We start from the raw sequence: 66,906 nt of genomic DNA on the forward strand, positions 1-66,906 counted from the left end.
ATTGTCAAGAAGCTGCAACAACAAAATATCAAAGAACTGGTAAATAGGGTTGTATTCATATACTGGAGTATTATGTACCATTTAAAATGAATGTTTGCTATAACATAGAAAACCTCAAAAACATTGTTACACAAAATAAAACAGACACACAAGGGACACTTTTCTAAACATTTATATGATTAGAGAGAAGTTCAGTTGTTCCAAGAGACAAGAAGGAAGGAAGAATGTGGACTGCCAGCTAAAGCATTCAGCGGTTTCTTGGAGTGCCAAGAAAATTCTGGAATGCAGTGTGCTAAAAGTACAAAATTCTGGGACTTTACAAAAAATTGGTGACCTGGATAGGTCAACAATGCTCTCTGTCCCTCTATAATTGGTTGTGCGTGTATAACCAAGTTTTCAGAACATGTCTACCTCAGTAACTTGTTCTAGAGAGAACTGTAATATGTAAAAAAAAAATAAATACATAACTGAACATTTGGCTTCTAAAAATGAGCCCAGTGGAGGTGAATTATTTTGCCTCCTGATGCCTCATTCTTTTACCTGTTTAATTTATAAAGTCAGACACAGGGGACATTAGACAATTTGGTCATTTTCTTCCTTCAGGATTGACATGTATGGCGAAGGTGTGGCTGATTTGAGTGAAATGCTTCTGAGTTTGCTATTTTGTCCACCTGATCAAAAAGATGCCAAGATCGCCCTGATCAAAGAGAGAACAACAAATCGCTACCTGCCTGCCTTTGAGAAGGTAAGTGGGCTGTTCAGTTTTGGTGCTGAGATTAGAGGAGAAAGAATAGCATTGCCTGGGCATTCTGGGGCCCTGACCACTTCCACTGAGTCTTCTGGACCCTAATTAATGCAGCAATGCAGCAGCTGAGTCTCAAGGCATTTTATAAAAATTGAGCATGAAGATGGGTTGTTCTGGTTTTACCAAGGTACAGTTTTCAGCAAGATTTCAACTTCCTAGGACCCAGAGTATGTGGAGACTGAGGAACCATGTTCATGGGAAACAGTGGGAAGAACTGCTGGTATTGGAACCCAAGTGGGCCCAGGTGGTGTGACAGGTGGAGGTGGGGCGGTTTCTCTCTTGGACGGGAATTCCTGGTCAGCATCAGAGCTTGGGCTGGGCAAGCCTCTGAGAGCTGCAAGAGATTGGAGCAGCTCCCACATGGCTGCATGTGGGGTGTTCTGCAAGAGGGGTCCATCTACAATGAGAAAATGTTCAGGCAACGTGGGCAGGAAGCCTGAGGCCTGCCCCCATCAGGAGAATATGGCGGTGTTTCAGAGACAGATGCCATGTCTGACAGAAGTGGGGGCTGTGGGGTGGAGAGAAAGAGAAGAAAAGATGCTAAGATGATAAGTAACACATGTATATATTACAACATGATTTTGATGTTACCATGCTCTTTATCAACAATTGTTCATACTTCTACATGCCTACATACTCCAAAAGGATATTTGCCAAAATATAATTATCTTTAGTTAGTGGTGCCATATATATATTTTTCTTTTTTCTCATGATCCCCTATTCAAAATTTTTAATAAGCATCTCATATTTTCTTTCCTATTTTATTATCCAAATTCACACATACTGAAAGGTTGAAGGAGATGTACAATGAACTTACAGACTCACCACCTAGATACAGAAATGGACATTATGTTATGTTTGCATTATCATGGATCTCTCCATGCATCTCTCCTCCCGTGAATCATAGTTTTTTCATGCATTTCAAAGTAAGTTGCAGACAGCCCTGCAGTCACCCTAGATAATGCAGCAAGAAAATGATAACAATTTCCACCAACATTAGTGACAACACTGGTGGATTAAGAGTCAGAACCTGTATTTAAAGAGGTGTTGAGATGATCTTATCCAGGTATACTTCAGATGCCAGAGAGATAGGAAGTGAGAAGAGCAGACCACAGGAGAAGTGTCAACTCTGAATCATGACCTGATTCCTCACATTGCCCAGGTGTTGAAGAGCCACGGACAAGACTACCTGGTTGGCAACAAGCTGAGCAGGGTTGACATTCACCTGGTTGAACTTCTCTACTACCTGGAAGAGTTTGACTCCAGTCTTCTGGCCAACTTCCCTCTGCTGAAGGTGATGCCCCCACAGTCCTCAGAGGGGAAGGTCCACATCTCCCATCTTGGGATCTCAGATTTGGACTCTTGGCCTGGTGACCAAACTCCCTGGTATTGTCCCGGCCTTCACTCTGGCCCAGGCTTCCAAGTCTGCTCTCAGTCCCTGATCTGAGGCATGAAAAGAATTGTGTTTTGTGAGGAAATTGGAGATGGATGCTTCCCCAAGGAGAGTGACTGAGGTTTTCTAAGAAGGGCCCAGGCTCAGCCTCTCTCTCCCAGGTCCTGTTCCAAGAGGGTTTCTGTCCTGGTTCCTCTGGGGTCCCCTTTATTCCAAGTGTGTGCTTGTGTTTCCACCAGAGTCAGTGTGTGCAGGTCTCCTTCCCTCAGCTCCTGCTCCCCCTTTCAGATGCTGTGGTCTCTCTCACAGCCCCCCTGCCCACCTCTCTCTCTCTCAATCTGCCGCGACCCTATTCTCTCTCTCGGAGAGCACATAGATCTCAGGGCTCCCCTTTGCATTTTCTGTGGTTCCAGCCCAGTTTTCCTGTGTCTTCATTATTCTCCTGTGGAGTCTTTATCTGTGTGGCTTCTCACAGACACACTAACTTTCCTTGTATTGCATAAGGGGAAGAGTCTACAAGGTTTCCGTGCAGGGAAGGAGAGGGGGAGGATGCGAGCTGAATAGTCTGAAACAGTCTGAAACCAAGAGTCGTCTTAGTAATGAGTATTGAGCTGGAGTTTCCCCTCTGATCTTCTTTCTCACTGGTGTCTGCTTCCCAACTCCTGGTGGTGCTGGTGGAGGGGAGGGTCTGAGAGGTCCTGGCCTGTGCTAACGATGGGCAGGGGTTGGCTCCTTGCTGAGGCTTGCTCTTGTGCATTGCAGGCCCTGAAAGCCAGAGTCAGCAGCCTCCCGAATGTGAAGAAGTTTCTGCAGCCTGGAAGTCAGAGGAAGCCTCCCACAGATGAGAAAACGTTAGAAGCAGCAAAGAAGATTTTCAATATTAAATAAAGCAGGCATAGTCACCCCGCACACTGAAGACCAATCTTCTGAAGATTTGCAATAATGGAGAGATTTACCTACTGTAGATTCTGGCTAGTGTGAGGCCTATAAATTATTTCAATGTTTTAGTGACAAATAGTAAACTTCCAATGAACATACCTAGATGTAATTCATTCTTTTTCATGAGGATCAAATATAAAATCATATTTTCAGTCTTCTATCTGCTTCTTTCTTAGAATTCAACATTAAAGAGGGAAACTGTAGGGCCTCCCCGGTGGCGCAGCGGTTGAGCGCTGGGTTGCGAAGCTGCCCGCGGCCTCTGCAGCGCCGGTTCGATCCCCGGCTGCTCCCCGGCCACCAGAGGAGGGTCCCACATGGCGCGCAGACCTCTCCTGCCGCCCGCTGCTCCCCTCAGCAGTGTACTTCGGTTCTTCTGCCTGCTCTGCTCCCCGCTCTGGCTCTGGTGAATTCTCTCACCCTCCCGCGCTTCTGACTTTACCCAGTGCATGTATAAACAAAACAAACAAACAAATAAATAAAAAAATAACATGCCTCTATTAAAAAAAAATTAAATAATTCTGATAAAAAAAAAGAGGGAAACTGTAGGTTATGTGGTCTGTCTTATCTTTTCCAGGAGGTGTTTTTTTTTTTTTTTAAAGATTTATTTATTTATTTATTTTATACTAGAACTGGGGTACAGGCCAGAGATGTGGGGGGTGAGAAGATTCACTAGAGACAGAGTGGGGAACAGAACAGGCAGATCTACTGAAATACACTGCTGAGGGGAGCAGCAGGTGAGACAGGAGAGGTCTGCCGTGCCATGTGGGTAGCTCCCTGGCCGTGGATCGAACTCATGATTGCCGTGGCTGCAAACAGCTTCACATGCTGCCCTCAGTGGCCTGTGCCACTAGGGCGGTCCCTCTTTTCCAGGAATTGTTATAGAATATCTGCACGCAGCATTTGAACAGGCAAGTGTAGTGTCTATTGTTTCTGGACCCAATGCCTATGCGAGTATGTGGCTTCTCCACACTAACAGGCAACTCTTTGACACCACCAGGGTGTTTGTGAATTCAAGACAATTCAGCTCCATTCTAACATGATCAACCCAGAGATAGAACAGTTTCCATAAGTGCAGTGCTTACTTTTCCAAGGCCTCCCCTCTCCCCAGGAGCCAGTCTCCAGCCCAGGTTGTTACTTGTGCTTTTGACTAACTCCCACACCCCCTTGTCATGTTTGATTAATTTTGCTGGAGCAACTCACAGACCTCAAGAAACCCATTTACTCACTAGGTCGCCAATTTATTACAAAGGCTCTAACTCAGCAAGAGTCAGATGGAAGAGAAGCAGTTGGCAATGAATGGATAATGGAAACTAGGCTTCCACATGCTGTTCAGGTGCACCTTTCTCTCCACGTCTTCCACATTCACCCACTTGGAAATTCTTTGGGTCCCCACCTCTGGGTTTTTATGGAGGTGTCATTATACAGGTGTAACTGACTCATTGATCACTGGCCCTTAAATTAAACTCAACTTCCAACTATAGCTGAGATGAGAAAGCATACATTGTAAAAAAATGAAAAACAATGTAAAAAAGTATTAAAAAATAAATTAAGTTATAAAAATATATATATAAAAAAATAAACTCAACTTCCAGCTCCTCTACCCCACATGGAGGTCTGAGGTGGGATGGAAGTTTAGCCTCTATTCATGCTGGTTTTTCTGGCAACCAGTCCCCATCCTGAGGAATCTTCCAAAAGTTATGATCATTAACATAGCAAAAGACGGGCCTCCCTGGTGGTGTGAGGGGTTAAGATGCAACCTATGAAGAAATCCGTAGCCACTGCAGCACAAGTTCAATTCCCGGCTGGCCAGGGAGCAACCCACATGGCACAGCAGACCTCTCCTGACTTGCCCGCTGCTCCCCTCAGCAGTGTATTTCAGTCAGTCTGCCTGTTCTGTTCCCCACTCTGTCTCTGGTGACTCCTCTCACACCCCCATCTCTGGCCTGCACCCCAGTTCTTGTATGCATAAATAAATATTTAAAAAAAAAACCAAAACATAGAAAAAAAAGACACCTTTACCATTCTCACCACAGCAAATTCCAAGACTCAGAGCTATGAGCCAGGAAATATAGACATGTATGAGAAAACTAAATATATATGAGAAATATATCTTCATCATCTGAATGATTACATAAATATTTTTTATTAATCACAATATTACGGGTAGAAATTCATGGCTCACATTCTCAGGTTTTTCCAGGAATATACCTCTCTATCTAGATCATGGCAGAAAGACATTTTGTATTTTTTTGTGAGCCTTCAAATATAAAAAATTTCCTTCAAATATAAAAAATTTTGTCTTGCATATTTTTGAAGAACTCTTATGTCTACTACAGACTGTTTGGTGTTCTAGGAGATGGGGACATAATGAAACCAAAACAGACCCAGCTCTGCTCTCAGGTGGCCCTGTTATCCTTAGAGCCAGAATCACCCAGTGCATCACTGCTATGGGGGACCCCAGACATAAGCCTTCCTCTCAGTGCAGCCAGTGGGCCACAATACAGGGCCTTCCCAATACAGATTACAGGCAAGAATTATAGAGATATAAAGATGTATGTGAAGTATTTTTTTCTTCTGTTCTGTCAGTGGACCAGAGTACCTGGCTGAGAAGTGATTTCTACTTTAGCCACACTAGGGGCAGAAAATCAACACTTGTCCCAGGCATCAGGGCTTGCCACATTGTGTCCTACAGGGGTGAGCTTCCCCTGTTGGGGTGTCTGTTGTAGGAGCAGACAGACATACACGGCTCCCTGACCACAGATTCACTTCGCTCTCTCTGTTCTCTAGTCATAACAAAAGCAATTTTCCTGAAATATGAAGCTGAGCATCACTCCTTTCTTTAGCTCCTTTGGTGACTCCCATGGCCTGCAGGGATGTCTCCTCACACCTGCTCTCCAGTCCTATCTCAGTCTGGGCCCATCAGCACCCCTCGCTTCCTGCCTGGTACATCTGCCAGCCCACCTGAGTGCTCCTTCCCCTTGCCACACTGAACTCCTCATGCTGTCCCCCAACCCCCCGCCCCCCCCCCCCCCCGGGAGACTGGGCTGTCTATGGTAAATCTCCAGTAAATCTGAAGGCCATTGTGTCTCCTCCACAATGCTGTGAGGCCTGGTGTGCAGCATGGCCCTGAGTGGCCCCATGTTCTTCACAAATGGTAGTAACACCAACACAACTCTATGTACACCTTGATGATCTAAGGGTCTGAGTCTAGGCATTGGGAATTACTCACACTGTCTCTATGCTGTCATCTGCCTGACACCTGCATTTATTCATCCATTTCTTCAAAATACATTCATTAATGTCACTCAAATGCAATGGCTGGAAATGCTTAGATCTTAATCCAAATATAACAACTAAAAATAAACATCCATGTTTATTGCAACAATATTCACAAGAGCCAAGTACTAGAAACAACCTAAGTAGCCATTAACTGCGAATAAAAAAGACATGGTATAGATACACAGTGGAATACTATTCAGCCATAAAAAGATGAAACTCCCCCATTGGCAACAACATGGATGACCTAGAGGTATTTTGTTAGTGAAATAAGCCAGACAGTGAGAGACAAACAATGTTTGATTTCACTATATGTGGTATAGAGAGAGAACAAAAAGATGAACTGAAAAAACAAAAATAAATTTATGGGCTATGGAAACATTTATTTATTTATTTATTTTTAATTTGAGTTTTTTTTTTCTTTTTAGATTTATTTATTTATTTATACAAGCACTGGGTACAGTCAGAAGCACGGGAGGGTGAGAGGATTCACCAGAGCCAGAGCGGGGAGCAGAGCAGGCAGAAGGACCGAAGGACACTGCTGAGGGGAGCAGCGGGCGGCAGGAGAGGTCTGCGCGCCATGTGGGACCCTCCTCTGGTGGCCGGGGAGCAGCCGGGGATCGAACCGGCGCCACAGAGGCTGCGGGCTGCTTCGCAACCCAGCGCTCAACTGCTGCGCCACCGGGGAGGCCCAACTATGGAAACATTTTGTAGTTACCATAAAAGAAGAGGACTGGGACACAGGGGATAATGGTTATAGAGTGGGATAGAATTGGATGTGTAGAACATGTAGCAGTGAACTTGTAAGCAACCAAAGCAGGTCTTTAGTTTGCCACCCAGAAAGCCAAACTCTGAACCAGGAGAATGTCTTTTCACAAAGGAAGTGGGAAGGACACCCTAAAAGTCATCTTCCCAATGGGTGGCAGTGCTAGGATTCTATCAGGGGGTAGAGGAATGGGGAGTGTGGGATGTGAGGGAGTGGGGACTTTGCATTCCCAGACCCCAGGAGGTGCCTGGCAGTCTAAGGGACTTGAGTCACAGAGAATGGCTTTTCCACAGGGAGTGTCACCTCAGGGCCATCATCCAGCACAATCAGCAGTTATTTGTTTCTATGTCACTATCAACCTCAGAGACACAGAGAATTTTTTTTTTTTTATAGAGGCATGTTTTTATTTATTTATTATATTTGTTTGTTTGTTTTGTTTATACATGCACTGGGTACAGTCAGAAGTGCGGGAGGGTGAGAGAATTCACCAGAGCCAGAGTGGGGAGCAGAGCAGGCAGAGGGACTGAAGTACACTGCTGAGGGGAGCAGCGGGTGGCAGGAGAGGTCTGCGCACCATGTGGGATCCTCCTCCAGATGCAACACAAAGGTTTTCAAGGTTACCACAAGCAGTTGGAGAAAAATACATTTGTTGCAGTTGCAAATTAAAAGTTAACCACAGGGACGGGATAAAGGATAACAGAGAACAAAGAAGTGCCAGTTCTACTTTTCTAAAAAAGTTTAAGCTACAGATTGGCAGGGGGATGGGGCTATAAACTTAATGAGTATGCACAGTGTTGTATATACTGAAACTTACATGATGTTATAATATGTAATGTTATAGTACAATGTTACCTCAATTAAAACAACAACAACAAAGAAATCTTTTGAGACAATTGAAGATATTTGGATGCTAGGTATATGATTAAAGTAAGAAATGAGAAATTTTAGTGTTACAGTGTTACAGTATCCTCTAAAAGAAAGTACTTACATTTTAAAGAAACATTCTAATACACACCTTCAACAATAAAAAAAGATGCATGTATGCGACATGTTACAGCATTGCTTGTAATTACAAAATATTGGAAATAACCCAAATGCCCACAGTTAGAGAGTAGTTGCATAAATTATTGGATTGTAGGAAAAGCCATGACTCATTTTTGCAACAGATGGCACTAGTTCATTTTTGGAAATAATAGAGTCATTGGCATCTACAGTATTTGTCTTTTGAAACTTCCAAGACAGTTGGGACATTCTAAATCAACAAGTAAGCCAAACAGATCCACTAGAAAAAAAAAATCTAGACTTTCATTTCTGAAATTTAATCTTTTAAAAGATTAAGAGCCCAACAAATAATATTTAAAGGATTTTAGTCATTATTGTATTCAATAAGTGTTCACTGAGCACCTGTTTTGGCCCCTGCATTGTTCTAGGATGCCATAGCGCATACAAGAACATCTTTCTCCTTAGACAATGACTAAATATGCAAAACAATGAAAAAGTTAGCCAAGACTAGTATCACTACTATGATGAAAATAAAAAAGAAAAGTGGAATGGAGAATATTTGGGATGGTGATGGGAGGTACTAACTTAGAATTAGTGGTCATAGAAGACTAAGTCCTAAATGACAGGAAGCAGCAGGTATGAGAAGACCCAGGATAATAGGCTTTATCCAGAAGGAACAGTGAGGACAAAGACCTGGGTAGGAACAACTTTGGTGCCTTTCAGGCACAGAATGCAGGCAAGTGTTCAAGTGCTGTGTGAACATGGCGGGGAAGTACAAAGATGAGGGCAGAGACCTACATGTGGGTATATCCATTATCTCTTGCCACAGAGGAAATTACCCAAAAGTTTAGTGACTTAACACAACAAACATTTACAATCACTCACAGTTTCCAAGGATCAGGATTTGGGATTGATTTAGCTGGGTTGCTCTGGGTTAGGATGTTTCAGGAGGTTACAGGTAAGTCATCAATAGCAGGTGCAGGCATCTGAAAGCTCAACAGGGGTGGGGGATCCTCTTCCAAAGTGGCTCACTTTTATGGCATGGGCGGAGACCTCAGTTCCTCTATGACCACTGACAGTAGGTCTCAGTTCCTTGCCACGTGTGCTTTGCTATAGGAGTGCTCGAGGGTCCTCATGACAGAGCCGCTCACTGCACCCAGAACACACAAACCAAGAAAGGGCAAGATGGGAATAGTAATGTCTTTTAGGAGCTAGTATTGTAAGTCATGTTTCTGATGACAGTGACAGACGGGGGAGATCACCTAGGATGAAACAGGAGTTGTAGAGAACCGGAGAGGGAGCCAGCCAGGGCATCTGAGAAAGAGGTATCAGTGAAGTAGAAAGACAGCAAGAAAGCATCATATCAGCTTTCTTCAGCCTGAGGACTGAAGAGAGGACATTGAACTTGGTAACACAAAGGTCACTGCTGCTGACCTTGATGAGAACAATTGCAGTGAAAGGGTTTGACAGAAGCCCGACCAGAGGTTTTGAGGAGAACATGGGAGATGAGAAGACAGCAGTTACTGATGGCCCTTTTGAGAAGTTTTGTTCCCCCAATGGGCAGAGTGGGATAGTAGACTTTATCTGAGATGTGGAAAAGGCAGAAAAACTTATGTAAGCTGGACTAGTTTCATCTGCAACTGTGGGAATTCACTAGGAATGGCTGAGGCTGTGTATAACAGACTAAGGTTTCTAAGACACGTCAGTTGTTGGCCACCAGGGAGGCTGCTCTGGAAAGTGTGCCATTTTGCTCCCAGCTTTGGAAAGTGCGCCATCTAGAGCTCAGCGGTGGCCTCAGTTTGACTAACTTCTTTGGGGAGGTTGGGCCTCTTCAGATTCATTTGCTGGAACAGAAAAATGATTTTTTCTAATAAATCTTAAACCCACATTGTAGTAAACTGCTAAAAGAAAAACTAAAAACTGCTCACTGCAAGGTTGAGGTGAAAATTTCTCCACAGTTCCCATTAATAGCTCCCATTTTACTCCACTTCCTCTTTCTACTCATGCATCTTCATCACCTCCATTTGTTGATTATATGACAGGCACACATGCTAAGGAACGCCAAAGATTGACTGCAGTGACCAGAGGCTACAGAGGCATGGAACAAATTCTACCTTTCTGACACTTTTTTTTTTTAAAGATTTATTTATTTATACAAGTATTGGGTACAGTCAGAAGTGTGGGAGGGTGAGGGGATTCACCAGAGCCAGAGCGGGGAACAGAATGGGCAGACTGACAAAGTACACTGCTGAGGGGAGCAGCGGGCACGGCAGGAGAGGTGTGTTGCGCCGTGTGGGACCCTCTCCGGTTGCCCAGGATGGAACTGGCGCTGCAGAGGCTGTGGGCAGCTTCGCAGCCCAACGCTCAATGGCTGCGCCACCAGGGGAGGCCCCCTTTCTGACACCTTGATTTTGGGTATCTGGCCTCCAAAACTGGGAGAGAATATGTTTCTGTGTTTATGTCACCCAGTTTGTAGTTATTTGTTAACAACAGAAACACAGTATAGCTACCTTGTCATAAACAAGAAGGAATAAATGAATCCCCAAATAACTATGCTGAGTGGCATACCAAAGTATTGTATGATACACGCCTGAGGAGAGAGGTTGCTTTCTAATTACAAATAGGCGTAAGAGTCACCTGTCCTAACTTCTATAGCTACCTACATCCTCACTCTTTAAAATACCTCAACAAACACTACAGAACAAAATTTAAAAGTCCTTCTTTTTCCCTCATTGGTTTTCCCTTTTGCTATTTCCTTCCCTCTTACCTGTCACTTCAGAGACTCCAGTAAGTCTACACTTCGGCTCTATTTGTTCTCTCCAAAGTCTTGAAATTTTGTTTCTTAACCAGTGAGCCAATTGTCATATCAATCCTTTTAGTTCAAAGCTCTTTCCTCAGTTCCATCTTCTTTATCCTCTTTACTACTGATCAGAGGCAGACATCCTTATTCATCAGCAAAGAAGATTTTCTGCCAAAGCTACCAACCCTCCACCAACCTCCAGTGCTCATTTAATCAATCCTGAAAGTTGCCTTTTCTTTAGTTTACTGATTGACGCACTTTCTTGCCAACAGGCTGTCAGGCTCATCCCATCTAATCCTGCATCATTCCTAACAGTCAGTTTTCCTTGGAAACAACCCAAATGCCCAGATGACTGGATCAAGAAGATGTGGCATATATACACAATGGACTATTATTCAGCAATCAGAAAAGATAAACTCATGCCATTTGCAGCAATGTGGATGGCCCTAGAAGGAATTATGCTCAGTGAAATAAGCCAGAAGGAAAAAGAAAAATATCGGATGGTTTCACTTATAGCAGGAATATAGGGGAACCGAATAAGACATCAGTGTAAAAAAATAATAACAGTACAAAACACAACAAAGCAAAAACGGACAATTATAAATCAGAGACAAGTTGCAGGGGAGGAGGGAGAGGGATCAGAGGGAGGGAGGGAGGAGCACAGGGGACTGAGGTGATGGTGCACGGGTGCATTGGGGAAGGAAACTCTATGGGGAGACTACACTTGAGGTGGTGGAAGGAAGCAAATATTGTTTAAAAATGAACAATGATGTAAAAAAATATAAAAAAATAAAAGTCAGAGTTTTCAAGAAATGAGTAACAAGTTACCAACAACAGTTCTCCCTCCTCAGAGCTCTGACTTATGAAGAAGACCACAGGAGCATTCCAGAGTCTGACACTGGACAGCGAATACAGCATTTTGTAGGGTAACTTGGATGATCCTCAAGAATGGCTGGACCACTGTCCCACACTCTACACTCCTTTCCTTCTTATCTTGAAATAGTCTTTCCCTTTATAACTCATTCTAAATATGAATTACAATGTACTGACATAAATAGGAGAGGCAAACTCATAATTTTAACTGAGACTACTACTTGCCAGGTATAACTCATTAAAGGGGTAAATGTGAAGCAAAACATTTTAACACAATCTTTAAATATAGTCAGGGAGCTTCCTGTTTAAATTTGCCAAATGCAAAAGCATCTGTGTAATAGTGGAAATAATGGCCTCAAATATTGTGCTTTATAAATTAATATTTTAATTGTAAGTGTTCTTGAAATGTAGCTTCTAATACAAGAACGGAATTGTGTATTCACACGTAAGTTCCACACACATATATGAAGAAAACATACTAAATGCTTAGTGACTGAATTGCACTTAATTGTAAAGTTCCATGTTTAAGGATTTAAATTTGACCATTTAAAATCATTACATTGGGGCCTCCCTGGTGGCTCAAGGCGTTAAGACGTAACCTATGAAGCTGTCAGCAGCCACTGCAGCATGAGTTTGATCCCCAGCCAGGGAGCTACCCACATGGCACAGCAGACCTCTCCTGTCTTGCACACTGCTCCCTTCAGCAGTGTATTTCAGTCAGTCTGCCTGTTCTGTTCCCTGCTCTGTCTCTGGTGAATCCTCTCACCTCCCCACATCTCTGGCCTGTACCCCAGTGCTTGTATGCATAAATAAATAAATCTTGTAAAAAATAAAATCATTACATTAACATGTCTTTGAGATTCTTAAGGAAATAATTGATTTTGCTTTAATTTTCCCAAATACAGTTTATTTTTTTTTCTGACCATGTGAAAATTTATTGCTACCATCTTTTCACCATTGAAGCTTATGATCTTGGTCTTTCCTTCTTGCCTTTGTATAAGGCCAAAAGAGACACATTGGCTACTTTGACGACCTTAAAGTGCTCTCCAGGAATGTCACCGACAGCATGACCTTTGCAACCAAATCCAGCAACTAGAACTTCATCATTTTCTTCAATAAAATTCAAACTACCATCATTGGGTACTAAGGCTGTGATTTTTTTCCCGTTTTTGATCAACTGGACTCTCACACACTTCCGGATGGCAGAATTTGGCTGTTTGGCTTCAACTCCCACTTTTTCCAGCACAATTCCCTTGGCTTGGGAAGCGCCTCCGAAAGAATTGGCCTTTAGGGCAGTACCTAAATGGGCTTTTTTGTACTGTTTATCATGCCACTTTTGATCTCATTGGTGGCTTCTGAGCTTCCTGGCAGTACGAAGACCGCGACACTTGCCCATCCTGCCCGCGCCGAGAGCCAACGCAAAAGCCAAATACAACGCAAAAGTTTAAATAAATTAACTTGTTAGGTTATCTGGCTATATCCAGCTAGTTATTTTACAAAACCTCATTTTCCACTGCTAGTACCAAGTACCCACTGTTAGTTCCTAGCACCAAGAGATCCTTCTACAAGGAAACCCAAGCTCAGAACTTTCCAAATCACACCAAAATATTCCAAGATGGCATCTTTATGAGAGCAGAGCAAGGCTCACTTTACATCATAAGCAAGACATACGATTTCCATAAACCAAAAAATATATATTCAATACCCAAGGACACATGAAAATGCACTGTGTGCTAGGTTACTAGATTGACTGTTATAGAGAGAAAAATGCTATTCTTTCTCTCAGATTACCCAGGAATCTACATTAGTAAAGCTCAATTTCAATAAGCAAGCAAAGCAAAGTGGAGTCAGGATGTCCAGAGGACTGGAGATAAAATTCCAGAATGTTAGGCTGAGGATTTAAAAAAAAAAGACATGCAGTTACTGGGCTATTTAATTCCTTTTATTCCTTCATAGTTTAAACAATGGATTATATCCTTTGATCTTTTTCTTAGGCACACTTAAAAGATGTGAAATTAGCTACTTAGTGGGTTGGTCTGCTTATCAAAGTTCTTTTGCCTGGAATGAGATAAATACACAATAATTGTTTCTAGCCCTTCCTTTTTGTGAACAGGTGGAGAGAACTATAATCAGCATTCTCAGAGTCTATTGAGCCTTTGTTTTAATGATTTTCCTTGCCTTCAGTAAAAGGTAGATTTGGAAGTAATTATGAAAAGAAAGAGCTGGAAACAGCTGGCAGATGATGATTCTATTAGTATTTGCTCAGAATTCTGTCTGGTGTTCTGGTCTAAGAAGTCATTACTTTCCTTTAAGCAAAAGGAAAAATCCAGCACTTAATACAGAATGTATTCTGAGGAGTATTCCATGGTGTGTATATATATATATATATATATACATACATATATATATTGCATCTTCTTTATCCACTCCTGTCCTTGGGCACTTAGATTGTTTCCATAGCTTGGTCATTGTAATTAGTGCTGGGATGAACATGAACATGCTGACTCCCTCTTCCCATGTTTGACTGTGCTATTATGAATAAAGAGGAGGGTTTCTCTCATGGATGCCCATATTCTCTTCATTCCCTCTCCAATTCTCTTCCTCTACTTCAACTATAGATGATAGCAAGACTCTTCCCCAGTTCTTCTAAATCATATATTTATGGCATGCAGTAAATTAAAATGCTGGCAACCTCTTTGACTTCTCCCTCAAAGAGAGATTGGGCTGACCATGTGGTTCAATTGAAACCTATAGAATATGGTAACAGAAATACTGTGTGACTTTTGAAGGCAAATCAGAAGAAGTCTTATAGTTTCTGCTTTGTTTCTGGAACACTCAGTCTCAGATGCTTCCTCTTAGAATCCAAGCACCATGCTGTGAGGTGTGAGAGATATGGAGAGGCCAAGGGCAGATACTTTAGTTGAGAGCCCAGGTGAGTTCTCAGGCAACAGACCTCATCAACTGCTTGCCGTGTGAGGGGGCTCTCTTGGAGACTTGGCCCTGGAGCCTTGATTCCCTTCCCAGCCAGCATCTAAGACAGCTGGGAAGACCCCAGACAAGAACCGTGAAGCTGAGCCCCTCCCAATTCCTAAAAAACAGAATTTTGAGCAAAATTAAATTCCTGTTTTAAGCGGCTAATTTTGGGGTCATTTATTATGCAGCAATAGATAGAGTATGGCATATACATTACACTCTTTTAAACTCAAAATGCAGGCTTGCATTTGACTCCAAAGTCATAGCATCTTTGAATTCAGAGTTAATTGGAAGAGACAACAGATACAAAGAAAATATGGTGAATAGGGTGGGGATATAGAGTGTGGAATCTTTGTTGGTCTCAAAACATTATCCCACCCAAGTACATGGCATGTTATGCATGAATGCAGGTGTTTTTCATGTACCCTACAAAGAGGGATGGGTTGTAATTCTTGAAGAAGACAAAGAAATGATTTGAAAAGCATTAGAGTTGTCAGACTTTGGAGTATGTTGGGCTCTAACAACACAGGAGTAGTAAGCGGTAGGAGAGGTATCTGTCCAGATGGTGTGCACACCTACCTTTGTCAATCACTGTTTAGGGAGTAGCTACTAAGACATGGAGGGAAACCTTGAAGAAGGGAGCACCCCAACACATGAGGATCTGCTCACTCCTGTGTGGAGGCGCTGGTAGATCTCATTGTGAACAACCTGCTTTCCAGCTTGCAGAAGAGTCGATTCACAAGGAATTTTCCACACCAACACAGTGAAAATACTGAGAGAACCTTTCTTGGTACTCTTTCCAATCTCTTTGCTCTCATCCTCCACTGCTTTGGCTTGGCTTTCTTTACCAATTAGTTTTCTCTGTTCCTCACTCTATGTGACAACATATGACTCTTTCCCAATTTCTAAGTTTGTTCCAGTTCCTGTTGCAGAGCTGCCTCAGAGTCTCAATGCTAAATTCCTAGGATGAAAGCAGACTGGGATTCAGTTGAGTCCGAGGGATTCATGGACTGGTCAAAGCAGTCATGACTTTGGGGTGGTGGGTTCTGTTGTACAACCAAGGTTGGCAGAAGCCCAGCACCTTATGTGGTGAGTGGGGAGGACTAAGCAGTTCTTGGAGAAAGAGCAACACTGTGAAAAGGACAGATATTTCATAAGTGTCTAATTGCTAAAGAGTCGTCTATCACAAATGTGCAATAAATCATGGCTATTATGAGAAAAGCATTGGATACCATTAGTGTCATTCCTAGTTTAATTACTGGAACAACTCAACGATATTCATTGTGCAAAAATTGAAGACCTTCTTTCCTCCACGCCCCACAAACATGATCTCATTCTAACCTGGAGAGTTACTGAGAATATCATCAAAGCTGATTCATCTTATACAATGTTCACAAAGCACAATCTGCTTGGCCAGCATAATCATAAACAGAGAGATAATCACCTTTGGGCATAAATATCCCCATAGAAAAAAGTCTTTATCCTAAATCATAAGAAGAGCTGCCAGCTTTTGGAAGCTTATTCTCTGAATGTCACTTTGAGATTATTATCCCATTTAATAATGTTCACATTAATACTGTGGGAATTCATGTGATCATTCCTATTTCCCAGACAGAGAAAGTGACCTTCAAAGGTTAAGTAGCTTCTTAGTGAATAGAGGGTGAGACTGGGATTCAAGCCTAGTTCTATATGCTGAACCTCTAAACACACTTGCCTGTTAGCACACAGCCTTACCTGCCCATCACCTTCCAGCAGCTCTGAGGCTTAGTACCCCACAGTCCTTTCAGTCAAAAAAACGGGCAGAAGAGCTATAAAGACACATCTCCAGAGGAAATGCAAATGGCCAATGGGTTTATAAAAAAAAGTTCAACATCACTTATAATCAGGGAAATTCCAATCAAAACCACAATGAGATACGACCTCACACTGGTGAGAATGACCCGTATTACAAAAATCTGGCAACAACAAATGCCGGTGTGAGGATGTGGAGAAAAAGGAACTCTCCCACATTGCTGGTGGGAATGCAAACTGGCACAGCTCCTATGGAAAGCTGCGTGAAGGAGCCTCAAAATACTAAAAATGGAGTGACTGTATGATCCAGTGATTCCATTCCTGCAAATCTATACAAAGGACACAAAAACACTAATTCAAAGGGAGACCTGCACTCCTGTTAATTGCAGCACTATTTACAATAATTAAGACATGAAAACAATCTAAATGCCCCAAAACAGACAAATGGATCAAGAAGATGTGGTACATATACACGATAGAATACTCAGCAATCAAAAAGATAAATTCATGCCATTTGTAGCATCATACATACATACATTTTGCTTATGCTAAGCAAAATAAGTCAGAAGGAAAAAGAAAAACATTAGATGGTCTCACTTATAGAGGAAACAGAGGGAAAATGAACAAAGGAAAAAGACAAAACTTGCAGGCAAATCATAAATCTGAGATGTATAGCAGGAGAGGGGAAAGGAAAGGGGTTAAAACAAGGAAGGAAGCTATGATGATGGTCACAAGTGCCATGGCCATGGGAGAATTACACATGAGGGGAGAAATCAAATAATGGTACTAAAATGAACAATGATGTAAGAAAATTAACAAGAAGAATCACCTGGAGGTATTCTAAAGGACACTGATGTCACAGATCTATTCCAGATCAATTATATCAGAATCTCTGGGGTGGGGTTGTGTGTGTGTGTGTGTGTGTGCGTGTGCAAGATCACATGCAAGCACACACTCATGCATTTGCACATCTCAAGCCTCTCACATGATGCTAATAGGTACCATGTAAGGTTGAGAAACCATTGGTCTTCCTGGATAAGTTTTTTTTTCATTCTGGTTTCCAAAATGCTTATGTTCTTCACCTGTCCTTTTCTCTGCATTTATTTTGCTAAGCTTTTAATGTGTACAAGTAAGTGCTGGTTTATAAAGTAGCCAGCCAGGTGGTGTGCTGGGCACTAAATTCATGCCAGAAAGACACCCCGTTTTTTTTTCTAAAGGTACTCCCACCCCTACCCCTACCCCTGTGCTTTAAGGATTCCTTTTCAGGTACCTGACAGTACGTTTGGCTGTCCGGAGTCTATCATCCCACTAAAAATCTACCCCTTCCTGGCCCCAAAGATTCATGAGTTATCTGGAGGGAGTGGGGATGGGCTTTAAATTTCTAAAACCCCGAACAGCCAAAGCTCTCCTGAAAAAAAAAAGAAGGGAATGGAGGCATCACACTCCCAGACTTCAAACTATACTACAAAGCCATAATCATCAAAACTGCATGGTATTGGAACAAGAACAGACATACAGACCAATGGAATCGAATAGAAAATCCAGAAATAAATCCACAGATTTATGGTCAACTAATCTTTGACAAAGGAGCAAAGACTATGCATTGGAGCAAAGAAAGTTTATTCAATAAATGGTGCTGGGAAAACTGGGTCGCTACATGCAAAAGAATGAAGCTTGACCACTACCTCATACCATACACAAAAATCAACTCAAAATGGATTAAAGAACTAGACATAAGACCTGAAACCATAAAATACATAGAAGGAAATATAGGCGAAACACTACGTAATATTCACATCAAAGACATCTTTACAGACACATCACCCAAAGCAGTGATAGTGAAGGCAAAGATAAACATCTGGGACTACATCAAATTAAAGAGCTTCTGCACAGCAAAAGAGACAATAACAAAAACAAAGGGAAACCCCACCAACTGGAAGAACATTTTTGCACACAACACTAATGATAAAGGACTGATCACAAAAATCTGCAAAGAACTGATGAGACTCAACAACAACAAAGAAAATAATCCAGTCAAAAAATGGCCAGAAGAGCTAAAAAGAAACTTCTCTGAAGAGGAAATGCAAATGGCCAACAAGCACATGAAAAAATGTTCAACATCACTTGTAATCAGGGAAATGCAAATCAAAACTACCATGAGATACCATCTTACACCAGTGAGAATGGCACAAATTAAAAAAACTAGTAACAACAAATGTTGGCGAGGGTGTGGAGAAAAAGGAACTCTTCTGCACTGTTGGTGGGAGTGCAAACTGGTCCAACCACTATGGAGAGCTGTGTGGAGATTTCTGGACCTACTAAACATAGAGCTTCCATATGATCCAGCAATTCCACTCCTAGGTATTTACCCAAAGGACACAGAAACATCAATTCCAAAGAGCACCTGCACCCCTATGTTTATAGCAGCACTATTTACAATACCTAAGCTTTGGAAACAACCCAAATGCCCAAAAATAGATGACTGGATCAAGAAGATGTGGTACAGGGCCTCCCCGGTGGCGCAGCGGTTGAGCACTGGGTTGTGAAGCTGCCCGCAGCCTCTGCGGCGCCGGTTCGATCCCCGGCTGCTCCCCGGCCACCGGAGGAGGGTCCCACATGGCGCGCAGACTTCTCCTGCCGCCCGCTGCTCCCCTCAGCAGTGTACTTCGGTCCTTCTGCCTGCTCTGCTCCCTGCTCTGGCTCTGGTGAATTCTCTCACCCTCCCGCACTTCTGACTGTACCCAGTGCTTGTATAAATAAATAAATAAATCTTTAAAAAAAAAAAAAAGAAGATGTGGTACATATATACCATGGAATATTACTCAGCATTCAAAAAAGATAAACACATGCAATTTGCAGCAACATGGATGGCGCGGGAAGGGATCATGCTCAGCGAAATAAGCCAGAAAGAAAAAGAAAAATACCGGATGGTCTCACTCATAGCAGGAATCTAGAAAACTTAAATAAGGGACCAGGAAAATGAATAACTATAAAAAAGTGAAAATCAAAATCAACAAATAACTATGAACCAGAGACACTCTATGGGGGGTAGAGGGCGGGAGGGGAGGGATTGGGGTCAAAATAAGGGGGTTGCAATTGTATGGGGAATATAAAAATAAAATTTATTATTAATAAATAAATAAATAAATAAATAAATTTCTGTACTACTTTACATTCTTCAAAACAAGCATGGGTTATGTTTTCAGAAAGATTTTCTCATTTTCAGAGGAAAAAGAATGTGTGAAAAGACTGATTTTGCTAAGTGTGCAGTTTTGCTTTAAATCCCAATGAGTCATTCAAATCCTCTAGAATGAAGCTTCTAGGTTTTAGAGAACGCCACAATTAAAATACTGAAATTAATTTGGAAGATTAAAAAACTCAACCTCCCCTAATCTCACCCAGTTTTGCCAGTCTAGACTTGCCTTGGGAGGAGGGGAGAGGAGAATCTGTACAGATAAAAAGAAAAGACTAGAATGCTGAAAACTTGCCACCTGCCACATAAGGAGTCGCTGGTCAGTCTTACTTTTCATCCTATCCTATCTGGTTTGCACAATCTAGTCTTCTTTCTTTCTCTCTCTCTCTTTTTTTTTTTCAATGTAGTTGTTGCTTAGTTAGGTTTTTAGAATACTAATTTCTGAAGATAAGATCCATCTGTGAGGAATAGTGGGAACACCAGTGGCCTTAGAGTGAAGGGACAGCTTTGAATCTGGCCATAAGTTGTGAGTCTAAGCTTTCTGGTCAACCTCTAAGCTTCTGTTTTCCTCTTTTCCTTCTCCCCTCGCCTCCCTCTCCATAGGAGTCTTAGTCTCTCATGGGCATCCCGCTGTCCAAAAGGGAGCTGGAATTTTCTGAGTACCTGTTCATTTTGCATACAGAGTCCTGGGACTTTTAGAAGTTCTGCAAACAGAAATTCTTTCCAGAATTGACTCCTGTTCTCTGAGGATATACTAGCTTAAGTGCAAGTTCCCTACTAATCAGAAAAACTTGTTTTCAGCAATAGCTTATTAACCTGTTTTTAGCAAAAACACAATTGTGTGCTATTTTCTTGTTCCTTTATTCATATCTTTAATAAAAACTTGGGTTGGGTGAGTGAAAGGCAGAGCTTCTCTCGATGGCTCTCTCCCCAGCCTCCCCCTGTTGCAAATTCATTTAGACTCCGAGTCTTCATTGATAGCAGAGAACCTCATCAGCTGTCTGGCTGTCCGTGGCAGTCTCTATGTTAATTTTCAGGAATCCTGAAGCATGGCAGGGAAACCCAAGCTTCACTACTTCAACGGAAGAGGCAGAATGGAAACCATCCGATGGCTCCTGGCTGCAGCAGGAGTGGAGGTAAGATGCTGGATTTGTTCCCAGTATTTTCATTTTGAAGTCACTGGGGACACTGTAGAACACTCTGCATGATTCCTGAACAAAAAGCAGCTTAAATGTTGGACTACGCATGAATGTTAGTTCGTTTAATTAAGTGCCCAAACACTGTGGTAACCGGTTGTTGTTCCAAGGTGATGCAAACAATGTTCGAGGAGGAAAGGAAGAGGAAAGGAGGACTGTGGGGAAGGAGATGGAAGGACTGTTCTCAAAACAGAAAAAAATGAAATCTGCTTTCTGAGTCCCATGTGGCTCTTCCTTGGATCCTCTGATAACACATACTGTACATTCAGGGTGGGCATCGTCCTAGCTTGTCAGTGGTTAGAAGAAAATTCTATAGTCAATATCCACCTTCTGTGCCCAAATTTTCCTTTTTCTGTGAGCCATAGCATATCTTCACAGTTAGATAGCCATGGCTAGCGCGTGCACTTCTGCTGGAATGGCTGTGCTCAGTGTCTCTGGAGTCCCAGCAGCACCTAACATGACGTCTCACACCATAAGCCTTTCAGTACAGGATGGAAGAAAATATATTATTATTTTAAGTTCAGGTGGGAAACCGTTTCTGTACCACCTGGTGAAACTCAATCTATAGCTACAGAAATTCCCTCAGGTTACATCTGAATTTTGCTGCGCCCCATGTGTACACCCAGAGCCTGGGCACCTGCAGGATTGCAGCTGCCAATTCTTCCCCCGGGGGGCCGTGGGGGTTTAAACACCCTTATTGGGGCTTGAGATTGGGCTCCACGCTCTGAGCACTTGGCATCTGGCCAAACCAGACAGTCAAAGTTGCCCTGAAGTTCCAGACAGGAGAAACTGAAATCATAAAAATATGCTTTAAAAAATCTCACACTTCATAAAAGTCACAGGTAATCTTTAGATTGAGAAGAAAATACTATGGAGGAAGCTTTGTTTTAAACTTTGGTTATCCCTGATATCTCAAATATTCTCATATTTGGTATCAATTCGGTAACTGGCTTGTTACTTTAAAAATTATTTCAATACTAATTATATATATTTACAAAGATAGAAATTTGAGGGATTCTGGCCCTGGTTCTTCCATTCTTTTGCTGAGGGACTGCTTTCCTTAAGTATCAAATATAGGCTTGAAAAAGAAGAGCTGCAATATTATAATGTCAGCTGTTGCCTTTTTTTCCCTTATGAAAATGAGAGGGGGGAGGAGAATCACCTCTCTCTGTGAACCAAGAATGTCTTTTGGAACACAGCAGAGTAAGAGGTAGTGGAGAGACTGCACTTAGTGTTGGATGCTGTTGAGCAGGCTTGGAGAAGAGGAAAAGAAAAGACCCACCCCCACACCCACACCCAAAACCCTCACATAGAGATTCTTTTTCAAAGTAGTAAGGCGGGGGCCTCCCTAGTGGCGCAGCGGGTTGAACGCTGCGCTGTAAAGCTGTCCACAACCTCTGCAGTATGGGTTCGATTCCCAGCTGGCAAGGGAGAAACTCACATGGCACAGCAGACCTCTCCTGTCTTGCCCGCTGCTCCCCATAACAGTGTATTTCAGCCAATCTGCCTGTTCTGCTGCCTGCTCTGTCTCTGGTGAATTCTCTTACCCTCCCACGCCTCTGACTGTGCTCCAGTTCTTGTATAAATAAATAAATCTTGAAAAAAAAAAGGTAGTAAGGGGGGCCTCCCCGTTGGCGCAGCGGGTTGAGCACTGCGCTGTGAAGCTGTCCTCAGCCTCTGCAGTAGGGGTTCAATTCCTGGCCGGACAGGGATATACCCACATGGTGCAGGAGACCTCTCCTGTCTCGACCGCTGCTCCCCTCAGCAGTGTTTTCCATCATCTTCCTGTCCTGCTCCCAGCTCTGTCTCTGGTGAATCCTCTCACCCTCCTGCACCTCTGACCTGTTCCCCAGTTCTTGTATAAATAAATCTTAAAAAAAAAAAAGTAGTAAGGATCCCATATCTATCTTCTGATTGCTGTGACTCTGCTCACCGAGGCATTGTCATAAAGAAAAAAATATGTTGCTAAACCACTTCTGGTTTTGAGAGAAAGTCTAATAAGTATAAAAGGTGTTTTTTTGGGGGTTTTTTTGCATAAAAGAAGTGGGGTATAGGCCACAGGTACAGGGAGGGCATGGTAGGGTGAGAAGATTCACCAGAGACAGAGTGGAAAGCAGATAAGATGGATCGACTGAAATACACTGCTGAAGGAGCAGTGGGTGAGACAGAAGAGGTCTGCTGCACCCGGTGGGTCACCTCCCTGGTTGGGGATCAAACTCATAGCAGTGATAGTGCTGAGCCTTAACCTCTAGGTCATCAGGGAAGCCTGTAACAAGGTTTTTTTTATGCTTATCTGTATTTTCTAATCTTTCTAAAATGAGTTTCTGTAACTTGTACAATAACATTGAAAATAGTCTTAAGTGAATAAAGGGAGGTAAAGATTTTTGCATCTTTACATACATTTTTGTCTTGTAAAAATGGCAGAATTGCCTAGAGACTGAAGCATTTCTTGCTATTAGATCTGAGAGTTTAGTTAATGCTGGTCTTCTGGGTTTACGACTGAGAGTGATTGAACACCTCAACTTAACACTATTTAACACTAAGTATCAGGAATTATGTCCAGTGACTCCTTATATAGCTATCTTTTCTTTTTTTTGTTACTTCAAATGTTAAAGTTTAAATTTAAAAATTGCTCTATAGTATAGGTTGTAGAATAGAATCTTTGGGGAAAATAATACTTTCAGTTCTGTGTTGGGTTTTTACATCTCTAATCATGATATAAAATAACACAGAAAAACTCATCATGTTTAAATTTTATATTCAATTTGCATTGTGTAAAATGAGCTCAATTTGGGGGTGTATTTTTTTTAAAGATTTATTTATTTATGCATACAAGAACTGGGGTACAGGCCAGACATGTGGGGAGTGACAGGATTCACCAGAGACAGAGTGGGGAACAGAACAGGCAGACTGACTGAAAATAATACACTGCTGAGGGGAGCAGCGGGCGAGTTAGGAGAGGTCTGCTGAGCCATTTTGAAGAGAAAGCGTCAGGTTAATTGGTAATACTCTAAAAATAAAACTGAAAACCAGACAAGACATCTTTCTGGAAGCAACTAGAAATAATCTATACTGGTTTCCTTAATTAATGCAACAAAGGGTGTTTTGAGTTCATTCAGGTCTATTGTCAAATTGTTATCAAGTCATTTTTGAGATTTGCTGCAACTTAATCTGTCTCTAAGCCTCTTGGGTTTAAACAGAGAATGTACAGTGGAATGGTCAAACATTTGAGTGTTTTTTAAACACTGGAAATAAGGGATAACAAACACTACCTAAGTGAAAGTTTGAGGAAAAAGAACACAATGGTTATTGTTGAGCCCAGCCTGTGAGCTCGTCTTATCTTATATGATGTCATTCAACTATCACCACTGGGAGCAGGTATCAGCCTCATTTTCACACATTAATAAATTGAAATCAGAAGAAGGTTAGCAATAAGTCTGAGCTAATTAAGGGGGTAGTCTACATTAAAGTGTAAACGTTTACATGGCAGGCTATAGCTACCCAACAGTATAAGCTCAGTTAAATACAGTAAACCCTTTGCTTTGGTTTTATGTGAACACCTCCTTAGTTTTGCAGGATGCAGAAAAGGCAGCCAAGATCCAGTAACTGCTTGACATGTCGATTTAATTGGTGGTTTAACTCCTCTTGCATGATACTTACAGCAATAATAATAAACTACTAACAGAAACGTATTCTTGTATTCTCTCATTCTTTAGTTTGAGGAAGAACTTTTCGAAACACGGGAAGAATTTGAGAAATTAATTCAAGGTGAGGTAAAAGCCTGGTCACTCATGTTGTTGCCTTAGGCCAAGAATGAGCTCGTCTCTGCACTACTATGAAAGGCATACACACACACATGCTACATAAGAGCAGTGACAGCTGTGGGGAAGGTATTGTCTTATCTCTGCGTGAGGAAGGAGTCACTCATGTCTTGCAGTAAGCACAAAAGCTCCAACCAGGCTGACCTCCCAGCCTCTAAGCTGTGCTGATTCAGCCCCTCCATACCTGTGTCCAAAGCCCGGGTATGCGGTCCACCTTTCTTCATGGCACAGCACTGTTCTTTTGCTGCCTTTCAGTTCTCTAGGGCCTAACTAACTTCTTTATGTTAAATTCTTCCTGCTAAAGTAAATAGCATGGTTCTGTCAGTTGTGTCTCCCATCTGGACCCTGACTCATGTGATTAGGGAGCAGAGACTGTACAGTTTAACCTGGTTGCAAGGGCAGAAAAGCCAGGTTTTCTTGCATGAACTCTGTCCAAAGAAATGGGAAATGATGGAAAAAGAACAAGGTCAATTGAAGGGGCTAAGAGGGGAAATCACAGAGCTAGCTTTACTATTGCTCTTCTGAGGGAGGGGGAGAGAGAGAGAGAGAGAGAGAGAATATGCATTCTTTTTAATGAAACCATGACTATTTTTTTCTTAATGCAAAGATTCCTTGGAAGATTTTTTTTTTTTTTTGAGATTTATTTATTTATACAAGTACTGGGTACAGTCAGAAGCACGGGAGGGTGAGAGAATTCACCAGAGCCAGAGGGGAGAGCAGAGCAGGCAGACTGACAAAGTACACTGCTAAGGGGAGCAGCGGGCAGCAGGAGAGGTCTGCACACCATGTGGGACCCTCACCCGGGGCCAGGGATCGAACCGGCACTGCAGAGGTTGTGGGCAGCTTCGCAACCCAGCGCTCAACCGCTGCGCCACCAGGGAGGCCCGATTCCTTGGAAGATTGAAAAAGCAAGGCCCAAACAAGCTGTCACCCAAATGGGAGATGGCTGGGGTTCTGGGGGGCAGAAGGGAGGGAAAGGGCACAGTCAATCATGTAGGAGAGTCGTGAGGACAAATAATGTAGAAGGAATAAAAAGGCAAATTTCAAGGAGCACTTTGAATTACAGGAGGCTGAGGTTAAATACTCTCTTACAAGAAATGAAGAATAATGGAAAGGGTTAAGCAGAGTCTTAGGATTCCAGGAAACAACAGGCAGTGTGCAGGGGGTAGGAAAGAAGTGGCCATCTGGGGGCAGAATGAACAGTTCTGAGGTCAGAGGTTAAAGTAGTGGATTGGTCATAGGGATGGAAAGTGAGAAGGAAAAGGAATCCTTGCCCAAAAGCTTCTGTATCTCCCAGATCATGTGATCATGTCTGACACATTTTCCTATGAATGCATAGTTTCATCTTAGTACATATTATTTTGAATATTTTATTTGATTACATAGCCCCATTTTATATTACCTTTAGAGTTAAAGAACAGTTACTACTATCAGGGACAGGAAATAATCCAGCTTCCTTTGTATGCTCTCAGGTGGAACCCTGATGTATGAACAAGTGCCCATGGTGGAAATTGACGGGATGAATTTAGTAGAAACGAGAGCCATCCTAAGATACATAGCTGCAAAGTATGACCTGTATGGACAGAATCTGAAGGAACAAGCCTGGTACAGTTATCACTTCTAACTTAGAACAAAGTATTTTTAAAAAGAAAACCTGTCCTTTAGGCTTGAAAGCAGAGTCATACATTGTCTAGATCCTCACTGGATAACAGAAAATGCTTGTTTATTTAACTTTCTATTATGGAAAAAAAATCTAACATATATCAAAGGCACAAGAATAGAATAAACCCAATGCACCCAACATCTACCTTCAACAGGATCAATTCATGATCAACTACAATGCTTCTTTATTTTCTGGTTTATATTTAGTGTTAAGCCATTAGCTCTCGTGTACAGAATTTGGTTTTTGAAATCTGTGGCTTTCTGGGGATCTGTTTGCCTCCACTAGGTGGGAATAGCACACAGAGTAAGTAAATCACAGACTTAAAACTTGGGACACTGATCCTGAAATGACCTTTGGAAACCACCTCATTAGTGTCTGGTCATAGCGGATAACCCACTCAGTTTCCCATGTATTAGTTAATTCTCATATGCACACAGCAATCCTTTTACAGGGGCAGACCTGTCTACAAGCCAGCAAAGTAAAAGTTTTGTCTTACCTGGAGTTTAAAAGAGCAACCTTTAACTGTAAATTACTGCACAGAATTAGAAAATCAATAGCAGGCGAGCAACAAGCATCGGACCTGATTCACTAAGTGAAGTGTTTTAAATAAATTCTCATTGCTTAAGTTGTTTTATTTTAAAAATATTTATTTTTAGAAATAGCTTTAAGAAATTTACTAAAGTTTTAAAAATTGATCTTTTATTTTTAAAACTCAATGTGAGCTTTCTCTTGCTTTTGAGAGTCTGTCCAATTTCTGCTGATTACATCCCTGCAATCAGGGATAGTTGGATGCAGAGATTTTACCTGACTCAAGTTCTAGTTGCTTTGTCAAGACTACTTCATAGGTATTGAGTGGTCCTATATTAGGAAGCACAAAACGTCTGCTTGTCTGTCCTTTATGATATAGTAGCCATTCGTGTTCAATGCTGTCATTCCTTCTAGACTATTTTTTTTTAAAGATTTATTTATTTATACAAGCACTGGGTACAGTCAGAAGCACAGGAGGGTGAGAGAATTCACCAGACCTGGGAACAGGACAGGCAGACGGATGAAGTACACTGCTGAGGGGAGCAGCAGGCGTGGCAGGAGAGGTCTGCGCGCCATGTGGGACCCTCGCTGGTGGCCGGGGATTGAACCGGCGCTGCAGAGGCTGCGGGCAGCTTCGCAGCCCAGCGCTCAACTGCTGCGCCACCAGGGGAGGCCCCATTCCTTCTAGACTATTCTATTATCTAGACAATTACTCTAAAGGAAACGTCCCTTCATCTACAGTCTGGTTGCCTGGGTGCCATAAAGGAAACACATGATAAACCTTTACCAATTTTCCAATGATGACTTGGCACACCTGTAGTCTCCTGTGTTGGTTTTATTATCAATATGAAGTCACCAATGAAACATCTTTAATGTTCCAATTTACTTCCACTGTTATTCTAACTTACGTTCACATTGTCCTATTTTGGCAAGTGGCCAAGTGGCTCTTTGGAATTTTTGACTTACCCTAGTGGTCTCTGATAGCTTCCTCATTATCTGGCGTATCAAGATGATCCAGATAAATCCTGTACATCCCTTATTCCAGACCTGAATGCAGTCATTTCTTGAACTCTGTTTCCTTTTAATGAAAAATGGTTTTGTAGTTTATCCTTTACAGAACTAATATTTATAAATTCAAAATGAATTGTTATACATGGCACCTTCACTGACATATCATTGTAAAAGTCTTTTTTGTTAGACACTTTATATTTTAAATCTTTCAAGTACATAATCCCACAACAAACCTAATGCCCAGAAAGCTATTTACAGACATTATCTCTTTCAGTTCTGTGGGTTGACAAGGATCAGCTCAAAGTCTCTCATATATCTGGCACCTGGGTTTGGAGAGCTGGACCTACCTGGGTATCTCTCTTCCACATAACTTTTCCACGTGTCTAGCTTCCCTTAGAGCTAACGTGGGAGAGGGCCAGGTGGAAGCTGTAAGGCTTCGTAGGACCTTGCCTTGAAGTCTCAGAACTTTACTTCCCCATATTCTATTGGTCAAGCAAGCCCCCAAGGTCCACTCAGATACTAGAGGAGAGTGGATTCTTAGTGGCAGGAGTTGCAAAGAATGTGAGGATATCTTCAAGTCACCCATTGCTATGATAGGTTAAAGCAAAAGGAACTATGGTTCAAAAAGGTTAAGTGACACAGCGTGGAAAGGACAGAGGTTTTCCATTGTTCAGATGGTCTTTTTACTACGCCATGGTGCCTTGTTTAACATGATACCCTTCTTTCCATTCAGAGTTGTGGCTGGTGGTAGGTGAGAACTTGTGGGTTATCTTGTGCTATCTGTTCTAAGTTCTAGAACTTAAAATTGCAGATGGCGATGCTGTTGGAAGTGTGGAGGTCCTTAGGTACCTCTTCCCCGACAGACGCTGGTAAAAGGATGATCTTACTATTACTGCATTTAAAAACCAATTATGATCTCTGCCTAATTTATTACTTTGGTATTCTTCTAATATTTTATGTGTCTTTTAATTAGCTTTAGGGTTACATAGCTGATATTCACACACATCTAATCACATATTTGAATGCTATAATTTTCCTATCTCCTAAACTGATCTTTCTTGATATCTCAAAAGAACAGCATGCAAATAAAAACACCTGATTTAAGTTAACGGTACACTGGAAAACCTGATAAATAGGCAGATGACACTGAAGTACTACTGAAAAGGTTTATTTGGTTCATGAAATGATAGTTCCCTTTACTTAGAACTCTTAAATTTTTGTCCTTTCTCTAGGATTGACATGTATGTAGAAGGCTTGAAGGACCTGAGTGACATGATTATGTTCTTCCCACTTTCTCTGCCTGAAGAAAAGGATATGAATCTTCAATATATTCTTGAAAGAGCCACTGAAAGATTCTTCCCTGTCTATGAGAAGGTAACCAATAAATTTCTGGTCTGCTTTAGAACTTGGATCAACGGGAGAAAAATCAACTAAACTAAAAATAAAGAACATAATTTGTGAATGAAAGATCTCAAAACACTTTGCGAAAACAAAATTCTCCCCCAGTTGTAGTTACAAAACAAATAGGCCTTCCTTCTACCCCATTTTTGTGAATTTTCTATTTTTAAGGATTTCATGCATTTCTGGTATTATTAAAATTTCAGTTGCCTGATTTAGTTCTGGAGTAAAATAGGGTCTTACAAAAAGAGGATTCTAAGTGGAAAAAATCCCACATTACTTAGAGAGCTGAGATGGAGGATGGGATGGATATTAATCCAAAATACACTTTATAGTACAGGGTTTAGGGTAGTTCTTAAGACTTAGCAGAATTTTATGCAATATTCTAAGAGTTGAGAAAAAATTGTTTTAAAAAAACACCATTTTTCATTGTCACTGCATTTTTAATAGTTAAAAATATCTTTAAAAAAAATAAAAATATCTTTAAAAGCTTGAGCTTTAGGGCCTCCTCTGGTGGTGCAGCGGTTGAGCACTGGGCTGCAAAGCTGCCCGCAACAGAAACATCAATTCCAAAGAACACCTGCACACCTATGTTTATAGCAGCACTATTTACAATAGCTAAGCTTTGGAAACAGCCCAAATGCCCAAAAATAGATGACTGGATCAAGAAGATGTGGTACTTATACACCATGGAATATTACTCAGCATTCAAAAAAGATAAACACATGCAATTTGCAGCAACATGGATGGCACTGGAAGGGATCATGCTCAGCGAAATAAGCCAGAAAGAAAAAGAAAAATACCGGATGGTCTCACTCATAGCAGGAATCTAGAAAACTTAAATAAGGGACCAGGAAAATGAATAACTATAAGAAAGTGAAAATCAAAATCAACAAAAAACTATGAACCAGAGACACTTTTTGGGGGGTGGGGGGCGGAAGGGGAGGGATTGGGGTCAGAATGGGGGGGTTGCAATTGTATGGGGAATATAAAAATAAAATTTATTATTTAAAAAAATAATAAAAAAAATAAAAATATCTTTAAAAGCTTGAGCTTTAGGGCCTCCCCTGGTGGTGCAGCGGTTGAGCGCTGGGCTGCAAGCTGCCCGCAGCCTCTGCAGCACAGGTTTGATCCCCGGCCGCCGACGAGGGTCCCACATGGTGCGACAGACCTCTCCTGCCGTGCCCACTGCTCCCCTCAGCAGTGTACTTCGTCAGTCTGTCTGTTCTGCTCCCCACTCTGGCTCTGGTGAATTCTTCTCTTCCTCCTGCGCTTCTGACTGTACCCAGTGCTTGTATAAATAAATAAATAAATCTTAAAAAAAAGTTAAAAAAAAAATCTTGAGCTTTAAGAAAAAACAGTGTCATCTCTAACACAAGAGCTGAATGATTGCTTTAGTTATCAATGCTTTTATTCTCCAGCTGCATTCATTGTATCAGTAAACCTAGAAAGTATCATAAAAAAAATAATAGTTTGTTAAAAAAATGAACCAGATGAGTTTTCCAACCCCTCCTGTCATGCTGGTTTAATCAGTCCTTCTGGGTTAAGAAACAATGGTTCTAGTTGAATGATTTAATATATAACTTTTCAATATATTTATCATATCAGCAATTTTAGAGCCCAGTCAGGTAATGCACATTATACGAATTTGTCATAGATGACAGCTACTCTAACTCCTTAGGCTGTTCTTTCCCCTTAATAACTTTTAGTGAGTTATTAGTTCTCTTGGTCCAAGATGGAAGATGAATCAAACTGTGAACAGTCTAACTTTAGACTCTGTCCTTATCATTCTTTCAAAAGTAATTAAAAGATCAGATATTTAGAAGATTTTTGTCTTAGAATTTTGCGAATATTGACAATGGGAGGGAAATTTAACACCACAATTCAAAATGACTGAAGTGATTTATTTTTCCAAAGAGTAAAGAGTGCACTTTTTTTTAAAAAAAGATTTATTTATTTATTTATTTATATAAGCACTGGATATAGCCAGAAGCACGGGAGAAAGAGAGAATTCACCAGAGCCAGAGCGGGGAACAGAACAGGCAGACTGACAAAATACACTGCTGAGGGGAGCAGCGGGCATGGCAGGAGAGGTCTGCGAGCCATGTGGGACCCTCACTGGTGGCCGGGGATCGAACTGGCACTGGAGAGGCTGCGGGCAACTTCAAAGCCCAGCGCTCAACCACTGCGCCATCAGGGGAGGCCCAAGAGTGCACTTCTTAACACCTTTCTCTTAACAGTGTATATTACATTATCTGTTTTTTGGTATCCAGTAAATGAGATATTTGTTTCGCAGCCTTTGTTTGTATACTATTTATTTGTATTTATTTGGGTTGTTGGAAAAGTCATGAAGTATTTTTTTTATGTTTTTCAAGCAAAAATGCATCATGACTTTTCTGACACCCCAATATCTTTGAGATGACATCAGTTGACCACACCGTATGTGATTTAGAGATACAGGATCACACCTCTTCAGGTGCATGTCTCCATACCATACCCGCCACCAAGGCCCCCATAGTCACTGCCATAGTGCATTGGACTCCCTCTGCAAACTGCTCTCTACTCTCCCAACTCACGCTGGTAGCCTCTGTGTCACAATCCAACGTTTAGGGTTTGTTTTGGTTTGGTTTTGACTAAAGTTTTTCTTGTGGAATACTATAAAGTAGAGGAAGTTCTCTCATGTTTAAAAATATCAGAGATGACACCACTGTTAACAACAGTGTCAATCCTGACAACTAACGATGCTTGCTAAGTGCCAAGCACTGTGCTATGCATCTACATGCAAGATTCCATCTAATCTTTATAACTCTGGGAATGAGGTGCTACTGCTATTCCCATCTTCCAGATAAGGCATCTAAAGAACTTAAAAAACAAATCACTTGTTCAATATCATACAACTGATAACAGAACCTGTACCCACACATCTTTCATTCCTAGCCCCAATGCCCAAGGATCATAAAATCAGAGTTTTAGGACTCAAATATACCTTAGTGACCTCTTACTCCAAACTTTCATTTTGTATTCATCTGATTTTGACTGCAGTGGTTCATACATACTAATAGAAGGAAAATGCTGATGAAAGTGAGTTTTGTGTTTTGTGAGAATGTTTTTGTCTACAAAGGAGCAGCATACATAAGGAACCCATGCCAAGATAGCAGACAGAAAGAATATCGCAGACCTCGAAGAACCACTGCTCCAGGATATGGTGGTAAAATCACTCTCTAAAGGGTTAGAGTAGGGACAGGAGATGAAATGAAAAGAAGACATATGAGATTAGGTTATGTCCAGTGTTCAGAAATTGTGAGGATTTAAGCTCCTTCATCTCTTTCAGGTGAACAAATTGCAGCCCCCAGAGAGATGAGATTTATTCAGGCTCTCACAGCTGGCCAGTGGCCAAAAATAGATTAAGAACCACATATCTTTTTGCAAAAGCATGCTGACTTTGAATTATATACTAGGAATATCCCTAAATTCTCTATCTTCTTCTCAATTATCATATAGGCGCTAAGGGACCATGGGCAAGATTTTCTTGTGGGTAATCGGCTGAGCTGGGCTGATATACAGCTCCTCGAAGTCATCTTAATGGCTGAAGAGTGTGAACCCAGTGTCCTCTCAGGTTTCCCTTTGCTACAGGTAATGCTATCCAGGTAACTCCCAAGAACTGCGGGGAGAAACGAATTTCTGTCATTTGTTTACTTGTTCATTTATTCATCATTTGGGAACCTGTTAGCTTCTTTATGCCTTCTTTATGTACCTCTACACTAGAGGTACAAAGCCCTCAAAGAACACACCTAGTGGGGGAGACAAGCACATAGACAACCTCAATATAATGTGGTAAATTGAAAAATAAAATATGGGAAAGCATATGAGGATTACCTGGGCAGGTTGGGGATCTGAAGCCAATTTCTTGCGGGAGTTAGTCTCAAAGGCTTTGCCTGGAATGCAGTAGGATCCCAATAAAAGTGGTCTAGATAATTTGAGGGGAAAGAAAACACTTAAGATTTAGCTCTCATGCTAGCATAGCCATTATATAACACCTACCATACCATCACTACACTCTTATTATATACTCAGCTTTATACCAAGCACTGCATAAACATTCCTTCATTTATTACCTCCTCAAAGTAGACAGAAGACTCAGAACTGTTAAATAACTTTCCAGAGGTTACACTGTGAGAAGGAGACAGGACTGGGTCTGATGCCCTGGCCTGCATTTCCAAAACACCACTATGTTGGTGGATTCCTTTATAAATTTTTAAAAATATGCTTTTTTAAAGTACTTAAAACTTGCATCATGATAATTTTGTGGTCTCAATTTTTCTACTTCAAGATACATTGTAAGCATGTTTTGGTATTTAATTTCTGCCTTACTTTTATACAAATGTAGTTTATTTTTGGAGTATTTTTCAAAATTGAGATATAATTGATATAAAACATTACATTTTTTAGTTGCAGATGTACAACATATTTGATATTTGCATAATTTGTGAAATGACCACCATCATAAGTCTAGTTAACATCCATCACCACACATAGCTACAATTTTTTTTCTTGTGGAAAGAACTTTTAAGATATACTCTGAGTCCTTTCAAATATACAACACAGTCTTAGTAGTCACTGTGCTATATATTGCATTCTCAAGACTTATTTTATTATTGGCACTTTGTACATTCTCAAACAAGAAATAACAAGTGTTGGTAAGCCTTTTCTCCCCATTTTGCCCAATCTCCCATTCCCTTCTCTGGCAACCACCTGTCCGTTATGAGTTTAGGTTCTTGGGGAGACAGAGATGGGTGAGGGGTGTTTTTAGATGCCACACATCAGTGAGATTATATATTTGTCTTTGTCTTATTTCACTCAGCATAATGCTCTCAAGGTCCATACATGTTCTTGCAAATGACAAGTTTCTTCCTTAAAGCTTGAAAAATATTCTACTGTGTATCTATATTTTCTTTATCCATTCATTCATTGATTGACATTTAGACTGTTACCATGTCTTCGCTATTGTAAATAATGCTGTGATGAACATGGGGGTGCATGTATCTTTTCAGGTTAGTATTTTCATTTCCTTTGGATAAGTACCCAGAATAAGAATTCCAAGATCAGACACTGGATCATTTTCGAAGCGTCTCATTACTGCTTTCCATAGTGACCAATTTACATTTCCCCCAGGAGGGCAAAGGTTCTTATTTCTCCACATCCTTACCAACATTTGTTATTTCTTGTCTTTTTGATAATAGCCCTGTATTAGGTGTGAGGCAAAATCTTATGGTGGTTTTGATTTATTTCCCTGATGTTTGGTGACACTGGGCAGCTTTTCATGTACCTGCTGCTCATCTGTACATCTTATTTAGAAAGTCCTATGGTATTTTAAAGTTTTTCCACAATTAAGTAACAGTCTACTTGTGATCACAATAGCCTTAAGTAAAAATCATAAACAAGCTGAATATTCAATACCTAAGAAATGTCTACATAAATAGACATATCCATTGGACGGAATTTTAAGCCATCACTTAGTTATGTTTTCAAATATTACATAATATGAAAAAAAAGCTTTTAAGAAAAATGTGGATTTTTCTTCATTAGTTATATATCAGGATACTCTGGAATGTTCCAACGGCATCTTCATGGGTATGAATTTTGCCACATTTAGGATTATATTACTAGAATATAATCTTAAAAATAGGTTTGCTTATTCACAGCCTATGTACATTTTTGCTTCTTGAAAAACATTACAAGAGTAGCATCACTTGAATGCTGCCAGCAATGGGGATTATAAATTTTAATTTTTTTCTCATATGTAAAAATGTACTTCATTTATATTTTATTTTCTATATATTTTTTTCTCATGGATACCATACTTTTTCATTTTAGGTATTCAAGGCAAGAATCAGTAACATTCCTACAATTAACAAATTTATCCAGGCTGGCAGTCAGAGGAAGCCTCCACTGGATGAAGATTCCATTAAGACTGTGAAGAATATATTCAAATTTGATCATGGCATGTTTCTTAAAAACATGGGCACTGTAGTAGCTGAGTATTAATAATTGGAGAGTTCTCAAGAACTCAATAAATGTTTCACTTCACACTTACAGAGCTACCCAGAAAGATATCATGAGGCTATTTAAATAAAGTAACAAAAGGCATAGGAAGATAAACTATCAAACAGTTGATAGTTGATCAAACTATCAAATCAGAAAACCCCTTCTGTTATCCATAAAACAGTAAGATACTAATTTATCTAAATAAGAATTCTTCTGCATTCTACTTATTGCAAAAGAATAAAATCATAAGAAAGCAATGGAGGTCAAGAATTTCTTATAAAAAAACAAATCCACACATATGTCACAATACCCACTTCCACCACCTTTTGGGAAAAGTTTAGGACATATAACATAGCTTCAAATTAGCTTCTGAAACTTTTGATCACTTCAGTATTTTACAAATATAGTTTTTACTTCTCTGATCTAGGTCACAATTAGTTTCTATTTTAGTATCATAATCATAGTTTAAGTAAAAGTTGTTGATCTGAATCTGAAGGTTCTTAATCACTGCTGACAGTCAGCAGGCATGTAGAACACTCTGAAGACAGCTTCTTTCTCCAGCCTGCGTGTTAACACACAGCCTGCATGGTAACACACAGCCTCCAGGTGGTAACACACCTCTTTGGTATAGCTAAGTATTTTTGTCTGGGTTTCCTATTTGGTTAAACTAGTTGGTTTCTGTTTTTTCTTTCTTCCTATAATTGAATTACTTATCACTGGAAGTTTAACAACCCTTTGAAAGTCCATTGGGAAAGGTAACTGAACACAGCACATTAACCCTGCTATTATCAGTAGGGAGCTCTACCCACCAGTTCTTTTAAAGAAAGAGTTTGAGGAGCTTCTCTGGTGGCACAAGGGGTTAAGCACTGCACTATGAAGCAATCTGCAGCCTCTGCAGCATGAAATCAATCCCCAGCTGGCCAGGGAGCTACCCACATGGCGCAGCAGACCTCTCCTGTCTCGCCCGCTGCTCCCCTCAGCAGTGTATTTCAGTCAATCTGCCTGTTCTATTCCCCGCTCTGTCTCTGGTGAATCCTCTCACCCCCTGCATCTCTGGCCTGTACTCTAGCTCTTGTATGCATAAATAAATAAATCTTTAAAAAAAGAAAAAGAAAGGGTTTGAAATCAGATACCACTGTACAGAGCAAACATACCAAAACTGCAGAGTTTTAAGAGTTCTAAGGGGTCTTGTCAATTATGTAGTTCAAATTCCTCCTTAAGGATGAGAAACTGAGTCCCAGAGAGAGGAAGTGACCTTCCAAAGAGCACACAACCAGTCCATGAAGAAACTGGGCTGGGACTCAGATCCTTGGTGTTCAGTCTTGGATATTAAAAATTATAATAATGCTTAAAATAAAGCAGTGATTTGAAATAGTCATTTTTGTTTCAGAATGATAAAGTATCAACATCTGAGAAAGAGTTTGAACTTAAATATTCCTTCTTCTCAATCTTCCTAATCTCTCTAATATTTGGACATTTAGACATCAAAGATGACTTGCATATATAGAAAAGATACTAAAATAAAAAAATGAGCTTAAAGCAGAAGGCCTTTTATTTGAATACTGAATACATTCTGTTATTACACAGGGTGTGTGAAGAATGGAATTTTTTTTCAAGGAAAAAAAGCAGTGCTCCCAGCAATACAATTAAAGCAGAAAAATAGAATTTCTAGTATTAACACAAATAGATATATTACCATTCTGTGAAGTTTACTTAGGGTATTCTGTTATCTGATACATTGTAGTTTAATTTAAACCTCAATTGAGAATTTGGAATTGTCAAAATATTACATATAAAAAACTAGACACAGCAAATTAAAGAATGTATCGCGATCCATTAAATATCTTAACAAAACAGTACCTGACAATTAGAAAACAGTTAAAGTTTTTGTTAAAAAACACACCTCAAATTAGCATCATATTAAAGGTAACAGTGTTTCTTTTGTTTCTAACATAAACAAGACACCTGCAAACCATACTGAAATTCATCTTCTAAACCCTGCGAGTATGCTCTGCACCTTACAGTAGAATGACGTGGATTCAGCCTTCAGTCCCTCTGGATTTTCAGAGTAGCAGCAGGACAAGTCTCAGGATCATCATGAGGCTGGGTTAGAACAAGGCAGAGAAAGGGTTACTTGCCAGTGGTGTAGGCGAGAGATGGCCATGGCTTCCCTTGCCTGCCTGCAGTTTGCTAACTCTGGCTCTGGGGTCTCTCACCACATGGAGCAACGGTGCTCTCCTTATCTCTGGATTTCAACTTCCTAGACAAAATCAGTCACTTAAAAATGCTCAATGAATGAATCAGTAAAAGCAGAACTCCCTGTTCTGAAAATCTGCTAAGAGGTTTTATGAGAGGTTTCAAATGTAAAAATTTCAAAAGCCAGTAAAGGAAGCTACTTGGGAAAAAAAAAAATCAATGAACAATTTTCAGGGGTGGAAGGTCATTATTATCTCGGTTACTTTCCATTGATTGGGGTCTTGTCTTCTTGACCCATGAACCCTATTTATGATTTTTTTCTACCACCAAGTATCACTTTTAGAACAGGGATATAACTGAAGAGCAGTCCTTTGTAATGATACTCCCTCCTCCAACCTAAATCATAAACATAATACATAGTCATAATAGAAATTTCTACAATAAATAGAAAGCACTACCACCCAGAGATAAACACTACTAATGTGTTGAAATGTTTCATTTACCTTGTTGCTTTTTTTACACACATTTTTAAAACTTGAGATTATACTTTATTTGGTTTTAATATTGTTTTTAATCCTTTGTTATGTCACTGAGGTTTTCCAATGCTACTAAGCAGTTTTAGAAAACATGACCTATTCTGCCTTTTTACTATTCCATTTACTGAATCACTTCCTTACTTATGAACTTCAGATTGTTTCTAATTATTCAGTTTATCATGTTTTCCATTAGAAATAAAGTTGCAATAAACACCATTCTATATGTACATCTCATTATTTCTTTGGAATAAACTCCAAAAAGATATATCAAAGGAAAAAAACATGTCTATGACTCTGAACATTTAAAGACAACTTACAGGAAGAATTAAAAATGTTACCTACAAATTTTTACCTGGTAACATGCTTAATCTCAGGGGTAGAACTACTGAAATTAAATAAAGAGAATTGACACCCCCTATTGATCTTTTAAAAATATATTAAGCTTTCTGTCTTAAAAAAATACTTTTGCGGAGGGCTATTGAGAGTAGTGACCAAATATCTTTTAAAAACAAAAAACCGAGACAACCGAATAAGTGTCCAACTCCTAAGTATGACTGAGTACCAGACTTACCGTCTCAGGTGGATAAATCTTGAAGAAAAACAAGTCTGAATTTGGTTCTTTATTTTGAAAAAGCTAGGTGTGCACATGTGACCTGATATTATGCCAAAAATAAGCATATTTGATTAAAATGGTCACAGGCACATCGATACTAAGACTGGCAGAATGCATAACATTTTAAGGTTTTTATAGTCATGCTTAATGAACTTTTGTCAAAAATTAGCATTTTAAAATGGTGACAGAGAAAGGATAGGTCAAGATAGTTTTTCTTACCTTAAACCAGCAACAAGCCCAGCTGGCATTATTTTCTTAGATCTCTTAAATCTCACACCCATGATGGTGGCCAGGAAGAAAGCTGTAACTGAAAACCAAACCAGTGCTTGAACCAGAGCTTTAAACATGCTATCTATTAATGCTTGTTTTGTGAAAAAATGGCTATCACTTCTGCTAAATAACATTATATACAGGTACTAAGCTGCTGTTTTCTTTGGGGGAAAAAAAAACAACTAAATGCTTTATTAAAACACTATAAACACTAAAAGCTAGTGTTTTTAGAAAAGATTTTAGAAAAGATTTCTGAGTAAACCAGCATGTTAAAATCCATTCCTGAAATATTTTCAAAAGAAATAGTTTTTTTTCTAAGTTAAATTTCTCTTTATAGAACATGCCTTGAAGGCTAGAACTGCCTCTTACCAGCTTCCCCAGGAGCACTAAGCAGTGTACTTGGACCCACAGGAGACAATAAATGTTAGGTCATCGAATGTAAGAAAGATAATCAGTATCTTTTTTTTTTTTTTAAGTAGAACCTGATTAATAAAATAATATTATTTTATTTTAGTTTTGCAGCATTTGGGAAATTTGAAGCCTGGGAGACTAAATAACAACAATCTAGGTAAAATTATATCAGCCTTTCAGGAGCTGAACTGATATGAAGTAAGACATGGTTTTATGTAAAAGTTTAGGACACTGATATCACAATTTAAGAAGAGCTTAAGAAAAACCATTTGCTGATATAAAAAACATGACTGATAATGAACATGTGAATTATTTAAATGCAAATGAGCAAATAACCTAATATATCCATATCTTGCTGACATAATTAGGTATATATATATATATATAATAGCTTTATCTCCTGACAATTTCATTATTAAAAATATCCCTAGTTTTTCTTTACATTAAAAACAAAAAAAGCCCACCAAATCTCTTGCTTTCCCTCAAATACAGAACTGACACTATTACACTATTACTATTTGTTTTCATTTGTATTTTCTTCCATACTTTACCAGGCCACTTTGAATAATAATCAAAGAAAAAAGACAATTTCCTTGGTGTAGTTTTCTAACTTCACTGTGTTTCCCTCTCAACCTAGGTAAAGGATAGTCAAGTGTCTTGGGGCTTTAAACACACACATTTCCATTTTTCTGTGGGCATTCGCCTACTAAACCCACAATGGGAAAATGTTAAACAAAAAAAAAGATCAGCCTTGCTTCTCTAGATTAAGTCTTAAGGCAAAGTAGGAGCTAAAGCTGTCTGTAAAATAAATAAAATAATGCAGAGAGCCAGAAGAAAATCTGGGCATAATTCCTTGCTTTTTCTAATTATATTTTATTTTTCTTGTAACAAGTTCTGTAGAAGTATACCTCTGAGTTGGAAGGCATGGCACAGTATCATTTTCTAAAAGTTCTGTCTAGAAAGGAAGAAGAATTGTGTTCAGTCTGGAACACACATACACCTGTTTGCCATCTGTCTATAGGTTTTCACTTACATTACTTCAGAAAGGGTTTTAAGCTACCCCTGCAGTTTGCTTCTCCATAACCAGGAAAAATACCTCACTTACACAGTGATAGTTTTACATCTCGCTTGTCATTGGAGACACGGTAAGCTCCATAGCCAGCCAAGAATCCAACAAATAGACCTGCTATCAATGATGGAACACCACCTGGGAAAAAAAAGTATGAGCTCAGAAAGAGAATCCCCAAATGAAAGGAATTCCTTCCGCTACTTCAAGTCTGATATGTGGACTTTCCAATGCCATTTCCAATGCCGTTTCTAGTCAGGCACTGTGACAGGACATAGTCTAGTGAGGTAAGTATTGACCTGCTGATGGATAGTTCCTGAGAAATGACTGCCACAGCGGAGGAAGTCCAAATACTTAGTGATGCAACCAACACTGAGCACTTTCCATGCTCTGGACAGAGGGCTACATGCCAGTGACAGTGTGAACAAGAAGCACAGTCATCGTCTCGTGGAATGCACTCTTTTTAGAATCAATTCAAATGGAATCCCTAGGGTAGGGTTAAGGTATTCTCTTTTTAAAATATTTATAAGAAATGCAGATTGCAGTCAGCGTTAGAGCCATTGCAGCAACATCTCCATATACCCACACATTGGCCCACCCATACCCACACATGTGCATGCCCCCGAGCAGCACCCCAAATGAGAAATCAGGTATACTTTTCTCAAAACAGAAATATGAGATACCATGACTATAAATGCTCCTATCTTAAATCAAGGTAAAATATAAAACTTCACCTTTCATTTTTCTCCATGAAATCTCTTTAATTTAGCAACTGGGAAGATTTTCCCCTTCTTTTTGACAGAGATGAAAAGACAACTTCAGATATGATAATTAAGTATTTAATAATTTTCCTTTGTAACACACAGAATCAATATAATTCAGTTTTTTGACACTGTGAGCATGTAAACAAACAAACAAAAATCCTCATTGGATAATGAGAGAGTAGCCCCGAGGAGGTTAAGTCACTAATTATGTAACCAATAATGACAGATGAAGGGCGACCCAGAACCCCAGGTGGAATACCCAGGGAACCACTTCCTTCCATGCCGCTCCTCAGCCACATCTAGGACATCTTTAGCTTCAGGTCCTAGTTACAGGCCCCACTCCCGACCAAGACCCTTGGGTGGAAATTCTGGTCTGGGCTTACCTCTTCGCTTATATCCCAAGATGCTTCCAAATGTCAAAAGGGCTGCGTATCCAAAACCAATCAGGTCCATTGGTAAAGTTGCAATTCTAAAGCAAGGGGGAAGGGACACATTTACAACGTGAAGAGAGTTTGGGGGAGCAAATGTATATAAAAGTGATATGTAATCTATATAGTTGTAGAAATTAATTTCTCTAGTCTACTATAAAAAGGAAAGCTCAATCTTCACCTATCCCCAGGACTTAGCCACTGTGCCCTCCCCAAACCCCCAACCATCCATTGCACTCTCAAGCACACCCAGGGGGGCACCGCAGGTTGATTCACCTTTCCTTGTCTTAAACACCAGCTACACACTCAATGGTCAGTCATTAAAGAATACAATGAAGCCTTGGCGCAGTGTTAACTGAAAGATGATGATATCCTATTATGTATCAAAAGCAACAGATGAAATACAGATTCAGGGGTGGGATGTTCCATTGAATTCCTGCCCTCAGGATTCTCTAAGATGCAGGAGAATGATGGCTAAGATGCTGGCAACAGGCTGGAGACCTGGGTGCTGGTCACTTGCTGGTTGTTAGTCCGTGGACCTTGTCCCTAACACCAACTCTTCTTACAGTGAGAACAGGTAAGATGAACGCTAAAATTCCATGCAACTTTTTAAATGTGCTAAGATTCTGGTAGCGCTTTTATTTTTTTATTTTTAAAGATTTATTTATTTATGCATACAAGAACTGGGGTGGAAGCCAGAGGGGGTGAGAGGCTTCACCAGAGACAGAGTGGGGAGCAGAACAGGCAGATCTACTGAAGTAACTGCTAAGGGGAGCAGCAGGTGAGGCAGGAGAGGCCTGCTGGGCCATGTAGGTTGCTCCCTGGCCGTCTGGTGAAGGGGGATCTAACTAGTGCTGCAGTGGCTGGAGATAGCTTGAAAGTGCTGTCTTTAACTCCTGCACCACCACAGAGTTCTGTAGCACTTTTATATCCTAACTTTTTAATATTTCCTCCATGGGAAAAATTTTATATGAAATTTCTTTGTATTTTTCGTTATCTCAATTGATCACGTAAGTTAACCAGATCTCTTATTCCCTTAAATAAAACAAATTAACCCAAAAGAACAGAAAAGGAGTTCTGTACTTATCTCAGAGTAAGCCAGAACTTACTGTGAGGAAGGAACTGAGGGGAGGGAATTGGAGGCACGGGTGGAGATGAAGGCACTGGAAACTCCTTAATACCTGTGGGAAAAAGAATTACAACAGGAGAGCTTATCTGTGCCCAAGTAGTGGCACAGTGGGCCTGAACATGTAGGAAGGACCTGTGTTCGAACACCTTCTGCGCAGGCTTTCCCAGGAAAGACACAAATTCATGCTTCAGTGATCAAAAGTGCTTGAGAGAGAGAGGCTTGGCGGTTGTGACAGGGGGTGAGAGGCTGCCGTACAAATAATGGAGGCGCTGCCACTTGGCAGATGGCTGTCGGGAGGGATGAGCAGAATGGTATGGACATACTCGACTGAGGGTAAATATATACAAAGGAGCTGGGGTACTCCCAATGGGCCAGGTCCCCAGGGAAATGAACAAGGACAGGGCCCTGGGCGTATTCCCCTCCTTCACCCCTTGGGACTGTTGCTGACCTTGTGAGGCTCATTGAGCCAACACAGAGACAGCAAGTGTCAGGTCTGGAACCCCAGAAAAGAGGGCTGTCAGCAGTGCCACAAAAAAAAAGACTGCCCTCCACCTCACCTCTCCCTCCCATGCCCAGAGCAGTCATACCATCCAAGCCCCTCTCCTACCCTGACTTAGCAGCTGCAAGATCAGGTGTCAGTCCTACCGAAGCTTGGAATGGCCAAACACCCAAAATCATAAAACACCCACAGCACCACCTCCTGGAAAGGCCATATATGACAAGCCCACAACTAACATCAGTTAATGGTGAAAACTGAAAGCTTCCTCTCAAAGACCTAGTATAAAACAAGGATATTCACTTTTACCACTATTATACATCATAGTATTGGGGGTATTAGCTAGTGCAATTAGGCAAGAAAAAGATATAAAAGGAGTCCAAACTGGGAAAGAACATGTAAAAGTATTACTACCTGTAGATGACATGATAATATACATAGAAAGCCCTAAAGATGCCACTAAAAAACTACCAGAAACAATAAAGTTTCAAGAAAGAATCCCATTTATAACCACATCAAAAATTAAATACCAAGGAATAAACTTATCAAAGAGGTGAAGGACCTGTACAATAAAAACTATAAAGCATAGTTGAAGTAAAGCACACAAAGAAATGGAAAGACAGGCCCTAATCATGCATTAGAAGAATCAGCATTGTTAAAATGGCTATTTTTCCCAAAGCAATATACAGATTCAATGCAATCCCTATCAAAGTTTCAACAGCATTTTTCAAATAAAACAAACACTACTAACATTCAAATAGAACCACCAAAGACCCTGAATAGCCAAAGCAATTTCGACACAAAAGAAGGGTGGTATCATATGCCAGGACTTCAAACTATACTACAGAGCTTATAGTAATTGAAAAAGTAAGGTACTGGAATAAAAATAGGCACAGAAACCAACGAAATAGAATTTTGAGAGCCCAGAAATAAGCTCACACTTATATGAACAGTGAATCTATGATAAAGAAGCCAAGAGTATACACTAGAGAAAGGAAAATCTTTTCAACAAATGGTCTTGGAAAAACTGGACAGCCACATGGAAAAGAATGAAACTAGGCCACTATCTCACAGAATATAGAAATATTAACTCAAAATGAATTAGACTCGAATGTAAGACCTGAAATCATGAAGTACACATAAGAAAACATAGGCAAAACACTCCTCGACGTTGGCTTCAACAATTTCTATATAGATTCATCTCCAATGAGAAGAAAAAGAAAAGAGAATATAAACGAATGGGACTGCATCAAACTAAAAAGCTATACAGTGAAAAGAAACTATCCTTTAAACCAAAAGATACCCTGGGCCTCCCAGGTGGCGCAGCGGTTGAGCGCTGGGTTGCAAAGCTGCCCGCAGCCTCTGCAGCGCTGGTTCGATCCCTGGCTGCTCCCTGGCCACTGGAGGAGGGTCCCACATGGCGCGCAGACCTCTCCTGCCGCCCGCTGCTCTCCTCAGCAGTGTACTTTGGTCCTTCTGCCTGTTCTGCTCCCTGCTATGGCTCTGGTGAATTCTCTCACCCTCCCACGCTTCTGACTGTACCCAGTGCTTGTATAAATAAATAAATAAATCTTAAAAAAAAAAAAACCCAAAAGATACCCTACTGAATGGGGAAAAAAACTTGCTCATCATACATCTGACTAGGAGCTGATATCCAAAATCTACAAAGAGCTCATACAACTCAACAAAAAGAAAACAAATAACCAAATCTAAAAATGGGCAGAAGAGCTAAACAGATACATCTCCACAAAAGACACGTGATGCCCAAAAATAGATGAAAAAAAAAAATCATCATTACTTATCATGGAAATCCAAATCCAAACCACAAGGAGGGGCCTGCCCTGGTGGTGCTGCGGTTGAGTGCTGGACTGAGAAGCTGCCCGCAGCCTCTGCAGTGCTGGTTCGATCCCCGGCCACTGGGTGAGGGTCCCACATGGCGCGACAGACCTCTCCTGCTGCTCCTGCTGCTCCCCTCAGCAGTGTACTTCGGTCCTTCTCTCACCCTCCCGCGCTTCTGACTGTACCAGTGCTTGCATACATAAATCAAAGATAAATAAATTAAAAAAAACAAAACAAAACAAAAAACCAAACCACAATGAGAAACCATCTCACAACTGTGCAAATGGCCCATATTAATAAGAACAGAAACAAGTGCTGGCAAGGGTATTGAGAAAAAGGAGCTCTAGTACACTGTTTTCCTATGGAAAATACAAAGGTTTCTCAAAAATGGAAAATGGATCTACTATATGATACGGCAATTCCACTCTTAGGTATCTACCCACTGACTACAAAAACACTAATTCAAAGGGATATATACACTATGTTTGTTGCAGTCCTATTTATAAGAGCCAAGTTATGGAAATAACCTAAGTGCCAGAGGACAGATGAGTGGATTAGTACTATGTGGTATAGATACACAATGGACTATTATTCAGCTATAAAAAAAAGATGAACTTCTGCCATTTGTGACAACATGAATGGACTGGAGGAGATAATGCTAAGCTAAGTCAGTCAGAAGGAGAAATACAAATACAAAATGGTTTCAGTCATCAGCCCAAATGCCCAAAAATAGATGACTGGATCAAGAAGATGTGGTACATATATACCATGGAATATTACTCAGCATTCAAAAAAGATAAACACATGCAATTTGCAGCAACATGGATGGCGCTGGAAGGGATCATGCTCAGCGAAATAAGCCAGAAAGAAAAAGAAAAATACCGGATGGTCTCACTCATAGCAGGAATCTAGAAAACTTAAATAAGGGACCAGGAAAATGAATAACTATAAGAAAGTGAAAATCAAAATCAACAAAAAACTATGAACCAGAGACACTTTTTGGGGGTGGGGGCCGGGAGGGGAGGGATTGGGGTCAAAATGGGGCATTTGCAATGGTATGGGGGAATATAAAAATAAAATTTATTATTTAAAAAAACAAACAAAAAAAAAACAAAATGGTTTCAGTCATATAGTGAATACAGAGATACCAAATAAAGGATGAGAAAAAAAATCAACCAGTAACAAACCCCAGAAATCTGACCGTTTGGAAGGGGGAATGGGAGGTGAAAGGCCCAAGAGAAGGGACTGTGGTGAGGGACTATAGGTGGTGTGGTGGTGCGTAGCCTGTCATAATACATCTGAAGAGGGATTATCTTATACTTCTGAATCATATACAATGGTGTACATCAATGTTACCTCATTAAAAACAACAACAAAGAGAAAGGGAGGAGGGAGCGAGAGAGAAATAGATGGTGGAAGAAAAAAGGAAAAATATATATGGAAAGTTCTTCGCATATACTGATTTGCAGGCTTCTATCATGTTAATCTTAATCAGTGAGTTCTCTTGAAGCCTGCTCTTGGGCACTTATTCTGTTGTCTCGGTTTTTTGTTTTTAAAAAATATTTGGGCACTACTCTCAATAGCCCTCCGCAAAAGTATTTTTTTTTAAAAAGACTGAATCTAAAAAAAAAAAAAAAGCCATTCGTTGATTTAGTGATGGATACATAATAATGAGAATGATGATACTTTGAGAAATTACATGTGTTAGGCACCATTCCACAGCTTTACATCAACTCATTTTATTACCACTACAACATATGAGGTGAGTGCTATCAATATTGCCCTTTTCCAGGTGAGGAGAATGAGGCAGAGAAAGCAAGCAGTACCTCTGAGGTCACACAGCTGAGCCAAGATTTCAGACTCAGAAAAATCTCATTCCTAACCACTAGCAATACCTCTTGGAACTAATTCAGCTGGCAGGGAAAAAGGGAATATGCAAATGCAACTGATGTTCCTCAGGTTTAAATTATGGATTCATCATTTCTCTTTGGACTCATAGCTTGAAATTGTGATCACACTGCTTTCGATCAGTGACTTGCCATTTCAGCTCCATAAGCACCTCAGATTCAATCATGCTTAATGTCTTTTTCAAAGAGGTATTCACATTCCACTATGTTTGCCTGGCTTCAAACCCCATGCCACCACCTTCTGGACATGTAACCGTAGGCCTGTGCCTTAATCTCTCTGTAACTGTTTCTCCATCTTTAACACAGGATAATAAAAATATCCACTGCATAGAGCTGTGATAATTAAATGAGCTAATACTGCAAAGCACTTAGAACAGTGCCTAGCACACATCTAGGACTCAAATAATAGCCACTCTAAAGATTATTCTTCTTTTTCACTCTCAAATCCACTTTTAAGCTTTACATGAGCAAAGACATGTAAAAGACATGTAAACATTCCTTTAACATTCTCCATGAACTGAGCCTTGTTCTAAGGAGGCAAAAGAAATCTATTCTCAATCCTTGCAAGAAGTTTCAGCACTCACAGAGAAAATTTAGACAAAGAGCAATAATCCCTCTTATTCCTTTTCCAAAGCAGGACCATTTAACCTGGCCAGAGGCAACACAGAGATGGAGGGGCTGCGATAATATGAAGGGGCAGGGTAGGCACCATGTGTTGGAGCAGCACACGCCGCCATGTAAACTTGGAAAGGCCAGAAAGCATCTTGGCTGCAATGCAGCAAAATGATTCACCAGGTATAAAACTAAGTGGCACGGCCCTCCCTTGCTCTTCGCCTTCCAAAATTTGGGACACCCACTAATAGATTTTTCCTAAGCTACCACTATATAAAAAAGCATTTTCACATGTTAAGTATCAAAAATTGCCTACCCTAGAACTTCTTGGGACTCAAAAGACACATTTTCGAGTGAAGTCTTGGTGATGCTGGGGAAGTAAAAACCCTGCCAAGTATTTCTGCAGTAGCCCAGGAGCCCCACCCGTTTCTCCACCTCTTCCCATCTCCGGGGAGGTAGGGAGGGTGGGTGGCTGACTCAGGACCCCACGTGAGAAGGAAGAAATTCGCGGAATTCCCATGAAGAGGAGAAAAGCGATCCCTAAGAGAGCCCATAACCAGCCCCACCAGAATCCTCCCCAGGTCCTCTGCATCGCTGCCTACTATTTTCCGCGCTGTTAGTAGGAAAATCCATGGCAAAAAGGGCTCCCTTTGTGGGGTGTCTAGCTCACCTGCAGGCCCGAGCCCTCAGCACGGCTGAGAAGAGAGAAATCGGGACTGAGAAGCCAGCAAACTAGATCCCCGGCGTCCGGAAGCAGCCTCACTGGCAGCGCCTTGCGACTCCGCAACCTACTTTGCAGCACCAGGCTGGGGCGGCGGGTTCCGGGCGCGCCCGCACGCATGCGCCGGGCCTCCCTCCCCGCCCTCGGGGCAGCCCTCCCGGGCTCGCCCCGCGCTGCCCGGGGCCGTGGTGGGCTGGACCACCTGGAGCATCCAGGCGGCTACACCCCAGAGGCGGCTGATCGAACCTGGCCCGGAGTCCGGGGCCGGAAGCGGCTGCCTCCTGCCACACGGAGCAGGACTGAAAAGCGCATGGAGTAGGTCTGGATGTGACAAGGGAGCCCATCCCAGTAGGGGAAAGATTTTTAACCATGAAGTTGATTCATCATTCAAGAGACATTTGTTTACAACAGTCCAGGCCTTTTACATATTTTCCAACAGATTTGTCCCATTGCAAGTGGAGGTTTTGGGGGAGAGGATGTTCTGAGCAACTCCACAAACTCGGGTTTTATGGATTCCGCCCCCACCCCAGGCCAAAGAGATTGGAGGCACCAAGGACTGCAAATCCCATATGTCATCATCACAAAAGGGAGGCTTGCTGGGAACTGAGTGGAGTTGTAACAGGGTGGTCCCCAGGAAAGGGGGAGGTTCCCTACCCCACCCAAGGGAGGGTGGAGCTGAGCAGGAAGAGGAGAAGCTGAAGAAGAGACTGAGGAAGGAAGCAGGATGGAGCCAGGAGACCTGGAGGAGGCGCATGGAGCCTAGAGACACGTGAAGAAACTGCCCTTGTCTTTTGGTCGTGGACTGGGTGACACAGATGTGGGTGAGACCCGTGGAGAGGTGACCATGGCAGCTTTTATCTTGATGTTGATTTTGCTCTTTTCCTTCCGGGCTTGTTTGGTTGTTTCTGACTCTTTTCTGTGGGTCTGTTAGGGGGAAAAGGATGTCCCAAAGCAAATTCCATATAGGCTTTGTGGACTCCACACCCACCCCAGGTGAAAGCCAAAGACACTGGGAACTCCAAATCCCATCACCACCAAAGGGAAGGTGGCTGGGACCTGAGGGTGGGGTTAAGCAGCCAGGTGGATACAAAAGGCAGACCCGTGGGCTTTGGGGGTCTCTCCATTTTTGGGCTCTCAGTCAGCTCGGAGCGTCCGGTCAGCTCTGAGAGTGACTTTGGGTTTCCAGGTCGTCGGATCGGATAGGACGCATTAAAGACTTTATTTCCCTATTTTCTCCCTGAGTTGTACATTTTCCTTATTTCTTTTTCTCTTGTAAATAAACCTTTTATTAACCCTTTTGCGTGTGTCTGTAGTAGAGTATTCATAAGTCCCTTTAAAGCCCGCGGGTGAGGACCCACAGCCAGGAACCCGTTTAATATCAGGGTTGCTCTATAACAGCTCCCCACTGGAAGATGCTTTAGACTTGTGGCAGGCTTTGGGGCCTTGCTCTGGGCCAATCCCATATGGATGGACTTTTACCCACGAGGGGACGGGTAACTTTGGGTGCTTCATTTAGAAACTGGACTCTTTGCCTTACCTGTATTGTTTCCTAGTTTTATTAAAGATCCTTCCCATTAAAGTCTCATATGTTTTGTGTTGATGCGGCGGATGGCAGAACCCATTTAGAATGGGCAGGTTTGCGGGGCTTGGGCTGCCCCTCTCCCTGTCCTATAACAGAGTTAAGCAGCCAGTCTTGGTATATATAACCAGACGGTGTAAACCTGGGGTGTGGCTGGTTTTTTCGTTGGCCTTCAGCATGCTGTTGAGGTCCCAGCTCAGTGGAACTGGTAGTGTAACAGGGTGGTCCCCAGGAAAGGGGGAGGTTCCCTGCCCCACCCAAGGAAGGGTGGAGCTGAGCAGGAAGAGGAGAAGCTGAAGAAGAGACTGAGGAAGGAAGCAGGATGGAGCCAGGAGACCTGGAGGAGGCGCATGGAGCCTAGAGACACGTGAAGAAGCTGCGCTTGTCTTTTGGTCGTGGACTGGGTGACACAGATGTGGGTGAGACCCATGGAGAGGTGACCATGGCAGCTTTTATCTTGATGTTGATTTTGCTCTTTTCCTTCCGGGCTTGTCCGGTTGTTTGTGACCCTTTGCTGTGGGTCCCCACTGGAAGATGCTTTAGACTTGTAGCAGGCTTTGGGGCTTTGCTCTGGGCCGATCCCATATGGATGGACTTTTACCCACGAGGGGATGGGTAACTTTGGGTGCTTGATTTAGAAACTAGACTCTTTGCCTTACCTGTATTGTTTCCTAGTTTTATTAAAGTTCCTTCCCATTAAAGTCTCCTATGTTTTGTGTTGATGCGGCGGATGGCAGAACCCATTTACAATAGGCAGGTTTGCGGGGTTTGGGCTGCCCCTCTCCCTGTCCTATAACAGTAGGATGTGTTCACCAATTTATCTCTCTTTCTCCCTGGATTATTCCTCTCTTCATTTCCCCTTTAAAAAAATAAACCCTTTATTAACCTTTTTTTCATGTGCCTGCAGTTGAGCCTCATTATAAGTCCCTTTTAAGCACATGGGTGAAGATCCACACTCATGCCAACCCATTTCACATTGGGGCTGCCCTGTAACAGAGGGAGCGAAGGTTCAGGGAGGTGAAGTGATATGGTTGTACCAGGTCTCTGGCCCTAAATGGAGTGGGTAGATTTGAGTCCAAGTTTGTCTCCAAGCTGGAGCACTATTCATTACGTCACATACTCTGGGGTGATCTAGATGGCAGGAGGTCAGTCGGCTTCCTGGTTTATACTCCGGGCCAAGAGTTTTCTGGGCTTAAATATTTGAAGGGAAAGGCAGAGAGTGCCAGAATTTAAGGTTCTTTAAATCTGTCTAGTCCCAGGATAACCGGTTCCCAGGAATGACACTTAAATTGACTTGGAATTATCCCTCTTATAACAACTTTTCATCCTACTCCAGTTAGCCTTCTGGGCTGCATACAATAACTCTGATCTCCTTCCTCAAACAGTCCTCAGATCTGAAGACAACCCTGTGGTCATCAGGTAGCTCTAGGGGTGCCTTAGGGCTGGAATAAACAAATCTCTTAAAATAAAAAGAAACCTAGAATATTCTATTAACTCTTGTCAAGTTTATTTGCTGACTCCAATCCCTGTGCTTAAAAGTGCTTCAGGGAAGTAACCAACTTAATGAGAAGTCTAAGTTGGTCCCAGGAAGTTGATAAGATTCCTGAAGGTTGAGAGTTGACTGCAGACACGGGAATGTGGAGTGCAGAAAGCACCATCTAGAAGTTTGGCTCTGAGGTCGCTCTACTTTCCATTCCTTCTATGCCCCTGGCTACCTCAGTCTCTTCCCTCTCTCTCTTTAGACTTGAGCATTTATTCAGAATAAAACTAAAAACTCTCTTGGAATGCCTCAGTTCCTTTAACTGATGTGACCTCTCACCCCCCAGAAATAACACCCTCTCCCCTAGAGCTGGACTTATGCTACTCAAATTAGATGTTGAGACCCCTTCCACTCTGTCCTGAGGTGTTAGAAGCTGAAAACAGTTGCATGGTATTCCCACTCAAGGAATTTTCACCTTAAAAGAACAGCTCTGATATTTTATATTTTATGGGACTGCCATACTCTTGGACACGTGGGAGCAGGAAAGTTGTTGGGCAAACAGGGCACTCTCCTCTCAACTCATAGGCCACCAGCTGCTACCTCCTCCAAATAAAAACAAGGTTAGAGCAGGAGGAGAGGGTGCAGCAAAGCCTATTCACTTCTACCTATTTGTCATGCTTTCTATTCATGAATCACAGCATTGTGCCTCCAGACCCCTTAGGCAGTCTGGAGAAATGCATAAAATAAAATATGTGGGATTGTGAGGAAAGCCAATTTTATCAAAATGTTAAACATTAAAACTGTGATATAAGAGATGTGCTTCTTTACTAAATTACTCTAGAATTAGACCTAGGTGTGGTTTTAGTAATAACTTTTAATAGTGGTACACATGAATAATAGTTTGAGGTGAGGTGACAAGTGTTAACACCTGAGTATCTGTGATTCCTAACAAGAATCATGGGATGGGGCGGGGAGGAGCACAGAGGACAGAAGTGATGGTGCACGGGTGCATTAGTGAAGGAAATTCTATGGGGACTACACCTGGGAGGGAGCAAATATGTTTAAAAATGAACAATGATGTAAAAAAATAATTAACGAAAAAAAGAAAACCCCCAAAGACCCTCATCTTGTATGGTTATCTTAACGATCCATACAGGGAGTGGAATCCTGGATCCACTGTACCCCAGTAACCCCGGCTATCACCCAAAAGCCTGTGAACCCTGGGTATTCCCGGGAGCCAATAATAAATAGCAGCTGCTATTTAAAAGACATCAGAAGGGTGCCTCCCTGGTGGCACATTGCTTAAAGGCACATCAGTATCAAGCTATGGCCAGTCACTCCAGCATGAGTTTGATCCCTGGCCAGCCAGGGAGGTGACCCACATGGCGCAGCAGACCTCTCCTGTCTCATCCGCTGCTCCCTCTCAGCAATGTATTTCAATAGATCGGCCTGTACTGTTTCCCACTTTGTCTCTGGTGAATCCTCCCACCCACACCCACCCCTGAACTTCTGGCCTACACCCCAGTTCTTGTATGCATAAATAAATAAATCTTAAAAAAAAAAAGACACCAGAAGGATAATTCCATTCTAGGGATGAATGGATGGTTGGTGGCTACCTTTCTTCTAAGCTGTTACATACTCTTCTTGGTTTTGCTCTGTAGTAAGTGAGCCCTGCCCCTGTCCTTCTGGAAACTTCATATGGTCCTAGAAACACAAATGAAATTCCATTCTTCTATGGAGCCCTCAGACAACGTCAGTCCTCTTCAGCGGAAGTAGCTACAGAAGGAGACCTTTAAACCCCCTCAAGAATGAGGAATGGAATGCAACAGGGGAGGAAGTTTGTTCAAGGGTCCTGGAACCTGTCCTTGCTTGTTATCTTCCTGTTGTTTGGTGCCCAGGATAGCCGGAAAAAACAAGACCCTGTACCCTATTTCCCCACTGCCTCACCCTGGTGATCAGCCCCACAAATCGTGGATATCCCTGCTCCTGCTTCTCTCAGTGTTACTTGGGACAACTGTGCCTCTCTCCTATTGAGGATCCACAATAAACATTCCTTGCTTGAATCCTTGATGGGGTCTCTCTCTAAATTCCTTTCCTTATATCATTAATAAAGTTAGAAAAGAACTCTCAGAGGTCAGTAGCAGTATACCCAAGTGAATTCAGCAGCTGCTATTTTTGACTAAATATTGATGTCTTTTGGGAAAATGAAAACACCTTGGATTGGTTTACAGGTACTTGCCTGTGTCATTCTGGACTTGTGAGATTCGGTCTCCATATCTGCTTTCAAATCCTTTTTCCCACCAAGCCTAACTCAAAATTCTTTTCTGCATGTTGTACCATAGTTGTTTTGGTTGTTTACCTCCCTTCCACCTGTCATTAAAATAACACAGGCATTTCATCTTTTTAAGTGACGGAGTCATGCTGTATTGGTATTACAATCCTCATTTTTGTTATCTGATCTCTTGGAAAGCATGGTCACAATAGTCATGATGTGATAAAATTAGCTAGCACAACCTTGATATAAAGCACAATAATAAATACACAGGCAACGTCAAAGATGGCCTGCTAATATTCATAATTATGCACACTTAAGTCCCAGCATTCTGAGTGATGCAACAGCACATTGATAAATTATTAGTGCAAACTCTGAATTATGGTGCCAATGTCAGTGATCAGGGGAAAGGTGGGCAAGAGCAACTGCAGAAGGTGGATAATCTATTCCATATCCATTTGACACTAAAGGCAGTGCTGTATTGTATTTTTCTTCCAACTTCCCCCGCTGCCCAAAAACCAGGACCTCTCACATTCCAGGGAAGCATTTCTCAGGACATGATACTTTCAGTGCTAAAATTGGGATGACTTGTTACCCTAGTAGTTTCCCCAAAACCCAAGGGCTAGCTTTCCAGAGATAGAAAGGCTGGGATACTGAGTTAAAGATTCCTTAGCTTGCTATCACTGATGGTGTGAAACTTCTCCATAATATGTCCCGCAGGTTCCTCTTTATAGGTGGTGAAAACAGAAACTTGTCTTTTGCTACATAGTCTCTGGAGCCATTAAAAAGCTCATTGGCCTCAATCTGGAATCACAGGCAAAGCTAAGGGCTGGTGCACCCCCTTACCCTGGATCTAAAGGAAACTACAGGAGAAAAGGTACCTGAAGGCCAGAGAGGAGAAGAAAGAAGACAAACCAGAGGCCTTCAGCCAGCCAAGGAAGGAAGGAAGAAGCAGCTGCCAGTGGGGAGTATAAACCACACCTTGGGGAGACACTCCCCAGCTCCCAAACTTGCCAAAGTGGTGTCTGATCTCCTCCTCAGTGTCTTTGGAGTACAGACCCCCATAAAAATTTTTTTTCACAAGCTCTTTCTTCACTGGGATTGGTGTCTCAGCCCTTCAGGCTGTGGGCCCTCCACTGCCCTCCACAGTAGTACTGTAGTACCTGAAGTTTGTCAGGACAGAGCGGTTTGGGGACTTTCTGTGCTAAAACCAGAAGTGAGGGGTTGCCTGGGGAGTGGAACTTTCAGTGGGAACACAAGTAAAGATTTCACCCCTAAAAGACATTAATACATTTCCAGTACCCACTAGCTGCCATTCACAGCTCCACACTGACCCTAGCTTAAAACCACAGTGCCCAGAGGTGAGAAGAGGAAAGCAAGGAACCTCATCAAGGCATAGGTCCTGGCACAACTGCAAGTTATTTTAAACAGAAAGAAACAAAAAAACACCTCTTATCAAAGTGCTGTCATCTCTGTCTATCCCTGCGCCCTGATCTCGCTATCAAGGACCTTTCTTCCAGGGAGGTAGACTTAGATGCGACAGTGACACCAAACCTAGCAGGAAGGTGGTTTGCGGGGCGCAGGGCTGGGAGAGAAGGAAGGAGCGTGAGGACCTGAGAACAGAGAAGCGAGGGGGCTCGAGGGGGGTGCGGGTGCGAGGATGGAGGTCTTGGCCAGGGCGCTTTCTTGCGCCCAGACTTGGACCCTGGGTCTGGGCACGCACCTTCCTCTTGGTCACCCGCCCTCTCCGCTGGCTGAGCCCAGATGGCACCAAAGTCATCGACCTAACCACTTGCACCAACCCAGGGTGCCCCTTATGCCCTTCGGGGACCCCAGGCCTAGACTGGCACCTCATCAACGAGGTCGGCCTTGAATCAGTTCTTGCAGGCGCCCATCGTCTGCATGGGCTGCTCGCCCCCTGTTGCCTCTGACGCTTGTTTGCCCGCACTTTCCTCACCCATAACCACATGCTTGCTTCATCAGCGCGGGGGCCCATCTTTAGGGCCCAAGGGGCCGGGGCGGGGGGCGGATCGTGCGGGCCCAACGCGCCCAAAGCGCATGTTCATTGGTTGACCCGCCTGACACTCAGTCTTAGTAGCATCCCATTGGCCTCAAGGCCACGCGTTCTAAATCCAGGAAAATGGTCCTTTTCGAACCAGTGGATGCGGAGCCCGCAGAAGGTCCCCCAGCTCCGCGGGATCCCTCCTGGTGTGAGGCCTCAGCTAAGCGGGGGATGCCCTCTCCACCCTCCGAGGTAGGCCGCAGCTTCTCGCCCCGATTCAAAGCTTCACGGGAAGGAAAAAGCCGAGGGTAAGACAATACAAGTTTAAATCCCCAAAGTGAAATAGTCAGAAACAAAGTCAAGGAAAGCAAATAGAAATGAGAATAACGTTAAGCCAACGTCAGTGTTTGCAAATGCAAAGAAAACAGCTAAAATTCATGGGGTTAATTCAAGAAAAGAGAAAAAGGTGAACCTAATTTTGAATTTAGGATGTGCATACCGGTGTCTATTTAGACTTCCATTAGCATAAAGTCACGCTTTTCTTATTCTAGTGTCTGTGCTGTGAAGAGTCGGCAGGGGGCACTAGATGCTCTAGTTTCTTTGAGGGAGGCAAGGTGTTTCAGTTATTTTGAAAGATCATATAACTGCGTTTGGCAAACAGGGATGTTATAAAATTTAAAAGTAAGTGGGGAGAACAGGGCAATGGTCTTAGAACAATATAAGAGAAAGGTGTATGATTTTTGCTCTGAAATACAGTGCGTGTGTGTTTGCGGGGAGTCATCGACTATTGGGCCTAAGGAGAATTTTCGAAGTAGGCTCTGGAAGAGAGTTCAGGGTACTGAGACCACAGGGCCTGCTCTAGGCCTGCCATCTGAATTCATTTTGAACTTTTCCCAGGACATGGGACGTTCTGTGCAAAGTCCAAGCAGTTTTCCAGGCATTCAGTCATAATGATAAAACTAACATTTAGTATCTATTGTATGCCAACCTTCTAGTACTTATCTTCTAAATACTTTATAGTGTCAACTCTCCTAATTTTCACAACAACCCTCTGAGTAGATAGATATTATTTTCCCCTTTTAACAGAGAAGGAAAGTGAGGCAATTTGCAAAAGGTCATGCAAAGAGCTGAGGAGTGTCAGAACCAGATTTAAAAGTATGTGCAGGCTCTGAGGTCATTCTGCCTCAGAATGGGTTCAGACAATGACTTTATCATTGATATTAATACAGGAAAGTACCTAACATTATGACTGAGACATAAGAAATAATGTTTGCTGTCATTATTATTATTATTAAAATAGTGGCCCTTTCTCCCTAGGAGCTTAGACTCTAGTTCAAGAGGTTGGTAAGATTCATTAAAGCAGTAGAGTTGCGTATTAAGTGGGGTTGGGGGGCGCTGGGAGGGATAGACAATAGATACATAGAAGTTTTCAAAGGAGGAATCAGCATAGAGAGGGAACAAAATGGACAGGTCTTGTCTGGGTCAGTGTGGCACCTGCTTAAAATTCTGAGTGAGAAACCTGCTTGTCATTGAAAGGCAGCCTCTGAGCCTGAATGGCTTGAGTTAATCATTACATTCTCTGTGTTTGATTATCATATAGGTTTGTGTGTGTTTAATTAAAAGTATAGTCAATTTTTATTAGTTATTAAAATTTTCTTAAAGAATGGTGATGGCCATCTTTTTAACTGGAGGAAGCATTTATTAATTTCACAAATATTTATCTATTGATTGTCAAGCCCTGGACTGGAAAATAAGTAGGGTGCTGAGTCAGAGACTTAACTCTGGAATGAGGGAGATAGGAAGGGATATTATTTTTTAAAAAGATTTATTTATTTATGCATACAAGAACTGGGGTGTAAGCCAGAGGTGCAGGGGGTGGGGTGAGTGGATTCACCAGAAAGAATGGGGAGCAGAACAGGCAGATCCACTGAAATGCACTGCTGAGGGGAGCAGCGGGCAAGACAGGAGAGGTCTGCTGTGCCATGTGGGTAGCTCCCTGGCCAGCAAGGGAGCGAACTCATGCTGCAGTGGCTGGCAATGGCTTGATAGCACCGTCTTTAACCCCTGCACCACCAGGGAGGCCCAGGGAAGGGATATTATTTTAATTGAAACTTAAAATCTGGGCAAGGAGTTGGGGGAACCCATTCTGAGCAGTAGGAATGGCCTGAGTAAAGGCCTTTTGTGGGGAAATGGCTCCATGAGAACACAAATGAAAGTACTTGATGGGCTGGAGAATTGTGAATCAGGAGAGTTGAATTGGTTCAGCAACAGCTGTGTTCACCAAGAACAGGGCTGACTAGGGTTTCCTATTGAGTCTTTTATTTAAATCTTCTGGACTCAGCAGCCTCCAGATGTTGCTGTGTGGAAAATCATGGAGTGAGAGGTGATCTTTGTATGTGGCTTGTTTTTCTTTTTTTTTTTTTGAAGATTTATTTATTTATGCATGCAAGAACTGGGGTACAGGCCAGAGGTGCGGGGGTTGAGAGGATTCATCAGAGACAAGAGTGGGGAGCAGAACAGGCAGATGTACTGAAATTCACTGCTGAGGGGAGCAGCAGACAAGTCAAGAGAGGTCTGCTGTGCCATGTGGGTAGCTCCTTGGCCGGGAGTCGAACTCGTGCTGCAGTGGCTGTGGATTGCTTCATAGGTTGCATCTTAACCATTGCGCCACCAGGAAGGCCCTCACTGGTTGCTCTTAGCTGAGTTTAATGCTGTGTGTCTGTGTTGGAAACCTTCTCTGTCTCTCCAGAAAGTTCTATCATGCCAGTAAGAAACTTCTCCATGCCCTCTTGTTGCATGGGTGGCATCATTGTTCTTACTATTCAAACCAAATGTTGGGTGGGAGAGTGATCCATTCCAATTTTGCTGAGTGACCACTAGGTCATTCCATTTTACTGAGTGACCCTACAGTGGGTACTTGCTCCCTTGTGCAAATGTCCCTCTGCAAACTTGTTCACAGTCACGCCTTTTTCCCCAAGCAATCCTCCATGATCCATTTCCTTCCATCTTGTTGCATGGCCCTTCAATGCCTGGTCTCTAAAGTCCGTGTGAAGGGGAAGAGAGCTTAGGAAAGGCACCTGACTGCTCTAGGCATCCAAACATTGAGTGTTTCATGTATCACTTTTGCTCAAATTCACTAGGCAGAATTGGTCACACAACCAATCTAATTGCAAGGGAGGCTGGAAAATAGACCAGATACATTTAAGTATACAGCAGTAGCTCATGCTACAGAAACCAAGAACCAAAAAAGTGCCATAATTTCCTTATAACCGTTGTGTTAATATTCACAGATTCCAGACAGGATGACTTATAGATTAAATGTGGTTTATGGTAGTATTTCAGGCCTTCCATGGCCTGGTCCCAGGGATTCCATCATCCTTTACGATACTCACCACCTGGGAGCTAGTTCTTTAATAAAACAGAACTGTTTATAGTTCCCTAGACCTACTTGGCCCTAAATTTTGATTCATGCTACCCCTTACTTAGACATGGATATCTTCTACTTTTTCACCTAACTCCTTCTTGTCTATTTATTCTTTCAGACTATTCTTCTAGGAAACTGATCCCAATTTCCTGATTCCCCACTTCCTAGAATGGGTTAGATACCCTTCTGTGCTCCCACATTGTCCTAACCATAGCTCTAATTTCATAGGTACTAGAGTTGATGTCGATTTATGAATCTATCTCCAATCTAGATTGTGCATTTCTTGTCAGTAAAGGGCACAATTTAAAAAACACAAACTATTAGGGCCTCCCCTGGTGGCACAGTGGTTGAGTGCTGGGCTGCGAAGCTGCCCACAGCCTCTACAGCGCCGGTTTGATCCCCGGCCACCGGTGAGGGTCCCACATGGCGCTCAGACTTCTCCTGCCACGCCCGCTGCTCCCCTCAGCAGTGTATTTCGTCAGTCTGACTGTTCTGTTCCCCACTCTGGAGCTGGTGAATTCTCTCACCCTCCCATGCTTCTGACTGTACCCATTGCTTGTATAAATAAATAAATAAATCTTTTAAAAAAACCCCACAAACCAATATATAGTAAATGAGACATTTGTGTACACTGTATACATTTTAACACACATATATATTTATTAGTGTTGGCATCTTCCTGGCTCTTGGTATGTGGAATAATTTTAGATTGTATCCTGGATGTTTTGAATAGTATGAGACTTGGTCTTGTTCAAATTCTATGGAATGTTGACACTTGTTTTAGCAAGCAATCAAACCAACTGGTTTCAGGCTGCAAGTTTTGAACAACCTACTACAGGTTGTATAACTACCAATAGTTTCAGTAGCTGTAGCATTTTCGAAGCTTCTGTAATGCTAGTTAGGTCTATCTGTGTGGCGCCATCTAATGGCCAGTCTGACAGGTGAGCAGTGATCGCTCCTCATAGTCTGTTACACATACACATTTTAGGGTCAGATACACATATGCACTGCTTGGGAATATGCCCAAGTTCATAAACAATTTGAATAGCACCCCCAGCTACCTCCCCTCTGAGAGCTCCCTAGTGCTTCCTGAATAGAAAAAGCTGAAATTTAATTGTATTTGGGCAGCGCAACCCAAGAGAGGCAGGGGCAACTTTGAAATGGTCTCTATTGTTGCTGACTGACTTATGCCCACATTTGGGAATTTGGAACCTGGGGGCTGCCCGAGACAGTAGGGTGCACATAGTCAGTGTGTAGGAGAAGATTCTTTCTGGAAAAGTATAGGAGTAGAGGAGTACAGATCTGTGATAGAGTGCTGGAGTAGTAGATTGTGCCTACAAATGCTGACACTACACTGCCAGATAGCAACCAGGCACCCAGAGCTACAGAGTGCAATACCCCAGTCCTCTAGACAGGGGATCTTGAGGATAATGGATAGTCTTAGTGATGGTGACCTGAGACTTCCATAAGATGGTGATTGTCTGCTTGAGTTTAGGGCTACCAGACATAAACAGCTGGAGCCTGAACCAGTGGGGAAGGCTAGATTGCTCACTTCTGTTTCTGTACAAAAGAGGCTCTTCTTAATAGCTGGCTGCTGTGTTATGCAAAATAACACCTGGGGTCAAAGCTGAGATAACTATATATGGTGACAATTACATTAACCAGAGATTAATGCACCTGGGCCCTGGCAACAGGAGCAAGCAGCCCAGAGCACAGCTCTGTATTTGAAAGGCAAAGAGAAAAAAATTTCAGCCTTGACTCTATTCCAGTCATAGTCTGCTCCAGGGACTATAGCTATTGAGAGTGTTCTTTAGGGGAGGCAGTCTTTTGTGAAAAGCAAAGGTAAACCTTGAGAAGCACACACTAGTCATTCACCTGTAATCAGAACCAAAAAGTAGTCAATCCATAGTGTGAACCAGCAGCTCTCAGTTCATTCTGCTGTTGTCCACACCCCTGGGGAAAATAAAAGAAAGCAAAACAAAAAATTCAAGTCACAGATTCGAATACCAGAGCTGAATGGCAGCTGAGAGGTTGGTGCTAGCCTGAGGTTATTCCAGACAGTTTGACTGAGGAGATGGTCTGGGCAGGGAGGGGTGAGGGTGATTGTGGAACAATCCCCCCCCCCACTCCCACACACATACACACACTCAATTTGGGCAGCTACAGCACCTTTAGGAGGCTTGAACCCCCTGATACCCTGTTGCCCCAGATCCTGTCTTCTATGCCCGACCAGCACTAGGTGCATATGTCAGTCTATGAAACAGTAAACACCCAAGGATCCAGGTAAGCAACCTAGGGTTATATCCTGCAACCTATAGATATGATACATGGCCAAATCACCAAGACAAGGAAAGAAAGCTCTTTATCTCAACCCATAAGAAACTAAAAATGAAGAGACAGAGGAACACACCATAAATGATGAAACAACAAAATCCTGGGAGAAGTCCAAATCCAGCAGAAGTGAGTAACTAGCTAGTTCAACAGAACAGTGATAATGATTCTTGTCAAAATAAGAAAAACAATGGATGAACAAAAGCAGGAATACAAGGATAGAGAGAACATGAGTATGTTTCAAACAGAATTAAAAGACTTGACGAACACAAAAACAACTAAAATCCAATAGAGGACCTCAATAGCAAAAATAGGTAGCTGATAGAATCAGCAGCTTAAATTGCACAGCGATAAAGATGAAAATAATATACAAAAAAATTAGAATCAGACTCTTCATACCAGGGGCCCCGGGGTTGAAAGACAGAAAAAAAATGTCATAGGGATTCATGCTGCTCTAACCTCAGCTCTTCCAATCAGAGGAAGGTTTCTCTCCCTCAGAATTTAAAGTATCTGTGGGAGTTCACAGACTGGGGAATTAGGAGACCCTCTCCCCACTCATGTCAAAACAAAAGGGCTTCCCTGGAACTCTCTGTCCTTGCCAGTGCTCACTTCTAGGTTTGGGGGCTGACTTGAGTCTAGACCAGGGGAAACCAGAGGGGAAAATGTAGTAAGCTCACAATCAGTTTAGTGGTATTTAAAATTGTGGTCTTTTTCACAAATATACCTGCTACTATTTACATGTAATGGTAAATTCCTGCTCCATGAATTCTGTCCAGGTTTTATAGCTTCATTCAGTGGAGGAGAATAGGTCACTTCATCCATCGTCCATGGAACCAGAATCTATCTTATTTCATGTCATTTACCTATGCCTACCACAGTGCCAGGTACATGGCAGGGTCCTTTGTCTATTCACTGGATGGGTGAATGAATGAGTGAACAAATCAAAGTCATATGATTTATTTACAAATAATTCACAAATTCTCATGTCTTCAAAGAACAAATTTCTGATAACCATGCTGCTGTCAACTTTCCTCTAGTCTCTTCCTGGAAGAGTGAGGTATACTAAACAAAGAGTCTAAGTTAATAAAATATAATCTTTGGGCTTTCTTCTTGGCCTAGGGGTTGAGTCTCAATCTTTTAAATGTGTCAACGCTATCATCACTACAGCCTGGGTTCGATCCCCAGCCAGGGAGTTAACCCACATATGGCACAGCAGACCTCTCCTATCTCACGGCTCCCCTTATCTGTGTATTTCAGTCAATCCACCTGTTCTATTCCCCACTCTGTCTCTGGTGAATCCTCTCTCACACACACCCCCACCCTACACCTCTGGCCTACACCCCGGTTCTTCTCTGCAAAAAAAAAAAAGAAAGAAAGAAAATATAATTTTTCTGTTTGAATCTTTAAATCAGATAAATGTTCTAAAAAACCCCAATTTTCATTTTCTCTGGACAGGGTTTAGATTGCACAGATTTGAATGAACCGTCTTAAACTCTGCTCCTCCCTTGCCCATCCTAGGATTAAAAGAAAGTTAAAAACACTTGATAAAGCATTTTAACACCAGCACTTCCTTTAACTGCACATGTTTGCAGTCTAGTTACCACCAAAACAGGATGAACTGTATGTTTAAAAAGAACAGTGTGGAGCTCTGTTGTTTATTCATCTTCTTTTAAATAGTCTACATGTAAATTATTGGATCCAGTTACAAGGAGAATACTAGAAACCCCATGTATTTGAATAGCAGGCTGTTTTATTTCTGCCTCTTCAATCTTAAGCTGCTCTGACCCCTGCCTACAACAAGACTTGGCTGATGCATCCAACATGAAATCAACTCCAGCTCATCTTTTCCATTCTTGAATTTGGCTTTGACAGGGACCACAGCAGTCAATGGGACCTCTGTACATGCAGGCGATTCCCAGGAGAGTCAGGAAGGGCCTGATGATTCATGATATAAAGCATCCCTGAGGGACTCTGCTTCCCTTTTAATTTTGTATCCGTGTGAGGAATTTGAAAACTTACGCCAATGAGGACAACATTCCCATAGTGAGCTAAACAGGACCCCTGACAGAGAGGAAACAGGAGCTTCTGAGAACCAGGATCTTTTCTCTTTACATAGAGACCACACCCGTGGAGAAGGGCACACAGCCAAGTAGGGTGCACCCTCTTTTAAATGTGTCAGGGACTTACCCCTTCTGAAGAAACTTTTTTACTCTAGCTGATTCCATAGCACAAATCAGTTATCTGCCCTGAGTTATCAAATGCCATTTCTCTCTGAGTCTGCTTTTCTCTGTTCCCTTTTTGTTCTCTTGGTATGCTTCGGTTTTTAGAATGGCTTATTCTGTCCTGGTTTATCACAGGTATGAATTGTGTCCACATCAGGAATTCTGTTCTCTCTTTTGGCAGGTTTGCCACCAAATGATGTCTAAAGCTTCCGTGAGTCAAATCCAGTTCCACAGAGCTCCAGGAAACCATTCAGACACTTTGGACATAGTGGTTTGGGTTGTATCTGAGCTTTGATCATTTACTACTACCTGTTTGGTTATAGAATAATTTTTAAATCAACATGGGATTAGCTTGGTTAGAGAATCTACTCCCTGACCTTGCCAGCACAACCCCAAAGTAACAACAACTGCTGTGGTATGCCCTCCAGGATGATTGCTATTTAATTTGAGGTCACTCCTTGAGGGGGACTTCTCTGGGGGCACTTTGGTCCTCTAAGGACCTAGCACTTTTGGGGGACCTCCTTACTTCCACTTTTTTCTAGTTGCTTCCTGGGAAGTTTGTTGTTTCGTTTATGTCTGAATGCAGCTAATGGTTAAATGAATGAAACTTTGTGTTTTATTCCTTCCTTTCTTTTTCTTCTCCCAAATACAGAGAAAGGCAGGTTAGAATCCTAAATACATTTGCACTGCAAGTATTGTGGCTCCCCCCACAATTTTCTTTCATTCTAGACATCTTCCCTCTTTATAAAAATTGCACAAGTAGAGCATGTTGAGGAAAAATTAGGATAGCTAAAAAGAAAAAAAAGGGACATCGAAAATATGTTTCCCAATAAAAAAGAAGCAGATTTTTCAGGCACTTCACTGTTTTCAGTCTTTCAGAGACTCAGTTTCTGCTTTTGTCGAGTATTGTTCATCCCTTGCTTCCACATGACGCCTCTAGCACCAGCATTTTTGTTTCCAAATCACCTTAGCTAAAATAATTTAAAGAAATAAAGTACAAAAGGAACATGCATTTGTAATAGAACAAATTATTTTAATGGACAATTTAAACATCTCTCTTTTAAGAATGCCATGCCTTGTTACCCCTTCTTAGGTTGGATCCCCTGAAGTCCACCTGCTCCTGACCATACATTCCCCCGGAATCTGGCTAGCCTGTGTGCCTAGATACACAAAAGGCAGGAAGGAGAGCTCTTGCGTCTTTACTTGTATGATATCATCCCTTCCTTGATGCCATGAAAATAGAACGATTCTAGCTGTTGCCTGGATTAGAGGGGAGGGTAGGAGACATGCAATGGGGAAAATTTCTTGAGTAATGGAAATTGTCATAAAGAAAATCTGAATTTATATTTCAAAAATGTTTTCCTACCATCGGTTGATCTTAGCACTCACAGGCGACTGCCAGTGGTTCCAAATCTGATTCACAGGTGAACTCACCTGCGGACCCCTCCCACCACTGCGCACACTGTACCTCAAGATCTAGCTTGTATCTCTTCTGGGGATAGGGCTGGGATGGGGTACTTAACTTCTAGGAATAAGTCAGAGCAGTGTTGAGGCTTTATGTCACCTGCTTGTGTTCCTAAATCTAAACCTGATCTTCAAAGTATGATGCCCCTTTACCCACAGCATCTGTCTCACTTACTAGAAATGCAAATTCTCAGACCCTACCCCAGACCTACTGAAGCTGAAATTCTGGGTAGGTCCTCAGTTTGTGTTTTAACAAGTCACCAGTGATTTAATACACAATGAGGTTCAAGAGCCACTATTCCAAATATATGTTATGTGGGAGATGTTTTCCAGGATTCTTCAGTAAGTTTTCATTGACAATCATATAAAATAAAGAGTGGACCTTCTGCTCAGAGCTGACAGTTCAGAGAATCCTAAGAAGGATTGGCAACTTCAAAGTATGCCCTCTAACCACATATTACAATCTTTGGAGTTCCTGGATTTGAATTTTTTTGCCCTTTTGGGATATTTTTACTGTTCTCTTTTAAAAGATAAAGGTTCTATTTGTACATAAAAGCATCAATGGCATCTGTCATACTCTACTCATCTTCTATTCTATTGCGTTCAAAGGGACACATGGTAGGTGAGTACCTTTGCTGCCGCTAACTAGCTAAAATCTTAGCTAAGTTCCTTCAACTCAGTTTCTTTGGTGAAATATGTTCTCCAAGATATTGTATCAATTAGGATTTGGTTGCAAGTCACAGAAAATCCAACTCAAACTGGTTTAAAGAAAAAAAAATAATCTATTAGCTTTTGTAAATAAAAAGTCTAGAGGTCTGACTTCAGAAATAGCTTGGTCAGCATCAAAAAAAGACCGTAAGAACCAGCTGTTCTTTTCCTCTTTGCTTTTCTGTGTGTTGGCCTCTTTTTCAGACTATGCAAGTTGGCAAAATGGCACTCCCCACTCCAGCCAACATGTCTCCATGGTTCAAGTTTAGATCCCAGGGCAAACCCAGCAGCCCACACAACCCCTCCAGATGAGATTGGTTCTGATTTGCCTTCCTTGAGTTATGTGCCCACCCCTGAACCAGTCACTGACCACAAGAGAAACTGACATTCTGGATCATACACTATCCCTGGAAGAGGGTAGACGGGAGATACCATCCACACCACAAAAACCACAAGGCCTGAAGGTGGGGAAGGGTGGTCCCCCCACAAGCATTAGAGGCTGTTACTGGAATCAGGGTAAATGGATAGGCACTAGCCAAAAAACCACACATGTCCACCACGAGCATCTCAGTTCCAACCTTCTGTAATTCTGTGAGGTCTTCCCATGGTCCAGAGTGCTGGCTTAGAAAGCCACATTCACCAGACTGCCCTCCAGATGGAGCATGAATTGGGATTGGGGAAGAAGAAATCCTGCTTCTATTTAGGATGACTCAACTCAGGCCTTCAACAGCCCTGACTGTTGGAAAGACTGTCTCTCCTGGCAAAGCAGTCTGGTTTCTCATTTCTCTATGAGGTCCATATATAACTTTTCACACTCCTGCCCACTCACCTCCATCCCCCTGTTCACCTCTATCTTCTCTGCTTTCCCTCTCTCAGCATGTCTGTCTCTTTCTTTCTCTCTTCATCTCTCAACATCTCTTTCTGATTTTCTCTCCTGCCTGTCTCTGTTTATCTCCTTACCAG

General features: G+C 41.8%; 3 protein-coding genes and 1 pseudogene across 4 annotated transcripts in view; 2 read left to right on the forward strand and 2 right to left on the reverse strand.

Annotated features, from left to right (window-relative positions):
* The window catches only part of LOC311167455 (glutathione S-transferase A2-like), a gene marked incomplete at both ends in the record, with an annotated part of 8,399 nt that extends 5,313 nt beyond the window's left edge, over positions 1-3,086 (forward strand). Inside the window, 3 exons of the mRNA XM_084228476.1 lie at positions 604-745; positions 1,968-2,099; positions 2,961-3,086. Coding sequence (XP_084084602.1) covers positions 604-745; positions 1,968-2,099; positions 2,961-3,086 — 400 coding nt within the window. The remainder of the gene's footprint in view (positions 1-603; positions 746-1,967; positions 2,100-2,960) is intronic.
* Positions 3,087-12,818: 9,732 nt separating this feature from the next.
* Positions 12,819-13,250, reverse strand: LOC311167458 (small ribosomal subunit protein uS12-like; annotated as a pseudogene). Its single transcript has one exon. The product of its transcript is annotated as a small ribosomal subunit protein uS12-like (transcript).
* A 7,610-nt stretch (positions 13,251-20,860) lies between these two features.
* On the forward strand, positions 20,861-35,473 carry LOC311187437 (glutathione S-transferase-like; the record flags this gene model as incomplete). The annotated part of the gene is made up of 6 exons (XM_084258839.1): positions 20,861-20,947; positions 24,724-24,775; positions 26,301-26,433; positions 29,263-29,404; positions 32,930-33,061; positions 35,303-35,473. 6 exons carry the CDS (start codon positions 20,861-20,863, stop codon positions 35,471-35,473), a joined length of 717 nt encoding a protein of 238 aa, XP_084114965.1.
* Positions 35,474-37,536: 2,063 nt separating this feature from the next.
* Positions 37,537-41,782, reverse strand: TMEM14A (transmembrane protein 14A; the record flags this gene model as incomplete). The annotated part of the gene is made up of 4 exons (XM_084259591.1): positions 37,537-37,576; positions 39,038-39,125; positions 40,605-40,706; positions 41,713-41,782. The coding sequence occupies 4 exons, from the start codon at positions 41,780-41,782 to the stop codon at positions 37,537-37,539; spliced, it is 300 nt and encodes a 99-aa protein (XP_084115717.1).
* Positions 41,783-66,906: the final 25,124 nt, after the last annotated feature.

Source organism: Talpa europaea, assembly GCF_964194135.1.
Source record: "Talpa europaea genome assembly, chromosome: 2".
NCBI lineage: Eukaryota > Metazoa > Chordata > Mammalia > Eulipotyphla > Talpidae > Talpa > Talpa europaea.